At 35.0% G+C, this 62665-nt stretch overlaps 2 protein-coding genes across 2 annotated transcripts in view; one reads left to right on the plus strand and one right to left on the minus strand.

The window, feature by feature from the left end:
• Positions 1-7044: 7044 nt before the first annotated feature.
• LOC124360936 lies at positions 7045-46922 on the minus strand. Its single transcript, XM_046814953.1, has 3 exons — positions 46770-46922; positions 29454-29629; positions 7045-7192 (listed from the first exon to the last, which is right to left on the minus strand). The coding sequence occupies exons 1-3, from the start codon at positions 46804-46806 to the stop codon at positions 7130-7132; spliced, it is 276 nt and encodes a 91-aa protein (XP_046670909.1). The 5' UTR covers positions 46807-46922; the 3' UTR covers positions 7045-7129.
• Positions 46923-58330: 11408 nt separating this feature from the next.
• The window catches only part of LOC124360937, a 61698-nt gene continuing 57363 nt past the window's right edge, over positions 58331-62665 (plus strand). Inside the window, exon 1 of the mRNA XM_046814954.1 lies at positions 58331-58609. Coding sequence (XP_046670910.1) covers positions 58450-58609 — 160 coding nt within the window. The 5' untranslated portion in view covers positions 58331-58449. The remainder of the gene's footprint in view (positions 58610-62665) is intronic.

Genomic DNA, 62665 nt, shown 5'->3' on the forward strand with positions numbered 1-62665 from the left:
TTTTTGGTGGACAGCAGAGATTGCAGAGCTACGAAACACATGCCTGAGGGCAAGACGAGTCGCCACTAGAGCGAGAATACCCGCATACAGAGTTAGTAAGACGGAGGCTTACAAGGCCGCTAAGAAAACTTCGCTGGGGCATCAACCGGAGCAAAGCTGAGAGCTGGAGGAGACTGAGAGATGATGTCGACTCCGATCCTTGGGGTCTGGGTTACAAGATTGTAACTAAGAGACTCTGCGCCCGCACTCCACCTTCCGTTATGGAGGGCGCCACCATGGAAAGGATCGTCACATCTCCGTTTCCGAACCACCAGCTACACTCACAAGTTGCTTTTGGACGAGTAGAGGACTTTCCTCTTTTCAGCAACGAGGAGTTGGAAATGGCCGTTCGCTCCCTGAAGAGCAACAAAGCTCTCGGCCCCGATGGAATTCCTAGTGAGGCCCTCAAAAAAGTATTCCACATCAATCCCCAGCTCCTGCAGAATATGTATAACGCATGTCTGACCAATGGGATTTTTCCTTCTCCTTGGAAAATTGCCAGGCTAGCTAGTACTGATTAGCAAGGGGAAAGGTGATCCCGATATGCCGTCGTCCTACAGGCCTCTTTGTAAGTTGGACACAGCAGGTAAACTTTTCGAGAAGTTGATTCAAGCCCGACTTAGTCCCGCCGTGGTAGCTGCCGGTGACTTGTCCTCGCGTCAGTACGGCTTCAGGAAGGGACGATCAACAATCGACGCAATCGGAGTGGTGCAGCAAGCGGTAAACAGAGCCGAGAGCTATAACCGTTTCTCTCGCAGAGTAGTGCTTCTTGTTACGCTTGATGTCAAGAACGCCTTTAACTCGGCGAGATGGGTTGATATGCTGGACGCGTTGCATAACACCTTTCGTATCCCGGCATATCTGTGGAGGCTGATAGAAGACTACCTCCTATGCAGAACTCTCATTTACGAGACGAAAGACGGACCGCGCACGGTGGATGTCACTTCCGGTGCCTCACAAGGTTCCATCTTAGGCCTTGATCTCTGGAACGTCGCTTACGACAGCCCCCTTAGGTTCGAGATGCCGGAGGAAAACGGTTTTAGTTGGGTACGCCGATGACGTCGCAGCCCTAATTGCTGCACGCAACGTGGAGATGACCCAGCTTAAACTGAACCAGGTCATGCAAGTCGTTAACAGATGGATGGAAAATCACGACCTGTCGCTCGCTTTGAGCAGAACAGACATCGCGATTTTGACTAAGAAACGAATCGACACCGTCGTCCCATTAAGAGTGGGAGATTTAATGGTCCAGACCACGCGAGCCGCAAAATACCGTGGCATCTTGGTGGACAATAAGCTGACTTGGAGGGACCAGATTTTCCGTACAGCGGACAAGGCCTCTAAGATGGTAACTCATCTTAGCAGGCTAATGGCCAACGTCGGCGGTCCCAAGTCCAGCAGGAGAAGACAATGTCTACAGTCCAGTTCGTGCTCCTTTACGGGGCTGAGGTGTGGGCAGACGCACTAAATATTGAATTTTATCGGATACGAATCGCCCGGGTACAGCGTCAAGCGGTGCTCCGGGTGTGTTCCGCCTACCGTACAGTGTCTGAGACTGCCGTCCTGGTTATTGCTGGAGTCATCCCAGTCAAGCTTTTGGCAGGGGAGAGGAAGGCAATTTATCAGCGACAAGGCGATATCGGCAAGGACTGAGGAGCGCTCTCGTACGTACCAGCAATGGCAAAACAGCTGGCAACAAAACACCCGTGGACGTTGGACTACCAGACTTATCAAACAAATCCAACCGTGGGTAGAACGGCGGCATGGCGAGGTGGATTACTACCTCACAATGTTTTTTAGTGGTCACGGCTAATTCCGGTCGTACCTACACCGAATGGGCTAGGCCGTTTCGCCGGATTGCATTTATTGCTCAGGCGTTCCCGACGACGCAGAACACACTTTCTTCCGCTGCCCGCGTTGGAAAAGGCCCCACCTTGAAGTGACTCAAACTTTCGGCGGATACGGTCTGTGACCGGATGTTGGAGGGCGAGGAGTAGTGGTGCTGCTGGTCCAGCTTTGCACAGGGTATACTCCGCGCCAAAGAGAGTGATCTGGACCGGAACGCAGGACAGATCCAAGATCCGAACGGCTAGATAGGTGCGAGCCCTCTGGGCGTAAGCCAAAATTAGGCCTAGCCCGAAGTTTAAAGCGATAAGCGGTTTCCAGGCTAAAATCCTAAGAGTAGAGGAGGTTTTTAGTGGGTATTCTACGTAAGTAGGAGTCCCACACTACAAGCTGGCCACCTGTGTGCGCAAAAGCATTTTACTGCCTCTCCCTCAAAAGAAAAAAGTCAGTCATATTAGGTTAAGCAATACAGGTGGAGAAGATATGATTTAATTTAACATATGAATTGTAGTCCAGGTCTGTCACCAGTAAGTCTGGAAACTCTCCACACGTAGAGCAGCTGCACAGTAAACAAGCTGGAATGTGCTGATGTAGCATCTGGGACGTGTCAATATTGCTCATATTGCTCTCTCTCTTTAAAAAAATAATACACACATTCTTGTAAAACGTGATTGAAATGAGTTATAGAAGCAAGCCTGGTAGCATTTGAAACTACCATTCCTCCTCTACACTCATATGCAGTTTGGAAACCTTGTGTCAATCCATTATATTGTTAGCAGCATAACCATGCAGATGGATTAAAAAGCTACGTGAATTAGATGTGAACAATTCAAATCAAATCAAATCAAAATCAATTTTATTTCAAAATTTGCAAACAAGCACAGTACACATAATATAAATGAAATTAGTCCCACATGGGCCATAGAGGCTTGTGCGTGGTGACGAGTCAGTTTCTAGTTACTGTGCACAGCGGTATCATAATAGTTATCCTTAATAACAATAAATTATTTTACATATATTTTCAAAACAATTATTAAGTATGAAATCTAAAATAATCTGTGTAATTTGTAGGCCACAGACAACATTAATTATGCCACAATACCCAATAGTCTAATTATTTGATATAAAAGATCATATAAAAATAAGGTATGTTATTTGCTATAGTGAAAATAATTAAAATGGAACAAAATTAATTACTAACGATACTTAGGTTAAATTTGGTTTATTAGAGGTGTTCAAATCCATCGGAGAGGCGAAACGGCGCAAGACGGCCATCGCAACAATAGTGAAAAACAGTTTGTTGCGTGTAGTAAAGTAAGTTAGTCCAGTAAATAAACGTGATCATATATTTTAGTCTAGTATATAGATGAGAGCAGCGACTCAGCGTGTTCAGCGCCGACCTCCAACAGCCAGTAAGAGACAAGATTTCTGTATGCGGACAGCGGGACCTGCAGGTCTCTTATGTGTTGCGGAATATTTCTGAGTAGGAAATTTGCAATGTAATAAGGATTGGTGTAATTATACGATTTTACTACTCGGGGAACCTGCAAGCCCACGCTAACAGCATTCCTTGTAAAATATCTATGTGTGACAGGGGTGACGATCTCCTGCCTGTGGCTCCTCGCGAAGACCAGTAAGCTTTTAATATATAGCTGCCGAATTGATTACAACTGTGTCTCTGTATAAAGCAAGATAGTCTGGTATCTGTTGTGTTTTTTGAACGCTGCCTTAATAACTAAATTTTGAACAGTCATTAACGGATATAAAATAGACCTGTAAGCCCCTCCCCATACTATAATACCATATTGTAAAATTGATTGTGCATAGGCGTAATAAATAGTTTTAATTTCATTGGGATTTAATATTTCAGTTAATTGATGGAAAACGTAAATCATTTTCCTTAGTTTAGATTTTAACATGTGGATGTGTGGTTCCCATTTTAATTTTGAATCCATGATGACTCCCAGGTACTTGTACTGGTTCACCCTCTGTAACACCCGACAATCACAGGAGCCACTGTTCGTGTCACAGCAAGAGTGGAGTACCAATCCCATGTCCACAGGCGGCTCGCCCGCGCTGCGCAATGAGATCGGCATACATTTAGTTTTTGAAACATTCATGGTTAGAATATTTTCATCAAACCACCGTTTTACTAACGCCAATTCTCCCGCAGCAACACGGTAGACCTCCTCCCACGATCTCCGCTCAAACAATATTGCAGTATCATCTGCAAACAGAAATATCCTACCAGTAATCTCGAGTTTAACAATATTATTTATGTAAATTAAGAATAGAAGTGGACCAAGAGTGCTACCTTGGACCACACCGTAATCAACACTCATTGTGTCACTTAAATGATTGTTTATAGAGACTGTTTGCGTACGTCCGCTCAAATAGCTTCTGAACCAGTTCAGCTCTAATCCGCAAACTCCAACACATTCTAATTTGCGAAAAAGCAGGTTTCTGTTTATACTATCAAAAGCTTTTGCCAGATCAATGTAAAGAAGTAACACTTTATTATTGTTATTTTAAGCATCTGTTATACATTTATTAATTGCGAATAGGGAGTCTGAAGTATTTTTGTTTTTGCGAAAGCCGTATTGGGACTCTGACAGAATATTATTATCTTCGAGGTATTTCTGTAATTGAGATTTTACACACTTCTCTAGTACTTTACTTAGCACACTTAGCAATGATATTGGCCTATAATTGTGCCTATAATTACTGCTGTCATTGAATTTTTAACTGCTAAAAAAGTGAATCCTACTGAAACCATCGTCATTTAAAGAGTGTTTACAGCGACGATGGTGTTAATAGATCAATTATCAATCGATGGGTGATACAATTTCGTGGTTGTGAGCCTGGTACAACAAAAACCATAAAGCCTCTGTTGATGGAACACGCAGTGGACGTCCGATCACTGCCACAGACGACAAGCATCACAAACTCGATGATTTGATTCAAAGTAGTGGGCGAATCACTCAACAGTGTATCGCAAGCCATGTTGGAATATCTAAGGACCGTGATGGGTTCATTATTCAACAATTAGTAATGACGACTTGTTGCGAGTACCGTGTGTTAGGAGTATAAGTTCTCAACGCTAAAAGAGTATGAAAATTAATGTATAAGTAAGTAAGAATGGTTTTGATTAACAAATTTCTTATAGTTATTAGCTCTTCCTCGAAGAAAATTAATTCTAAAGAATATGTTGTAGGCCTACTCTTAAAAAACATTATTTTTAGTATGGTTTTTTGTTCAAAAATTAATGGCTCAAGAATAGTTTTGAAAGCAGCACCATGGACTGTAATACCAAATAAAGAGTTAGGATTGAACGAAAGCAAAATAGACCACTTTAATTTCCTTATCTGTGAGTACTTCTCGTAATTGTCTGAAGGCAAAAATGTACTTGCGGATTTTATTTGAAAAAAAAATTAATGTGTTTTGACACATTCACATTATGATGTGATTTTTTTGTAATATACTTGCAGGTATTGAATCGTGCCCAAGAGCGAAATTTCCACTCAATCTGGATACGTAACGTATAACCTCTTGTAACAGTGCGCAAGTTAAAGGTCAAATGAAGCCTATAAGATCTGTCTTCGAAAAAAATTATTATATTTGAGCCATTAGAGTTCACCAAGTTCTGACCCACATTAGTTAAGAATTTATTAAATTCGTTAGCTACTTCAAGCTTAATTTTGTCATTGAATAATTTGGTATTTGGCAAATATTTATTTAGGTAAGAAACTTTGTTAACCCGTCTACCACTCAATTTAATTAAAACCCCCTAAAACATATTTAAATCCCCATTAGCTTGGTCGAATTTATCACAAAAATAATATTTTTTAGTTGCTTTAAATTTCTGCATAAAATGTTCCTGCAATTGACATAGCAGGTTTTAAGCTCCACATTAAATGGTTGCTTTTTCACTAATTTACGTAATTTATCTTTGTCTTATAGCATGGACTAAATCTGAAGTAATCCATGGTTTTAGCTTTTTTTGATCTCGTTATAAATTTATTCGATTGTCTATTGAAATTGTAATAATATTCTGAAGTTGTAATGTAAAAACATTAACATTAGTGCTGTTAAAAATTGATTGCCAATTAGCATTTAAAAGGTTATCATGTGGTAACACATGGTCGATATAGGTGCGATGTGCAGGGTCGATCTGAGAGGAGGCGTTCTGTGTAGTAGTGTGCGTAATATTATTTTAATGGCTCAGCCTGGGTATTATGAAAAGTGGTGGTAACTTAATCAATTAAACGTTTAAAATGTGTTGTTATTTATAAAAATAAATTATTTTCAAATAATGCAATGTGTCTGTTTGATGTTTAGTAATTTATTGAAACATTTGTAGTGAAATAATCTTATGATAAATCAAAGGCATATTAATCAACCAAGTCCATTGTTCTTAAATTTTAACGTTTAAAATATTTAGTAATGCATATAGTAACATACAGTTAATTTTTGTTAATCATTTCTATTAATAATATATATTTACATTTACTAGATTCCTGAAACAATACATTTATTGTTATATATCTATCCATTCACTGTAAAATATATTGTTTCTTCCTCTATCCGAACACATTTTTTTTGCAAGCAGGTCCTTTCGTTCACTTGGTCATTACATCCAGTCGTTCATTCTTTCATTTTGTTCAGTCAACACGATGACCTGTAAAACACGCTCTAGCGGGAAGGCTTAGTAACTCTGTACTGACCGGTTCAACTGAACGGGTCGCAGCAGTGAACGATACCGACTGAGCCGGATTAGTCAGCTGATTTTATTAGATTGAAATAGAGTGAGCGCCGAGCAGTGGTGGGGATGCTTGGAGGGGCGGCGGAGGGATTTTTACCCCACCCTGCGTGAACTCAAATCAACCAAGGTTTTTTTGTTAGCGGTTTACCTATAGTTCCACTGTCAGTGTTTCACTAATAAAAAATAAGGTGGACACCATTATTATCCACAAACACAAAGTACGTTTGTTTATCTTATTCTGTATGTGTGTGTGTGTGTGTGTGTATATATCCAGAGGCTACAAAATATAATACCGAGATGGGACCTTATGACAGTAAAAATTATGGTATTTATAAAGCAGCTAATATTTAACAATTAAATAAAATATATAATGAGGAGTAGACAAGATAAACTATATGTAACTTTAATTTAATTTATTTTATTTAGAAATTAAAACATAACGGATGTAATTTTTAATAGGTACTAAATGTGATAACTAATTCCTCAGTCCTTTACGGGGAATGGTGGAGGGTTCCAGTTGAAGTAGAACAAGCCGGACGCCTTTGCCTGAAACACAGACCACAGTGTTTAATATGTACTAAATGTCATAATCTATTTCTCAGTCCTTGATGGGAAATGGTGGAGGGGTCCAGTTGTAGAACAAGCTGGACACCTTTGCCTGAAACACACACAGACCACAGTGTTTAATAGGTACTAAATGTCATAATTAATCCCTCAGTCCATAGTGGTGGAGGATGGCCAGACTCCTTGGCCTGAAACACACACATAATACAGTGTTTAATAGGTACTAAATGTCATAATTAATCCCTCAGTCCATAGTGGTGGAGGATGGCCAGACTCTTTGGCCTGAAACACACACAGAATACAGTGTTTAATAGGTACTAAATGTCATAATTAATCCCTCAGTCCATAGTGGTGGAGGATGGCCTGAAACACACACAGAATACAGTGTTTAATAGGTACTAAATGTCATAATTAATCCCTCAGTCCATAGTGGTGAAGGATGGCCAGACTCCTTGGCCTGAAACACACACAGAATACAGCGTTTAACATGCTGAGAGGCATATCGCGCTGATTGGTACGACAGCCAGGCGGTGCGCCTGAATTAGCACCCCCTGGACATAGCATCCCCTCGCTACTGACGTCACGAAAGGGGGTGCTAAATCAGCACAGTGGCCGTGTCCATGCCCTGAATAAGCACCCCCTTCCAATACAGGGGTCCTAATTCAGCGCCCTGACCGCGTTCATGTGCTGATTTAGCACCCCCTTGTATCTGGGGGCTGCTAAATCAGCGCCTATACATTATTGATTCGATGAATAATTACCCCAACGGAATAGAATAATAAAAGTTTAACCATATTGCCATTTATTTTTCAATCAAATAAAATAATATATATATATATATATATATATATATATATATATATATATACAATAATTTAAATATATTGCAATGAGTATATTTACTGCATTGCTGTGGTTTACTTAATATTTAAAAAACAAACAGTTCTTTCCCAATTGTAAAAATACTATGCATCAAATATACTTAAGTAAAAAAACTAGGTTCTAGGCATTCAGATACAGCTTTATTTTAAAGTAAAATTAATTTGAAACCATAGTACGAACAACGCAGAGGAATTGATATTGCTTAAATCCAGCATGTGTAATAAATATACATGGTCAGAGATTATAACAACCTATTAACCACTTTAAAAACAATTATTTATTTATTTTAATTTTTCGAATACCAATAAAAAGCGGGAAAATTTAGAACCATGAAATTGTAATTTTGCAACGGCTAAGGGCCAATTATTTTTAAGGATGCATCATAAACTGAATTATACTATTTAAACTGAATAGTATAATTCAAACACAACTGACAAACAATTTAAATATTATTTTATATCTGCAAGAATCAATATCATTCAGTTATACCCATATCAGTTAGTTCAACTATGATTAAAAAAAAACGCTGAAAATATTTTTAAAACACGTAGCAATAAATATACTACCATATTTTCAAAAGCGTTATTGCTTAGGTCAAAACACACATTTACATACTGAGTATTATGGATCTACATTGCTTAATTTCCCCTATGTCGGTTAGTGTGCGTTTTTTGTTGTTGTTAAAAATGGAATATCTTAAAACCTAATACATTTAATCCTACCAAGTCTTGGTCAAAATTTTATGTTGGCTAAAAAGATTTTATGATGTTATGTTTAATACTTTCAAAATAGTGGCTATTAATAATATTATATTTTACCTTTTAACTTCTTGATGTGTCTGCTAGGTGTTGATGTTCACTACATATATGTGTTATCTGATAATTAATTATTTTGAATTTTAGTGCACTGTGAGTACTGAAAACTTTTAAACTTTCTTTCAAATAATAAAAATTATTCAAAATAATAGTAGACTTAACATATTTGAAGTTTTAACAAGTAAAATCTTTGATTGAAACATTTGGACTGGCTTTTTAACCTAAAAGTCTGCAGTTAATTTATTATACATTTTGGAGTTTGGAGAGAAGTGGCAGTGATTTTAATTAAGATTTTCTATATTAAATTGTATATAACTAATAAACTTTCAATATTTTTTCAAGCAATTATAAAATCTAAATAATATAAATATACAACAGAATCGTCTTGCTCAAACTTGCTACTTCATGCAGTAGTGGGACAGATTAGTGATATCGTCTGCTAGAGGCATCAGCATATTGTAGCTCAGTGGTAGAGGTTCAGACAGTTGTGTCAAAGGTTCATGGTTCAAATCTAACTCCAGCATAGTTATATTTTTGCTTCCTTCAGAGGTGATTTTATTATTTATAGTATTTTTATAAAACATTTTATTGTGTTCTAGTTACAAAAATAATATATATTTATTGGTACATTGAGTTCAAAAAATCAATTTATTTTTCTTTTGTGTACAAATAAATAATGCCTAGAAAGGATGGAAAGGAAAATAAACCTGAGCATCCCTGTGGTGAATGCCAAAAAAATGTTGGCAATAATTGTAGAGCTGTGTTATGTAGGAATGAGTGTCTACAATGGTATCATATGAAATGTACTTCACTTACTATAAGAGAACTCAAACAAATAGACAAGTCTAACATCAAGTGGTCTTGTGACAAATGTATGAATAAACGATCAGAGAATGATGATCACTGTGAATCCTCTGAGGAAAGCAAAACTGACCTAAATGAGAGTGATCCATTCATAAACATGGAGACTAGGCATACTAATGATATTACAATGGAAGTAAACAAAGAACTTGAACAACAATTAGAAAATTTACACTTTGTTGTGAATACATTAAATGAGGATCTGCAAAAAGCTAAACAAGAAATTGAAGATCTTAGGAATCAAAATGTCTGTCTCGAAACTATGGTGTTGCAAAAAGAGGAGAAAATTATTTTGCTTCAAGCTGAAATTAAAGAATTAAAGAATAACTTAGTGACATCTGAAGAGTCTTTTACTGTTGTCTCAAAAAAGAAACATGATAGTAAACGAAATAGTTTACCAGCAGTTTTAACATCCTTTTCTCAAAATAGCAAACTTAACCGTACTATTAATCACCGTTCCTACTCATCTGTGGTTAACAAAGAGCAGAATAAAGTTAATTTTCTTAAAAGGCAGTCTTTTACAAAAAGTAAGAATGTTGGGCCTAGTTATTTTTCTGAAAATCGCTACAATATTTTAACACCACCCGATGATAGTGCAGTGGAGGACACAAGTGTCTTGCATGAGGTTGAGGACAGAATTCCTGAGAAGAAAATGTTGATCTGTGCGGATAGTCATGGGAAGGACTTGTCGTGGCATATTAACACCCAAATAAATAATGATCAGCATAACAAGTCTCTCAAGTCTGTGGGTTTTGTCACTCCTGGAGGCCGTGCATCGCAAATTCTTAGTAGGAAAAATATTGATGAAGAGCTAAAAAATGAAGAAGACATGTTAGTTATTATGTGTGGGACTAATGATGTGGCTAGGAATGAGGGAGAAGAAGCATTAAAAAGAATTAAAAAAACTCTTGACGAATGTAAGGATAAAAAAATTATACTAGTGGACCTTCCGAATAGATACGACTTGGTTGATTGGTCATGTGTCAACCAAGAGACCAGGAAGACTAACTTGGAACTCAAAAGACTCGGTGAGTGCTATACGAATGTGACTGTGGTGGAGGCTAGCAAAGCGGAGAGGCAGATGCACACATCAAACGGTATGCATCTCAATAGAACTGGTAAGAGATGGTTGGCGGAGAGAATATGTGAGGCAGCGGGGATAAGCAGCTGTCAACCCGAGCACACGTCAGGGACCAGACCGACACCGGCGGGAAACGACCAACCACCTACAGGGGACCTTCAGCCTTCGACACCACAACCAACACTGACAAACTCCTGAGTTTATTCCATCTAAATATACAGTCCATTAGAAATAAGTTGTTTTCTTTAGAATTAGCATTAGATAAATTGAATTGTAACATAATAACTATCAATGAGCACTGGTTGAATCAAGATGAAAGTTCACTGTATATTCCATCAGGGTATGTTTTAGCAGATATTTACTGTAGAAAACCTCCTCTTACTAGGGGTGGGTGTTGCATATTTGTCAAAGTGGGTATAAATTACAACGTAATTAATGTAAGTAGTTTCTGTCTTGAAGGAGTATTTGAGGTATCAGCAATTATTTTGAATGACATAAATAGCATTGTTATTACCATTTACCGTACACCTACTTCAGATGTATGTATGTTTATTTATTTATTAGAACTATTGATTAAGTTTGTAATTAAGAAGTACAATGGAGCATTGATTATAATATCAGGTGATTTTAATATTGACATAAAAAAGAACACACTTAAAACTGTATCCTTCCTAAACATGCTTAGATCTTACAACTTATATTGCTTAAATACTGAGAGTACAAGAAACAATGCATGCCTGGACAATGTCATAACTAATGACTTGAAAGAAAAAACTAACTGTAAAGTGTTTAGATAGGCATAATGCGATAATGTGTTATGGAATCTGTAAAAAATGGTGGCATATTGCTTGTGCAAGTATTTCAAAGCCTCAATACGACCATTTTAAAACATTTCAAGTATGCCAGGAATAAAATGGTACTGTGTGTTTCTTGCCTTCCAAATGCTGTTATCAAACAAAGTACCGAGTCTGCGTCGGGAACTGATCTGCATCCGTCGAACGAATCTGACTGCTCCGCGATTCTTAACGTTGTAGTGACAGAATTGGAAGAAATAACCAAAAATAACCTAAGTTTGTCTAAAAGGTTAAGTGAACTTGAAAATGAAAATAATGTGTTTAGGACACAGCTAAATGAAATTATGCGACATTTCCATGCCAACTCAAAAAATTGAAACATCCACAAACGAATCCAAAGAAACCGAATCGTTTCTGAGAACGGTTCAGGGAAAGAGAGTTGTTCCAATACATCGAACAGCGTAATAAATCCAGAAATAGGAATGGAACCTAATCTTAGTGAATATGTAAATGAAATTACCGATGACAAAATTAAAACCCCATCTTATGTAGATATTGTTAAAACCCGAACTTCTAAAACGGCTTACAAATAGAATATGCCAAGATGTAAATAACAAAAATGTTGAAGTAAGTCTAGGCTCAAATAGTGACTCGGACACTACTCGGACTGAAACCTCTTTGGTTGCAAGTGACGATGTTTCTCCTTCTAAGACAGAAAATATGTTAAATAAAGATTGGCAAGCTGTTGGGCCTAGAAGGAAAAATGTGAGAAATAAAATAGGAAAGCTGGACAGTGAGGTTAGGAATGGACTTGGCAAGGCTAATCTAGGCCTAAGCAAAAATAGGGTAAGCCCATACCCAGAGGTCATCCAAATACAAAAAGAAACACTCTATTATAATCGGTTACAGGTGATAGTGTCTCATCAAGCCTTCTCGGTGCTAAGAAGGCTTGGTTTCATTTGGGAAAAGTCGCTATGGGAACGAGTGAAGAGGATGTTCAATGTTTTGTAAGTAAAGCCTTTCCTAATATTAGTTTTAAGTGTTGAAAAACTTGAAAACAAGGGAGTAAACAAGAGCTTCAAGCTAGGAGTAGATTTTTTACATAAAGATAAGGTTATGGATTGTACCCGCTGGCCCAGAAATGTAACACTGAAGCGTTTTTTTTTATTCAGAAACACACAAACTCTCAGTGTAACTTAGTTTCTCATTTGTCTAACATTCAGTCTAGTGATATTATTCTTCCTAGCTTAAACTCCCAAACAACTAGACATAGGCCTAAGTTAAAAAAAGCCTATGAAAAATTATAGCTCAGACAAGGTAATAGCCTCAATAAATGTTCAATGTTTAAAGGACAAAAATGGAGGTTCTATCTTTCTTTATATTGGAAACTAGACCAAATATACTGTGCATTTCAGAGCATTGGCTAGTTAAAGATGAAATTGATGTGTACAACCCAAATTGAAGATTTAATTTTGGCGGATGCCTATTGTAGACAGGAACATATAAAAATGGAGGCACAGCAGTTTATGTTAAAAATAATCTTAGATATAAAAAACTTAACCTTGAACAATTTTGTAAAGAACTAACTTTAGAAATTGCCGCTACTGAGCTCTTGGACTCTTTAATGATCATCATGTCGATTTACCGCTCTCCTGATAGTGATTTTGATGAGTTTATTCAACTTCTGGACAAATGTTTTACTTTTCTTTCTCGAAATAAGAAAAAACTTGTGGTCTGTGGTGACTTTAATGTACACCTGGAAGAAAAATCACGGGAAGAGAACATTTTTTACAAACATGCTCATTAGTCATGGCCTATACATTTCAAACAGACTACCCACAAGAGGCACAGCGTGCCTAGATTCCATGGCTACAAATTTTGATTCTTGGGATTATAAGGTGGAAGTCATTGAACCTATGATTGCGGACCATAGTGCAGTTATTATGACAATAAAGTTCAAGTTTGGGAAATGGTAAACACAAAGAAAGTTTCATGGCATGATAAGTATAGTTTTACAAAGCGCGTCATCAAGGATGAGCAGCTGCCTGTTACTAAGGAGGGCTCTAAAAAACGTAAACTGGCCAATTGAATTGGGTGATCACTATTTATCTGAGCACTCCTTTGATAGATTTCTTCAAACCTTTAATTACAATTTTGATATATTTTTTCCATTAAAACCTTTTAAAAAAAATCCAGAAAACGGAACTAAATGTCATTTTAAAGATAAATCTTGGTATACAGCAGACTTGCGCAGACTTAAAAACTTAGTAGTTCTTCTAAATGATCATTATAAATCAGCAGTCTCACCAAAAGACCGTGATGAGTACTATGCATTATATTGTAAAACAAATAAACAATACAGACTGGAAGTAACAGAAGCTAAGAAGGCCTTCAACGTCCACACCATCAGGTCATCCTCCAACATGTGTAAGAGCGGCCTGGGATATTATAAAACTCACACAGACCTAAGAAGCCATATGCTTCCTGCCTCAGAAAGTCCTGACAACATAAACAATTTCTTCATAGAGGCTGTTGAAGAGATAGTGACAAACCTTCCGGAGATGGACTTTAACCCCTCTGTATATTGCAAATAGGCCTAAGCCTATATTAGACCATTGGTTAGAGGTGCGACCACTAGATATTATAAAAATAGTAAATAGGCTAAAGAACTCTAGAAGCCCGGATATCTATGGTGTTTCCTTGCTTTGTTTTTGAAAGCGGTGATCCATGAAGTAGCAAACCCTCTATCAGTAGTAATAAACAAGTGTCTTAGTCGAGGTATCTTTCCAGATGCTTTGAAGATTGCACGCACAGTCCCCATCTACAAGAAAGGAAATCCTGAGGAACTGGCGAATTACAGGCCAGTTTCAGTTCTGCCAGTGGTGTCTAAGGTCATGGAGTCAATAATGAAAAAACAGTTGGTTGATTTTTTTGAGTCCAACAATCTGCTCAGCAACACCCAACATGGCTTCAGAAGTGGACGTTCTACAACCACTGCCTTATTATCCATAGCATCAAAGATAATGGAAGCTTTCGAGGCTGGCGAATCAATGGCTCTTGCGCTCTGTGATCTGAGCCGAGCATTCGATTGTGTGCCGCATAAGATACTACTTAGCAAGCTAAATTCCTATGGGATCGAAGGAACAGTTCACAAAACTATTTCCAGCTTATCTCGAAAATAGACAACAGAGGGTATCGCTTGGTGGGGCTACTTCAGGAAGTAGAGAAGTCATGCATGGAGTGCCACAAGGTTCCATCCTGGGACCTTTGCTCTTCTTAATTCTTGTGAATGATTTAAGACTGGGAGGCAGGGCAGTGCTGTTTGCAGATGACACTACGCTCCTGTCCAGAGGAAAGCTGATACACTCCGTGCTTCAGGAAGCCGAGGACTTGTTAGCAGATGCCAAGAGGTGGTTCACCACAAACAAACTAAAATTAAACGAAGAGAAAAAACACAACTGATATTCTGTACTCTAAAAAATGGAGATGTCATAGAGGACTGTGATGAGGTCCGTTTAAATTACTCGGTTTCTGGCTGGACCCGAAGTTAAATTGGAATTGCCACATAGACAAAGTCTGCACAAAACTCTCCAGGGTTATCTTCTTGCTGAGAAAACTGAGAAACGTGTACCAGAGCGGTGCCTGGTAACGGTGTACCACGCACTTTTTCACTGCCACCTAGCCTATGGTATTCTGCTCTGGGGCCATGCATCAGCATGCAGCAGAATACTTGTTCTCCAAAAGAAGGCGCTACGCATCATTACATCTTCAGACCATCTGGAGCATTGTAGGCCTATTTTTCAAACGCCTCAGGGTATTAACGGTTCAAGGCCAATATGTAATGAACTCGCTTATATACGTAAAGGAGAATGAATCTCTGTTTGGGAGAAGACAAGATGTCCATGGCTACAACACCGCCATGCAAAAGACCTAAACACCCTAAAATGTAGACTTTCAAAATCGTTGAACAGTTTTCCAATAGCAGCGGTCAAACTATACAACAGCCTACCGGAAAGCATCAGAAATATGAAACACTATTAAGTTCAAGGAAGCCATATGGTCCGGACTTACAAGTAGGCCTATCTATGCACTCAAGGAACTTGAAGATGACCCACTGTTCTAGTCCTGCCACCATAAACCTTTGTAAATAGTGTATATAGTTTTAAATACTTGACAAAATTGTTCTGAACAAATTGCAAACAGTTTTTAAAACAAATTGACACAGTCTATCTGGTTTTATCAGTCAAAGACGAAGACATCAAGTATCAAGTAAGTAAGTAAGTATTTCAACCTTGTTTGTCTGACCATGCAGGACTTTTTGTAACATTTAACCCTAGAACTGTTAATCGACATAATTATGTCGGTTAATGCCGCTTTTGTGGTGTTAACCGTCAAAATTTTGTCGATCAAACATTCCCTCGTATAATTACTTTTTATAATATACTCCGGTAACGTATCGATATAATTCATGCACCATTGGATTCGGGAAGAAAAATGCTAAGGAACAGATGAGTTTTATTCCTCTTTGTATTATGGTTATGACGTAGCAAGCTTGTTATTTTGAACGTAAAAGAAAACGCGACGCCGTTTGTTGTGACCGCCATATTGCCGCTGCCGTTCTGTATCACTTTCGTGCCGAGCTGTGGATATTTGTAAGTTTTAATAGTTTTACGCGTGTTTTAGTGTCGTATTTAATGTGTAGTGTGTTGTTTGATGTCGTAGTAGTGTAAACATATATATTTTAGAATAAATCAATTTCTATTTACTGAAATATGTTTGAGAAATTACCGGCTTTGTGTAGGCTATGGCAAAATGACTTGGCTAAAATTCATTTGACATAGTTTGTTATTGTTTTCACTTACTAAACGTTATTTATAGCACTCTTTTAGCTCTGAAGTAACTATTTATTTTTGGTAAATAGATAGTTTTCACAATAAAATATATATTTCCTGTAATTTCTTTGGTTATTTAAAATAACTGTTTGGGTTATTCTATATTTTTTCAATATCTTTAGTTATATTTATAGTTTTTCTAACTACATAATATTTTCTATTACTTATAAACCATAAATTTATAAATTTTGATATAGTACAAGCTTTAGAAACTATTTTATATTTTGCTGAATGAAAAATTTTCGCAAAGTTTTTGAATAATGGCAAAATTTAACTTTTACTTTTCAAAAAATAATTTATGGTAATTATTTCATTACTACTGTAGATTCTATTTTATTCTAAGTAATAAAATATGCAAAATAACATGTATTCATAGATAAATGTATTAGCAAAACTTGTTTTACCAAAGTCTTACGTGTACACCCGATTTTCAGAATTTATACGCATCGCTGCTTTTTGTTCTATAGCTTTATGATGCTTTCATAAATGTGTATAATGTTTATGTTTTTCTGAAACTAGATAAAATTTGACACAGAATGGCTATCTCACTTATAAATATTTCTCACTATAACTTCATTTGCTAGGTATGGTCCCCCCCAAATTTAAGAAATATTTTTCGTAAATTTTATATTTGATTAAAAAAAGTGTTTATTAGAAAATTGTTGATGGTTTAATTTTACAATATAGTGCACTTCTACGTTTAATTCTGAACACAAAAATATATACTCTTATTTATATTGCTTTTTACTTTATATTTTTAATAATTTTTTTTAAAAAAAACCTTGCGCGAAGCTCCAAAACAGCCCGACACTACAGGATGAAATGACCGCCAGTTCTAGGGTTAACAATACAAATTTAACGAGGGATAAAGAGAATAAATATTGTAGTGTAAGAAATCTGAAACCAGGAGCAATTTCTAACTTGAAAGCTCAACTAATACACGTAGATTGGTTGCCATTAAGAATGTATAGTGATGTAGATGAGGCTTTCAGTTCATTTATTGGTGTATTGTCAGGTATCTATAATAACTGCTGTAAGGTTAAGAAAACTAAAGTTAACTCTTTAAGAAACAAACCGAAAGTTAATTGGTTTACACCTGAACTGAAGAAAATGAGAGAATTTTTGCTAGTTTTGTACGATAGGTTAAAACATGGTGTAAATAATGAGGATAAAATTCAGCTTAAGAATAACTATGCTTTGGCAAAAAAAAGATACAAGTGTAAAATTACTCAGGCAAAGATAGCTGCAAATAGTCATTACATTCAAAATGCAAATAACAAGTGTAAAGCTGCATGGAATGTAATAAAAGCAGAAAGTCAAAGTATAAAATTAAGTAAAGAACCAGAAGTGGATTCCAAACAATTGAATGAATATTTTGTTAATGCTGCTTCCCAGCTAAATCAAAGTAATGCCATCAGTCAAAACAATAATAGTAGCAAAGCTTTAGAATTTTTAAACCAATACCTGTCTAGTCATTCTAATTTAGATTTAAAGTTTAAGTGACATCACATTACAGAATTTGATATTTTGAAATGTGTATCACAGTTAAGTTCATCTCAAAGTGAGGACATATATGGTTTTTCAAACAAGGTTGTAAAAGAAATTATTTATGTTATATTGGAGCCACTATTATATCTGTACAACATGATGCTTCAGCAAAACGTATTTCCAAATGTTATGAAAGTAATTAAAGTGATACCTATTTATAAGAAAGGAGATAAACTGAATCCAGCCAATTATCGCCCAATATCTTTGGTACCTATTTTTAGTAAGATTTTTGAACATTGTATAAAAGAGCAGCTGTATGGATATATATCACAGAATGGTCTTATCTGTGATGAGCAGTTTGGGTTTATACATGGCCGTAATACTATCAAGGCTGTAGAATCAGTAGTCAGTAAAGTCTTAAATAGTTTTGAATGTAAAACCATATGTTCTGCTACACTAATAGATCTATCAAAAGCATTTGACTGCATTCCACATGACTTGCTGTTGAAAAAACTAAATCAATATGGTGTTAAGGATGGGGAATTGAGACTTTTTTCATCATACCTCACTGGTAGAAGGCAGACGGTGGTACAGGCTAATGACCAATCTGATTTCTGTAATGTAAAAATTGGTGTACCACAAGGATCAGTATTGGGACCTTTCTTGTTCATTATAGCGGTGAATGACTTTGCAAATAGCATGCCTTGCAATTCAGTTCTATATGCAGATGATGCAACACTACTGAGCAGGAACAAACAGCTAGACCTTCTTATGTTGGATCAGAGCAGAGCATTAGAAAGAGCAAAAGAATGGTTCAAAGTCAACTCTCTTGTAGTAAATAATGACAAAACTGAACACATATGTTTCTCCTTAGATTTTAATGTAAGCAATAATTTTAAACCTGTTAAGCAGTTAGGTATATATTTAGATAGTAGGCTAAGCTGGGACTTTCATATTCAAACTATTTGTAAAAAATTAGCTAGAGTAATTTATTTATTACGTAAATTAAAAAGCTGTGTAAGTTCAGAGATGCTGTTGACAGCTTACTATGCATTCTTTCATCCTCATCTACTGTATGGAGTGGTGTTATGGGGTAATAGTAGTGCAGCCAAGCAAGTGTTTTTATGGCAAAAAAAGGCACTAAGAGTAGTTAAGGGTATACCAGAAAGAGAGTCTTGCTACCCAGTTTTTAAAGAATTACATATAATGACTCTGCCTTGTCTATTTATTTATGATTGTTTGTTAAGAGTTAAGGCAAACCTAAGTAAATATCAGCTAAGACAGGATGTACATAGTTACCCAACTCGATATAATGGAAAGTTAGATGTTTTAAGTGTTAGATTAGAGAAAACAAAGAAAAGTCATATATTTATTGAAATAGAATTGTTTAATAAACTACCAAGAATAGCTTGGTCAGTCAGCATGGTGAAATTTAAAAATGTACTGAGGACCTGGTTTAAAGAGAAAGCTTTTTATTCTATAGAACAATATTTGGCAAGTGATACTAGTGATATGAGATTTTAAATTAGGATAATACATTCATTACTGTTGATTTGTTGTAGTTTATTTTAAATTGTTGACTAATTTTACCAATTTTATCTCGATTATTTTAATTCACTAGTTATAGGCTTTTTGTTATTGTTTTGTTATTCACTGTTAATCTTGTTAATATTTTCTGTTAATTCTTGTTGTTAGTTTCTTGTTACTCTATTTAAATTTGTTAATTAATTATTAAAAATTAGGAAATTGAAAGAAGCTTAAGGAAACTGAAATAAGAAGTTCTTAGTTTAAATATTTTTTAAGCCATTCATATTACTGACGATGTTTATTGCATGTAAATCATGTTTAACAACAAATAAAGATCTTGAATCTTGAATCTTGAATCTTAAAATCTGCAATTTTTCTAAAATATTGCAAGAAAATGAATTTGAGAGGGTTTTATCACAAATCTAATGACCAAATATATAAAATATCATATGCATAGATTTACTGTAACAAAACACTGTTGGCATTGAGGTTCTCAGCGAGTAGGTCAAATTACAAAAATCGAGTGAACGGCAGCTCCAGAATATCTTATGCCAATTGTGCTCACATCTTAGTCCCTTCATTTAAAGTACAGAAAATACATTAATATCTGTTGCCAAGCAACTTTTTTTGTCTAATAAATTAAAAACTACTAGAGATATTGCAAATGTATCAACAATGAACGCCTTTATGAACAATGAAGGACAAATACAAACGTCTTAATTAACAATTATAAACTGTTTTATTTATCATAAAGCTTAAATCTATTCACAATGTATGTTAAAAAAACTAAATAAAGTGACTAGGTTATGTGTTGTATATTAATAATAATAAACAACAAGAAAAGTCGTACAGTAATATTCAGACAATAATGCTTTTATAGATGACAAAATCAAAGATAAGCGGTTTTATTGGAAATACATCTGATTGTCGCTTTACTAAATTTTCGTAAATAAATATGTCCTAAAACAACAGATATTGAAATAAATTCATTAAACATCAAATGCATGATTCTATTCTACCCTTAGATAGGCCTGAAACATGTATTTCAAATATTTTGCATAATAAATGACAAAAATTAAAAAATATGGATAAAATATTCTAAAGCTGCTGTTAATTTATTTTCACTAACGTGTTTTTTCACAGTAAAGATGCTCTTAATGAGTTATTTATTATTTATTAGTTTGAAATAGTATTTGAGTAATTTGATTTGTGATACAATCGACGATCTGATTTATTCTTGTATACCTGCTGGATTTTGAGACATTCAAAGTTATGAATCAGATTTAATGGCCGCCATTTCAAAAGTATTAATGAATATTTTTTATAACTGGCCTTGATACTATAAATATTTTATCCAAATTAGGTAGGATTTGTTTATTTAAGATATTAAACCGAATTTTTCTATAAAAACACATACAGACTGACGGATAGGAAACTAAGCATCGACGATCTATTTCCATATTCTGAAATGCGTTTGCCATGACCTGAGTAGTTGCGGTATATAGACTTGTCTTAAGAATTACAAACAATTTCTACAGAGTGTTCCACAACCTACCAATATTTTCATACATTATTCACGGACCAAAGGCAAAAACAATCATATTCACCTTTCTAAAACCCAATAATTACTAAAATAGCCACAATTTTGTTTTGTTTTTGTCTTTTTTTACTTTACTATTTAATGGATTGTTTAGGTTAAAATTTTGTATATACCCTTCTAACCTTAAGGCCTAATTACATCAAAAATTTAAATTTCTTACAAGCTTTATTTTCAAAATTGTGATTTCTAAAAAATCTTTAAGCGTAAATATCTTAAAATCGATATATGGTAAAAAAGGTCTCAATTATTACACAATTTAATTAAAAATCCAACGATACCAAGTTTTAAAAACTAGTTGTGAAATAAGGGAGATAGTTTGTTTTTTCAAACCAATTACCAAACAATATCCGCCTTTATTATATGACAGCACTGAATGTGGGCTGCAACAATCAGCTGTTTTGATTTTAGCTGCTCTAATCAGGTGATTTTAACATTACATTGCTGAACCGTGGTCATAATATCCTTAAGTATTTCTTGATACGTTGATTAATTAGACCAAAAATTTAAACAGTAGTTATTGTAGCTCTTTACTGTTGATCGCTTAATATTTCTATTTAATATTTTATTTTTTAAATTGAAGACCTCAGACTTACTTCTGACCCTTAGCTTGTAAATTTATACGGAGTTTGTAGATATGCTATTGATTACGGTGGTAAACGTAGATGCTTAAATGTACCAGTAAAGATTGCTATTTGTTGCAGTTGTTAAGTTCAACCGAGGTTTGAAGATTTTGTTATACCCGGAAAATAAAACATTCATTATACTTTCCGATATAAATAGCCTTAAAATAAAAGAACAGCTAAGCTGAAGTGTAATTTTAAATTTTACCTTATATTTAGACGCTTCACTGAGATTTCACTCTTCTTTCTACAATATTGTAAGAATGTTCATCCTTAAGTTTGACACTTCCAGATACATGGGGTTAGAAGTGCACGTGTGACTAATGTAACACACAATAGTGATTCTTTAACTGCATAAAAAAGGCGATGATTTTCAGTTTTTGTCCATACATCATTACCGTGTTCTAGTTTATCTTTCTCTTTACTAGTGTAAAAGTATCCGTTACCTAGAAAGTATAATATGCCACACCTTGGGTCTGTACACTCAAACATTGTTTGATTTCTTCTTATATTTTTTATGAAACTTCATCAAACAAATTCACTATACATAATAAGTTCTGTATTAATATAGGAATAACAACTGAGAATAACATCGATATTATTACTCGACCACTCGATGCGGTCAGATCAGTTTTGGACAGTAGGGTCGGTAGTGCACGGACGGGTTTCGTCAGCTTCGTCAAAATTATGTTTGAACCTACAGTCCTACAATCGATATTTGCAGGTTGATTTTACTCAGTATATGTCATATTTGGTAGACGGCCGATATAACGAGCAACGATGTTAAGGCAAAAATAAGGAGTTTCAAGTTTTTATATGTTTACTAGATGATACCCGCTCCTTCGTACAGAATTTTTGTAGAATAACTGGTACGTCATAGACATCTCCTTCATGTCTTTAAAAAAAATGGCTATCTACTGATTAAATAAATTATGGTCATTGGAAGATATTCTATTTTTAATTTCAATGCAACATTCCATGATTTTTTGAACTGATGTTCTAAAGTAATTACAAATCACGATCCCTCTTTTCCTATAGTACTGGTAATAAAAGACTTATGGTCCACATTTGAAAATAGGGTTACTCATAAAAGGAGCAACAAAACATATACTGGTATGTGGGAATATTTTACATGTTATAGTTGATAACACTTAATATGAAAGTCCCAATATGAATTATATTATTCATTCTAGTAATAGGGCACTAATTATCATCGATACCGTTAGAAAAAGTAATATAATCGAGGGTATAATCCTTTACCAGAGGGATATATCTGCTAGAGGTAAGATGCACAGAAGTCGACCAAACATTTTTTTTATATTAACTAGTTAGGAAGAAACCTTTGGGGATTAATATACTTCATCCTTAGCTACCAATGCCTCATCCATAAGTTTTTTATCACAGTGTTAAGTTCATAAACTAATAATGCATCTTCAAGTTGTAGCCTCATGTGAAATATACCTTCCTTCCGACTCAGCCGGAAGGGATATTGTGTATTTGATGTTTCTATATATTACTTTAATTATGAAAAATAGTTAGGCATGATTCTATAGAGGATATTTTACACGTAAGCAATAGTAATACTTATGGGCGTAACCTAGAGATATTTTTGTGAGTACCATTCTACGGATTTTTGTGTAGTGTTAAGTCTATGGAACTGTTCCATTGTGCAAATGATTCACGGTACGCCTAATAGTGCATAAGATAAAAAAATTATAATCTAGTTTCTTACTGCAGATGGTTACGAATAATTATTTAAGGGCAGGTATTGAAAAATTATTTCTGTAATAAATAACAAGTCAAAAACTGTAATTTTCATGCTTCATCTGTTTAATTCCATAAAAACTAGTTTTGACATGTAATTAAAATTAAATATGAAACAAAAATGCCGCAAAGAAAAATTCTATACTGTGACAGTGAACTATTTTGCCTAAAATACGAGCCTAAATTGTTTACAAAATTATATTAGTTTTTTAAATTTGAGTTAATTAAACTAAAAAAAGAACACTCCATATCCGTGAAGCTATTAAATGAATAAATAGTTTAATTATGGATTCATATACAAATAACATAGTTTTAATTATATCTAGAAACATGTTTCATTGAGTTTTCACGATTGGATTAAGCTTGAAATGTTAATGCTCAGTGAATACCTTTAACTATACTATGAGTAGATTTTCCATTGGTATGGACGCCCAGTACGCAATGCCTGTACAATAAAAATGACACAGCATAGATACTAGACTAATAAATTGTGTATGAAAACCATAATTACATTTTACCTTCCGTAATATTCCAAAAATAGCTTTTTACTTTCACAAAAATGTACAACTGTAGATACAGCAGTAAATATCTTATATTCAAGAGGAAAACAAATGATAGTATTTTTATAGTATTCTTATAGTTGATATGAAAGTAATTAATATAAAAATCTTATATCTCAAAAGAATGAATCCATACATCTAAATTAAGACAGCTAATTAAAATTAAAACAAAAGCAGCATTTATCATTAGTTTTAATTTGTCTCTAATTACTGTATACTCATAGTTAAAGGGAAAAGAGCCTACATGGGCCTTAATGATCTGTGCATAGAGAATTTTATGTTTTTTTTAATATACATTTAGCAGTGTGTTAATTAATTTACAAACATATTAACTAAAAAAATCAACTGAAATAGAATAAATGAAGGATATGATTTAATTATTTATTTTAATAGGTGATATTTAGAAAAAATTAAGAAAGCAGTCATGAGTGAAAATTGTTAGAAAAATATGAAAATGTGTGTGAGAGGAAGGAGTGCTAAGGTCTATTAGCCTTGTTAGTCGGAGAATTATTATGTAATATTAAGTCTATGGTAATTTTGAAGAGAAAGTAGGCATATTTGATTATTACATTATTTAATTGTTTATCGGAAATTGCAAAACAATCGTAGATAGTAGCTTATAAGTGGTAACGTCACAAAAATCCAGATAACAAATGTATTTATGATTAGATTGAATATGTAAAAGATAAATAAATATCCTTTTTGCTGGTTGAGTGCTAGGGGGTGCTAATTCAGTGACTGAGCCATGTCCATGCGCTGAATAAACACCCCCTTGGAACAGGGGGGTGTTAATTCAGGGCTTCGACCATGTCCATGCGCTGAATAAACACCCCCTGGTAGTCGGGGGGTGCTAATTCAGTGTCTGGTCCGTGTCCGTGCGCTGAATTAGCACCCCCCTGCCGTGATGTCAGAGCCCGAGGGGGTGCTTATTCCAGGGGGTGCTAAAGCAGCATCCCCAGCCAGGCTATAATCAAAGTCTTCTTAGTTTATAACTCGCACAACATGAGATAAATAACAAGATTTCTTGTACGACTAAAATGTTAGACTAAGAACAAGATATCTTGTACGACTAAAATCATAGACTTCCGGCTCATGACACTGACCATGTTAGACTAAGAACAAGATTTCTTGTACGACTAAAATCATAGACTTCTGGTTTATGACACTGACCATGTTAGACTAAGAACAAGATATCTTGTATGACTAAAATCATAGACTTCTGGTTTATGACACTGACCATGTTAGACTAAGAACAAGATTTCTTGTACAACTAAAATCATAGACTTCCGGCTCATGACACTGACCATGTTAGACTAAGAACAAGATATCTTGTATGACTAAAATCATAGACTTCCGGCTCATGACACTGACCATGTTAGACTAAGAACAAGATTTCTTGTACGACTAAAATCATAGACTTCTGGTTTATGACACTGACCATGTTAGACTAAGAACAAGATTTCTTGTACGACTATAATCATAGACTTCTGGTTTATGACACTGACCATGTTAGACTAAGAACAAGATTTCTTGTACGACTAAAATCATAGACTTCCGGCTCATGACACTGACCATGTTAGACTAAGAACAAGATTTCTTGTACGACTATAATCATAGACTTCTGGTTTATGACACTGACCATGTTAGACTAAGAACAAGATTTCTTGTACGACTAAAATCATAGACTTCTGGTTTATGACACTGACCATGTTAGACTAAGAACAAGATTTCTTGTACGACTAAAATCATAGACTTCTGGTTTATGACACTGACCATGTTAGACTAAGAACAAGATATCTTGTATAACTAAAATCATAGACTTCCGGTTCATGACACTGACCATGTTAGACTAAGAACAAGATATCTTGTATGACTAAACAATGGCAAATGTTAGGAACAATTTTGTTTCCTTTACAATCCTTCCATAGATAAAAGCTAACTTTTAACCCTTTGAGTGGTCCAGTATCATTAATATTGAACAGAAGTACATAAATTGCAAGCATCTTCAATTTCGATTTCGATAATATTTTATATAGTAGTAGTTTTATCATAGTTTTACTTGAGGCATATAACCAAGTAACAGTATTCGACTAGTTTCAAAGTATCAATAAATGGGGTTTGCATAATTTGCTTCTTTCTCTTTTAGTCTGTAAAAAGCTTTATAATTATGACGATTTTGTTCTCCGACAGATGAATAGTGGTTGAACCAAGTGTATTCTGTGTCATGTCTTTTTGTTTCTTTACATGTTGTGTCGCTAATTGTATTTCTGTAAAATAATACAAATATTAATCATTTGTTCTTATAAGTATTATTCTATTTGTTTCGTTATAATACTGTCACTGACTTTAGTGTTGGTTATTACTCTGTAAGGATAAACAAGTTTGTTGGTACATTATTTATAGCAATGTGTTTCGTTATAATACTGTCACTGACTTTAGTGTTGGTTATTACCCTGTAAGGATAAACAAGTTTGTTGGTACATTATTTATAGCAATGTGTTTCGTTATAATACTGTCACTGACTTTAGTGTTGGTTATTACCCTGTAAGGATAAACAAGTTTGTTGTTACATTATTTATAGCAATGTGTTTCGTTATAATACTGTCACTGACTTTAGTGTTGGTTATTACTCTGTAAGGATAAACAAGTTTGTTGGTACATTATTTATAGCAATGTGTTTCGTTATAATACTGTCACTGACTTTAGTGTTGGTTATTACTCTGTAAGGATAAACAAGTTTGTTGGTACATTATTTATAGCAATGTGTTTCGTTATAATACTGTCACTGACTTTAGTGTTGGTTATTACCCTGTAAGGATAAACAAGTTTGTTGGTACATTATTTATAGCAATGTGTTTCGTTATAATACTGTCACTGACTTTAGTGTTGGTTATTACCCTGTAAGGATAAACAAGTTTGTTGTTACATTATTTATAGCAATGTGTTTCGTTATAATACTGTCACTGACTTTAGTGTTGGTTATTACTCTGTAAGGATAAACAAGTTTGTTGGTACATTATTTATAGCAATGTGTTTCGTTATAATACTGTCACTGACTTTAGTGTTGGTTATTACCCTGTAAGGATAAACAAGTTTGTTGGTACATTATTTATAGCAATGTGTTTCGTTATAATACTGTCACTGACTTTAGTGTTGGTTATTACCCTGTAAGGATAAACAAGTTTGTTGGTACATTATTTATAGCAATGTGTTTCGTTATAATACTGTCACTGACTTTAGTGTTGGTTATTACCCTGTAAGGATAAACAAGTTTGTTGGTACATTATTTATAGCAATGTGTTTCGTTATAATACTGTCACTGACTTTAGTGTTGGTTATTACTCTGTAAGGATAAACAAGTTTGTTGGTACATTATTTATAGCAATGTGTTTCGTTATAATACTGTCACTGACTTTAGTGTTGGTTATTACTCTGTAAGGATAAACAAGTTTGTTGGTACATTATTTATAGCAATGTGTTTCCTGTTTTAGTGAACTGTTTCTTCAAAATAGTTGTTTCTGTAAAAGAAAAATTTATGAACTAAACAATACCCACTGTGATTATATGACCCAGCTGTTTTAATTTGAGCTCTTCTAATCAGCTGATTTTAACACTACATTGATTAACTGTGATCATAATATCCTTACCAATTGCAGGATTTAGGTTTCTTTTTATTAAAACACAATAAAATAACAGTGTAATTAACTTATTTATATAGGACTTCTAATGAATTTACAAAAAGATTTATATTATAACTAAATAAAAACTTATTTTGAATGAAAAGACCTGCTGGTTGAACAGTTTCAGTCAAATAATTAACAATCAGTGTTAAATATTCCTACAGCATATCTTGAACAGTGTCAGTAGAGTTTGCCCGGAATTTCCAAACTGGATTTTGAACTTTTCTTTATAAAAAACTTAAGGATTTATTTAGAAGCCTCATTTAACCCTTTGAGTGCCAAGTATTTATTGAGTGGGTATACTGAAAAGTGCCAGATATTTTTCTAGTGGGTGTACCTAAAAGTGCCAGCCCTTTTGCGGGCATTTTGCAAGGTTTTAGTAAATAATTCACAGTTCGATTATTTAATAAGCTATCAACATGATTCTTTTTTTATTTTTCTCGGAAAACTCTGTTTAATTAACATAAAATAACAAAGTTACCATAACACTAAATGTAGGAATACCAAAAATGGACTTACCTAAAAAAAATTCAACATTTTTTTAAATTTCATTTTTCAACCAAATTATTATGACCAAAAAAATTCATATCCTTTTCTTAGTCCATATCACTGGAAAGTGTATACAATTGTCTGTAAATCTTGACAAATTTATATTATTATCTTCAATAATGAGTAAGTTATACAACTTTTATGAAACTATTGTCACATTGTTTCTGGTAGCTATGGCAACCAAAAAATGACCAAAAAATGTTTATATGTGAGTTTCATAATTGAAAGTTTGATCGGAAGTGTACTATAACAATTTATTTTGAAAAGAACGATTCTTCAAAAACATTTCAATATGATATTGTTTAAAAATATTAAGTTTAAGTTACAATTTTTAGTGACTTTTCCCCGAACGTCCGGTAAAATCGGACGTCTGCACTTTTCGGCCAACTTTTGTCGTCCGATAAAATTGGACGTTGGCATTTTTCAGACACCTTTTGTCGTCCGGTAAAATCGGACGTTGGCACTCAAAGGGTTAAATAAAGTTATTGTGTAAATTATAATTTTTGTATTTTTTAACGATTTTAATCAAAATAAACCTAATCCTGCAATAAGTAAGAATATTATGATCACAGTTCAACAATGTAGTGTTATTATTGAATTAAATTTTTTCTGTAATTAGGCCTTTAGGTTATAAAGTTATATGCCAAATGCCAGCTCATTACAACAAGCTGTTCTCAAATTATAATGGTTAAGTGAAAAAATGGTGGCTATTTGTATAATTATTCAGTTTTTTTAATGTAATCAGAAATGATGGTTTGGCTTTGGTCCAGGAATAATACCTGAACATATCAGTAGTGAGTTTTAGGACACTCTGTATATATAAACTCTTAGGAACTTAGAAAGTACTTTAGGGTACTGGGGCATATGTTCAGTGAGATGATATAGATTTTTTTCAATAAGTTCAGAGCAAATTGCAATAGGGTATCCTAATAATGTATAATATAGGATCATTATTACTCTGTCTCTACTCATAGTCAACGCTTTGTGTAAAATGATAAAAACTTATTTACTCATTCTGCCTCTATATGCTCATCTGACCAGTAATAAATGTAAAGCAAAATTTTAAGTATTAACAAGTGTACACCAAAGTTCAATGATTACTACTTGCTAATAAAGTATATAATACTGACCACAATTAGCGTGACCACAAAAAATCCAGTGCCAAGAATTAAATGCTTGTTGTACTTGGCCTGCATGGCGTTGTGATGGTCCTGCCAGGAGCCACTGGGCACAGGGAGATCATCCATAGTCGGTTTCTTGAAGTTGGCAGGGGCATAGTCATGTCCCCTTCTCGCGTTCCTCACCACTGTAACAGAGAACAGAGCATGCAATAATATCTGTACCGTTAGTTCAGTAGTTCAGCAATGGGAGACCATTTACGGGCAGTTTCTTGAAGTTGGCAGGGGTATAGAGTCATAAGCACTCCTTGTGTTTCCCACCAGTGTAACAGAGAACAGAGCATGAAATAATATCTGTACCGATAGTTCAGTAGTTCAGCAATGGGAGACCATTTACGGACAGTTACTTGAAGTTGGCAGGGGTATAGAGTCATAAGCACTCCTTGTGTTTCCCACCAGTGTAACAGAGAACAGAGCATGAAATAATATCTGTACCGATAGTTCAGTAGATCAGCAATGGGAGACAATTTACGGGCATTTTTTTGAAGTTGGCAGGGGTACAGAGTCATAAGCACTCCTTGTGTTTCCCACCAGTGTTACAACAGAGAACAGAGCATGAAATAATATCTGTACCGTTAGTTCAGTAGTTCAGCAATGGGAGACCATTTACAGGCAGTTTCTTGAAGTTGGCAGGGGGTTATAGAGTCATAAGCACTCCTCGTGTTTCCCACCAGTGTAACAGAGAACAGATCATGAAATAATATATGTCCCGATAGTTCAGTAATGGGAGACCATTTACGGACAGTTTCTTGAAGTTAGCAGGGGTATAGAGTCATAAGCACTCCTTGTGTTTCCCACCAGTGTAACAGAGAACAGAGCATGAAATAATATCTGTACCGTTAGTTCAGTAGTTCAGCAATGGGAGACCTTTACGGGCAGTTTCTTGAAGTTGGCAGGGGTATAGAGTCATAAGCACTCCTTGTGTTTCCCACCAGTGTAACAGAGAACAGAGCATGAAATAATATCTGTCCCAGTAGTTCAGTAGTTCAGCAATGGGAGACAATTTACGGGCAGTTTCTTGAAGTTGGCCGGGGTACAGAGTCATAAGCACTCCTTGTGTTTCCCACCGTGTAACAGAGAACAGAGCATGAAATAATATATGTCCCGATAGTTCAGATGTTCAGCAATGGGAGACCATTTACGGACAGTTTCTTGAAGTTGGCAGGGGTATAGAGTCATAAGCACTCCTTGTGTTTCCCACCAGTGTAACAGAGAACAGAGCATGAAATAATATCTGTACCAATAGTTCAGTAGTTCAGCAATAGAAGTCCATTTACGGACAGTTTCTTGAAGTTGGCAGGGGTACAGAGTCATAAGCACTCCTTGTTTTCCCACCAGTGTAACAGAGAGCAGAGCATGAAATAATATCTGTACCGATAGTTCAGTAGTTCAGCAATGGGAGACCATTTACGAACAGTTTCTTGAAGTTGGCAGGGGTATAGAGTCATAAGCACTCCTTGTGTTTCCCACCAGTGTAACAGAGAACAGAGCATGAAATAATATCTATACCAATAGTTCAGTAGTTCAGCAATGGGAGACCATTTACGGACAGTTTCTTGAAGTTGGCAGGGGTATAGAGTCATAAGCACTCCTTGTGTTTTCCACCAGTGTAACAGAGAACAGAGCATGAAATAATATCTGTCCCGGTAGTTCAGTAGTTCAGCAATGGGAGACCATTTACGGGCAGTTTTTTGAAATTGGCAGGGGTTATATAGAGTCATAAGCACTCCTTGTGTTTCCCACCAGTGTAACAGAGAACAGAGCATGAAATAATATCTGTACCGATAGTTCAGTAGTTCAGCAATGGGAGACCATTTACGGACAGTTTCTTGAAGTTGGCAGGGGTACAGAGTCATAAGCACTCCTCGTGTTTCCCACCAGTGTAACAGAGAACAGTGCATGAGATAATATATGTCCCGATAGTTCAGTAGTTCAGCAATGGGAGACCATTTACGGACAGTTTCTTGAAGTTAGCAGGGGTATAGAGTCATAAGCACTCCTTGTGTTTCCCACCAGTGTAACAGAGAACAGAGCATGAAATAATATCTGTACCGTTAGTTCAGTAGTTCAGCAATGGGAGACCATTTACGGGCAGTTTCTTGAAGTTGGCAGGGGTATAGAGTCATAAGCACTCCTTGTGTTTCCCACCAGTGTAACAGAGAACAGAGCATGAAATAATATCTGTACCGTTAGTTCAGTAGTTCAGCAATGGGAGACCATTTACGGACAGTTTCTTGAAGTTGGCAGGGGTACAGAGTCATAAGCACTCCTCGTGTTTCCCACCAGTGTAACAGAGAACAGTGCATGAAATAATATATGTCCCGATAGTTCAGTAGTTCAGCAATGGGAGACCATTTACGGACAGTTTCTTGAAGTTAGCAGGGGTTATAGAGTCATAAGCACTCCTTGTGTTTCCCACCAGTGTAACAGAGAACAGAGCATGAAATAATATCTGTACCGTTAGTTCAGTAGTTCAGCAATGGGAGACCATTTACGGACAGTTTCTTGAAGTTAGCAGGGGTATAGAGTCATAAGCACTCCTTGTGTTTCCCACCAGTGTAACAGAGAACAGAGCATGAAATAATATCTGTACCGTTAGTTCAGTAGTTCAGCAATGGGAGACCATTTACGGACAGTTTCTTGAAGTTGGCAGGGGTACAGAGTCATAAGCACTCCTTGTGTTTCCCACCAGTGTAACAGAGAACAGAGCATGAAATAATATCTGTACCGTTAGTTCAGTAGTTCAGCAATGGGAGACCATTTACGGGCAGTTTCTTGAAGTTGGCAGGGGTATAGAGTCATAAGCACTCCTTGTGTTTCCCACCAGTGTAACAGAGAACAGAGCATGAAATAATATCTGTACCGTTAGTTCAGTAGTTCAGCAATGGGAGACCATTTACGGACAGTTTCTTGAAGTTGGCAGGGGTACAGAGTCATAAGCACTCCTCGTGTTTCCCACCAGTGTAACAGAGAACAGTGCATGAAATAATATATGTCCCGATAGTTCAGTAGTTCAGCAATGGGAGACCATTTACGGACAGTTTCTTGAAGTTAGCAGGGGTATAGAGTCATAAGCACTCCTTGTGTTTCCCACCAGTGTAACAGAGAACAGAGCATGAAATAATATCTGTACCGATAGTTCAGTAGTTCAGCAATGGGAGACAATTTACGGGCAGTTTCTTGAAGTTGGCAGGGGTACAGAGTCATAAGCACTCCTTGTTTTCCCACCAGTGTAACAGAGAACAGAGCATGAAATAATATCTGTACCGTTAGTTCAGTAGTTCAGCAATGGGAGACCATTTACGGACAGTTTCTTGAAGTTGGCAGGGGTATAGAGTCATAAGCACTCCTTGTGTTTCCCACCAGTGTAACAGAGAGCAGAGCATGAAATAATATCTGTACCAATAGTTCAGTAGTTCAGCAATGGGAGACCATTTACGGACAGTTTCTTGAAGTTGGCAGGGGTATAGAGTCATAAGCACTCCTTGTGTTTCCCACCAGTGTAACAGAGAACAGAGCATGAAATAATATCTGTACCGATAGTTTAGTAGTTCAGTAGTTAGTAATTTCGTAGTTAGTAGCTCAGCCAAAGGTGGGGGGGTGTTACAGCAAAATTATACCAAATTTCCATAATAATTTTAAGTATGGCACATCATGGAGTCAATATGTACACAATTTCTAAGTTTCTGGTAAATATGTTTTAAAATCATCAAATGTATATATGTCATTTTCTAGAAAAACTTCTTTAATTAGTCTTTTGAGGGAATTTAATGTTGGAATCTGCCTCCACGCTCTTGGTAATTTATTGAAAAAATACAAGAAAATGCTTTTTTTTAAGTGGGTAGTTTTATGTATTGGACAGAAATAGCATTAATGTTCTATGTAAAATAATTATGTTGGGAAATGAGAGGTTTGATTTGCACACTTTTGTAAGTTTGAATCAGAATTTCCATTATCAGATATTATTATTATTAGGTATTGATACACCTCTGACTGTCAAAATTTGAAGATTTTTTAAAATGGTTCCTGGATGATCGAAAGTGCTTATTCTAATTGCTTTTCTGTTTAGCTTTGATAAGATTTTCTATAAACAGTGACATGCCCCAGCAAACAGTACCATACCTTACTAAAAAAAAAAAAACCCCCAGCAGGGATCACTTCTGGCTGGTTTATACATTCCAGTTGAATCCACCACTGGGCACAGCAAAAACCGATGTGTCACTTCAATCTGGGCAACCTTATGGATGTCCAGGAGCGGCACATCACTAACCGCATATGTCGAGATTCTGGGGTTCATGGGCAATTCGATAAGTCTAGTCTACTGTGGGAGATGGGAGTTGGTGGGGTTTATTCCTTAACCTCAGAGGTTCTTGCTAACCTCACCAAGGGTATGCCACCCCCTGCCTATTTTGACTGGAGAGGATGGTTCAGAGCTGGCCTCCCCTTCTTCCAGGGAGACATGACTTTGAGATGTAGTGCCCTAATTCTTCTTCATGGATCTCGATAGGAGACGGCCCCTACTCCCTAACCTTACCCATCCTGAATATCCTGTCACTCAGGAAGCAGCACAAAGGTTCTTACAGGACTAAGTGCAATTTACAAGCTTCTTGTCCTAAGAGAGAAAAAAAGACTCAAAATAAACAATTTTTTGCTTTCTTAGATTAGTTAGATCTCTGATTTTTCTAAACGCATCTCAAATATTGTCATCTAAAATATCACCAAGAAATTTGCAATTTATAGAGAAAGAGGATTTATTTTCAAAGAGTGAATTATATTTGTTTAAAAGTATTTTGATAAAAGTGAAAATTAAGTATTAATGTTTTTGAAATATTTAACGAAAGTTTGTTGTACTTATGCCAGTTAAATATTAAGCTCAAACTGTCTGGAAATTCTTGAGATAGGTGAAATCTGCTCTGTGACTTAATTAGACTTTGTAGTGTCATCTACAAAAAGAATTAATTTGTCAAGATAGTTAAGCTGCTGGGGCAAGTCATTAATAAAAATCAAAAACAATATTGGTCCCAAAACAGACCATAGAGACACCTGCATGGAGGAGATCGACACTTCTAGATAGAGCCAGCACTGCTATGACTAATCTAGGGTAAAAAATAGTATTTTCACGGTTGATAGTTTTTATAATCATTTTAGAAAACGGTGTTTTTCACACGGAGGTCGATTTCATTATCTAGCGCCAAAACGTGCCACAAGCGCATGAAGTGCCCTAGGACAGCACTGGTGTCTGTTGCCAGTTCTCCCGTCTTATCTCAGCTTCAATACAGGTGTGATTCGTTTCACAGATGTGGTGAAATGGTGAATCTATTTACAACTTGTCCTTATTTCACTAACAATGTCGATGATTTGTGCAGGAATGGACAGATGCATCTAAAAAATATGAATTGATTTTTGGTCTTGGCTACGACACAAGCATCAAGAGGCAGTAGGTAGCATCCAACAGTGTAGTTTGTTAAATAATGAGCATACATTTTAATCGCAAACAACTGCCCACCACTATAGGATCGCAGCCGACTTCAACGTGCAGGCGTGACGATCGCAAACAACAGCCCACCACTACAGGGTCGCAGCCGACTTCAACGTGCAGGCGTGACGATCGCAAACAACAGCCCACCACTACAGGGTCGCAGCCGACTTCAACATGCAGGCGTGACGATCGCAAACAACTGCCCACCACTACAGGATCGCAGCCGACTTCAACGTGCAGGCGTGACGATCGAAAACCATAGCCCACCACTACAGGATCGCAGCCAACTTCAACGTGCAGGCGCGACGATCGCAAACAACAGCCCACCACTACAGGATCGCAGCCAACTTCAACGTGCAGGCGCGACGATCGCAAACAACAGCCCACCACTACAGGATTGCAGCCAACTTCAACGTGCAGGCGTGACGATCGCAAACAACAGCCCACCACTACAGGATTGCAGCCAACTTCAACGTGCAGGCGTGACGATCGCAAACAACAGCCCACCACTACAGGATTGCAGCCAACTTCAACGTGCAGGCGTGACGATCGCAAACAATAGCCCACTACTACAGAGTCGCAGCCGACTTCAACATGCAGGCGTGACGATCGCAAACAACTGCCCACCACTACAGGATTGCAGCCAACTTCAACGTGCAGGCGCGACGAATGGACCGATTTGTATTGTTTGATTTGTCAACAAACAGTTGCGGTAGTTAAAAACTCGTATATAAAATGACATTGTGAGACCAAACACAAATCATTTTCCGACAATCTTCTATTTAGCAGTAACCTGTGTGAATCTATTAATTGCATGTTTATTGTTAAACTACGTTTCTTGGACTCAAGTTATGAGCCGTTTAATCACTGAACAGGAGCAATATGGTGAGATATTTTCATATATTTCTTGGATTCTTGCTAAGCATATGAAACCATTCTCTGATACTGTACTCCGATTGCAACTACATTTTATACTGTGAACACAGTTTTTGGAATCCTGTGAGCCATTTTTTGGTTTTGTTTTTATGAGAGTTTGTCTAATAGTATTGTGTTTTAAACGTGGTTCTAATGTTTTACTTTCTACCTACTCTTCTAATTTTCTCTGATAATCCCGGCACATAAGAGATTGACATAAATGCAACTTTATCACTATTTTGTTTTTCTGACTAAGGAATGATTCTTCTGGTTCCTTTGCAATTATTTATTACTAATAATTGAGGGTATCGATTGCGTCTAAGATCCGACTACTTTCTTAAATTCCTCTTTTAATTGACCTTTATCCGAGCATAATCTCTTTGTTCTATCAAATATCATGTAGGTCACTCCTTCTTTAACAGATTTTTGATGGCTCGATTGATAATTTAATTTATTTTCCTGTGTGTGTGCGTGTTTTCTTTCGAAAAACAATTGTCTTTTAAGGACATCTCTACCTCTTAATACACACACATCCAAAAAAGGAAGCTTGTTTTGGACTTCAACTTCCTTTGTGAGCCTGATGTAAGGAGAAATACTATTAATGTGATTCAAGAACTCATTCAATTCAGTGTTTCCATGAGGAAAAATAACAAGGGTATGATCCACATACCTTCACCAAATCTTCGGTTTGAACTGAGCTGAAGTCAAAGCTTTTTGCTCAAATTCCTGCATAAAGATATTGGCGAAAATAGGAAACAGTGGAGAACCCATTGCCATCCCCTTATCTTGACGGTAAATTTGACCCTCTCTCTACCAAAAAACCATAACAATCATATTTTGAAATCACCATAGCTTTTCTCCTAGTTGAGCTAGAGAGATGAGAGTAGTGTCGTTGTACTCAGTTGTAAATGGTCTTTTTTTATGTACACAACAGACATTGTCATAAACGATTTTTTAAAATTAAAATTCAAAACTTTGATTTTCTAAAAAATGTATTTTTGAACATTTCAAACACATTTCTATAAATTGGTTATAAAGTTACAAAAAAAATTCACAGTTGGGGACAAATGGGTTCATAATTAAATAATTTTAAAAAGGGTGTTTACAAGATTTTGTTAAAATGTCATAATATGTATCCTTACATTACTTATGTATCATCATTATAATTTGAGTAATTAAAAGAGGGTTGCCCCTAAGACAGCAATTTAGTTATTTACAAAATAATTGTAAACGGTTTATTTTTAATTTTATAATGCACTTTATGTAAAAATGTTAAGGAGACACTAATAAATAATAATCAGGAGACTGAACTAGATGATTCTTCAGGTTTGTGAACAAATATTTGTTATTACTCAGATCGAAGTGCTGCACAATGTAAAAATATGGCATTTTTCTGTTACTGCCCATGGACACAGACCAATTTGATGGAGTAGGGGGTTCAATGAAGAGACTTTATGAAAGAACAAGCCTTCAATATTCAAATAAAGACCAAATTTTAACTCCATTCCCACTACGAATAGGTAGTTGAAAATTTATCTGAAATTAATTTTACCTTCTCCACTCAAGATATGTTGAGGCTGAGAAGTTCGTGAATAACGTTTCAGCCAATCAGTAACTATTAAGGGAGCACAGGAGTATCATACTTTTATCCCTGTATATGACCAAAAATGGTGGCTAACATATGTGTTGGAAAAGAATAAAGGAAGTAGATGAAGTAAAAGTGACATTTCTGCATTCTGCTGGTCGTTCATTTAGACATATTGCGGCCATTGACAGACGTACTTCGTAAAGTTGATCCCACCACGCCTACAGGAAGGAACATGCCATAAAACTTTACAAATCTTCAACTCTGAATGACCTTTGCCTAAGATGTAAGTGTTAAAAATGTATTTTTAAGTTCTCAATTAATGTAATACAGTTAAAACACTCTGTAGCAGGTAAGCTCATAACAAGCTGACTCACAACACATTCATAAAATATCACTCTTAATTATTTAACTATGAACCCATTAGACACCCACTTGCAAATTTAGAGAATCACTTACCAAAACCAAACTATGTATAGGATTTTTTTAAATTTAAAAAAAGGCATTTTTGAGAGTCAAAATCAAAATTGCTTTGAAATTATGACAAAGTATATTGTGTTCTACATCAAAAGAAAGAGCATTTAAAACGGAATAAAATGACATTTATAACCATCTATCTCTTTAGCTACATTAGGAGTAAAGCTATGGTGATTTCAAAATATGTTGGGTTTGAAATATTTGAGGGGTGAGGGGAATTGACAATTTTCCTATTCTATATGAGGACTACCTTCATACCAAATTTGTAACACCTTCAATTCTTTGTCCCCCTTCAAATAACCTGCTTTCATCTCCAATTTCTTCTACCTTCGAGACACTGACTGTACCTGGATTAGACAGTCAAACCTCATCAAAGAAACTGACCCAAGCTGAAACAGGAGGAGACAGACAAACCTCACCTAAAAAACTGATTCAATCCATAACAGGAGGAGATAGACAAACCTCACCGAAAAAACTGATTCAATCAGGCAAGATATTCCACGATCTGAAGAAACTTTCACCCAAACCCTAGTCACATCACCCCTTACAAAACCAATCGAGTCCCACAACATTCAGCATTTTTTAGACCACATTCAGAGAAAAAAAACTCGAGACAAAACGTTTGTAAACTCAACTTGGGCCACAACGGTCTTTCATCACGGCAGAATACAGTAGTATTTCATCAAAATGTTGACAGACTTGGTAATAAAATTGACAGATTGAACCATCTCTTAGACTTGGATAAACCTGACTTTGTTGTACTCACAGAACATGGACTGAATCTGACTACTCTGGAAAACGTGTGCCTGCTAAATTACATATTGGTTGCTGCATACTGCAGAGAAAATCACCTGAAAGGGGGTGTGGCCATATACAAAAGCAAAAATATGGCTAATGAGGCAGAATGTTCGACTTAAGCAGCCATTGTGAAGAGCTCCGTTGCGAAATGTGTGCAGTAAAGGTAACTTTGGATAGGAGAAGACATCTTTACATACTTGGAATTTACCGTCCCCCGAATGCTTCTCTTGACATCTCATTGTTGCACTTAGCTGATGCACTAGAGAAAATACCCACAAACAACAGTAGGATCTGCATTTTTGGAGACTTCAACATCAACAACTTAACAACTTCAAGAGAGAATACGGCTCTATGTGAAATGCTTGCTTCTCTGAATATCTCAAGATTACCACTACCCCCTACCAGAATAACTAGTACCTCTGCCACCTCCATCGATCTTGTATGCACCAACCTAAAGCCTCATGAAGTAAGAGTTCAAGTAACAAATACAGGCATTTCTGATCATACTGGACAGCTGTGTTTCTTGGAAGTTGCATCTCGCCTTAAAAAGTCTTCAACCTCAATTAGAAGGCACTTAAATGAAGACAATCTTTCACATCTGAAAAGCCTGCTTGCACTGCAATCATGGGAAAGAGTCTACCGAGAAAACAGTGCAGAACGTGCCTACTCTAACTTTATAGCCACATTTTCAGCTGCTCTGGACATTGCCTGTCCTCTTAAGACGTCTCGAAGAAAACCAACCGGAACCAAGCCTCAAGTAACCTACCATCCAGATGCTATAGAGCTCAGGAAAAGCTTCATTGAGGCTCAAGAAAGCTTTATGTCAAGCGGAAGAGAAGAGGATAAAGTAATTGAGGCTCAAGAAAGCTTTATGTCAAGCGGAAGAGAAGAGGATAAAGTAATTGCCTTTCAAAGGAAGAAGGATTACGACCTGAAACTGAGGACTTTAAGACAAGAGGCAAATGAGACATTCATCACTAGATCCGACAACAAATCAAAAGCCATCTGGAGCATCATCAACCACGAGAGATCATCCTCTACCCCAGTGACCACTTGGCGGCTGGAAATTTCAGGAGAGGTGGACAGTGATCTTGACAAAGTAACTGAACACTTCAATACATTTTTTACCACAGCAGCTGAGAATTTGTTACACAATACTAACACTCGAAGATCACATGTTGCTCAGTTGAATAACTCTTTTCAAGGAGAAACACTTGCCAACTGGCCGCTTGCGTCACATGAGGAGGTCTTAAATATTGTTTCTTCGCTGAAATCAACATCGTCTGCTGGGGTTGATGGTATTAACTCTAAGATGATAAAGTTTTGTATTAATGAGATTAGCAAGCCTCTAACCAACATCATTAATAAGTCTCTTTCTCAGGGTGAATTTCCTACAAAATTAAAAACATCTAAAGTGTATCCTCTCCACAAAAATGGAAGTAAACAGGAGGTTCAAAATTACAGACCCATATCTCTTGTTCCAACTATTTCTAAAATTATTGAAAAAAATAGTATTGGTAAGGCTCTTGGATCACTTAAATATCAACTACCTTCTACCTGAAAGACAACACGGTTTCATATCCGGAAAATCAACCACAAGTGCACTAATTGACCTAGTAGAACAAATTATAGACAACCTTGAGAAAGGAATCACTGTTACAAGTGTTTTTCTTGACCTCAGCAAAGCGTTTGACTCCCTACACCACAGATTAATAATTCAAAAAATCGAATCTCTGGGCTTTGAGGGAAGCACACTGAGGTGGTTTCAAAGTTATCTCAGCGAGAGATGCCAGATAGTCGAGATAAAACAAGTGCAGTGTGGATTTGAGATAACTGTAAGGTCCAAACCACAAATGGTCAAACGAGGTGTCCCTCAAGGTTCGGTTTTGGGCCCGGTCTTGTTTGTACTTTTCACTTCAGATTTGCCCAAATACCTCGAAAATCAATGTTATCCAATCATGTTTGCTGACGACACTGTCCTGTTGACTGGCAGTAACTCTTCTGAGCTCTTAGATATTAACACCTATATTTCAGTGAGCATGGCACAACAGTATTGTGATAGCAATGATCTTGTTTTTAACTCCTCTAAGACAAAACTCCTAGCACTGGGAAGGCTGAAAGATGACTTGACTGAGCCTCCAGACTTACAAAGGGTTGGGACAACCAAACATTTGGGTGTTATACTGGACGAATGTCTTTCCTGGAAAGATCATGTAGATCAGTTATGCTCTAGACTCAATTCTGCAGTTTTTGCATTGAAGAGAATCAAGGCAGTAGCCACATCAACTGCAACAAAAACTGCATATCATGCCATCTTTGAATCCTACCTTCGTTATGGGATAATCCTCTGGGGAGGCTCTACAATGGACAACCTTGAACGAGTCCTTATTGCACAGAAGCGTGCTGTTCGGGTCATGGCTGGTCTTCAACCTCGGGATAGCTGTAGAGAAGCCTTCAAGTCTCTTGGAATTCTCACAGTGGTGTCCATCTACATCATCGAGGTCATCAATCACGCAGCCTCACGTGGGAACTTGCCCAGAATGAGTGCTGTCCATGATCATCACACGCGACATGGTAATGGCTTCTCCCTACCGATACACAGGACAGCACTTTTCTCCAAGAAACCTTGCTACACTGGGGCAAAGCTGTTCAACTTATTTCCTCAAGACTTCAAAAATTGTGACTCCAAAACCTTAAAAAGAAGACTGCTAAATTGGCTCAAAGACAGATCCATCTACACCCTTGACGAGTTCAAGACTTCATTAAACAATTTTCATTAAAACATGACATGTAATGTAAATTATTTCATATTGTAATACTTTGACACCTATTCTTTTCTTGATGAAATTGAATAAAGTTTTCTGATTTCATCAAAATCTGAGGTGGTCAAGTAATTGTTTTTGTGGGTCGATTTCATAAGGTATGACCCCATGATAAAAAATGTAAAGCAGTGTGAAACTGCCCATAGATTTCATCCATAGAAAGAACTAATCATCTAACACGAATCCTAACCTGGTTTCGTGAACTGCTCTTAACCTAGTTTCTGAACTACTTCTAAATAACTTATTCCCTGAACCTGTCCTTTAAACAAAACTAAATTAATGTTATTATTAAAACACAAATAAAACAAAACAAAACAATTTTATTATTAGAAGACAAATAAATAAAACAAACACAAATGGATATGCCTCAAAAACGAACAAGCCGATTTTGATAAAACTCTCTATACACATTTGAGACAGTCTACTATACTACAATACAACCCTAATTCTTAGGCCACATCTTTTTTAAAATATATTGATTTTACAGGTCAAATATAGGTCTGACCTAAGAATGAGGGTAGTAATATAATGTAGTAGACTCTGTATTAAATGAATAAACACAGTTTTATACAGTTATATCAAAATTGGCTCGTACATTTTTGAGGGATGGCGATTCATAGATTTTGTAGTATTTAACATGTAAAATCCGTGTAGTTGCGAAAATATGTCTGGTGTAAGAATGAGGGTACTAATATAATACAGTAGACTATGTATTGAATGTGTATAGAAAGTATTATCAAAATCGGGTCATAAATTTTTGAGGGATGGCGATTCATAGATTTTGTAGTATTTAACATGTAAAATCCGTGTAATTGCGAAAATATGTCTGGTGTAAGAATGAGGGTAGTAATATAATACAGTATACTATGTATTTTATGTGTATAGAAAGTATTATCAAAATCGGTGTTATACATTTTTGAGAGATGGCCATTCATAGATTTTGTAGTATTTAACATGTAAAATCTATGTAGCTGCAAAAATAGGTCTGGCCTACAAATGCAGGTACTAATAAAATATAGTAGACTCTGTATTAAATGTATAAATACAGTTTTATCAAAATTGGCTTGTACATTTTTGAGATACGGAACCATCTATATGGTTTCTCAGAACTTGCTTGTAAGATCAGCATAGTCCTGCAAACGATGATTATTATAATAAAAGTAGACTTTGATCATTTAAAAACTGTATTCTTAATATTTATTATGACATTATTAAATTAAAATATATTTTGTATGGGTTAAGTTGATGAACTAGGTTCGGATTCAGTTAGGAACTAGGTCTAGCTACTCGTTCTTTATATGGATGGAATCTATGGCTAGTTTTACGTCCCTGTATGTAAATTCCATCTTTTCAACATCGATCTTAAAAATTAACACCTGTACTTCCCTAATTAAAAAAAAAAATCACCAGTGACAACAAGCTCAATGTCGGTCAATACAACACGTTCATTAAGGATCTTAAATCAGAATTTGAAAAAAAATTCACAGATAAAAAAAAAATTGAGAATGTCGTTGATATCCTCAGTAACATTTACTCTCCTGGATCCTGCTGATGAATGCAGCCATGAAGCCGTTTTCAGGAAGTTGCTCTCCAGTACAAATCCACAGTAGTGCTGTCTAAGTACTACAACATAATGGTCGATTATGGGCTAGGTAATAAGCACAAGGTTATTTTATGTATTTTAAATTTTAAATTTAATTTTATTTATTTAAATTTAAATTATTTTCAAATTTCTTTTTTCCCACACCGATAATGAGATTCACATTATTAACCTATTGCAATCGTTCTCCTGAACAAAACATTATAAGGGGATTAAAATGCCAAATAATGAATTTATACAATATGAAAAGTGGAACTACTTTTGGGCAGAATACAATAAGCGGACCCGGTTTTTATATTGCTTATTACAATCCTCGATACTTTATATATTGAATAACAGAATTTCTATTAATCGTTATCAACGATCTAAAATACTAAATTAAAGTCACACGTTTCAAATTAATAGAAATAGTTCAACTGCGTAATGACATAAATAATAGTGAAAATGTAACAACAAAAGTAATATCTAGAAAGTGAGAAAAACACAGTAAATCATCTTTTCATGTTATTTTGTTTAGTTTTCTAAAGTTCTAAAAAACATATCTTATCTTTATTATTAAAATGAAGTTACTTATAGAACAAACTTTGTTTAGAATATGAAAATGCGTATTCAGTTGGTACAGATAGTTTAGTCATTGTTCAAATTAATTCTGATTGGAAATTATAAGATTAAAGACCGAGGTGGCAAATCACGAATTTGACGTTATCAACGTATTCTGCTCATCCTCCTGAACAAAAAATATATATGGTTTTAGGGGGTGCAAATGACAAATAACATGATTTTAGAGGGTATATACATAAATAGTTGTTCTTAACCCTTTGAACCCCAGACCAAAATATTGATGGTGGAAAAAACGTACCAAAATCATTTGACCTAAGAACTACCGAGAATCCCCGGAGCAGAAACAGCTGTTTTGCATACTGTTTGTAAAAAATTAATACTTTTGCTATTTTTTATGCTATTGTCTTGTATTACACACCAAAATGTCCAGAATGAAATTGTATACACAGAAAAAGATTAGTCTGAAGTATAAAAAAATGTTTAACAGCATTAAAATAATTTTAAAATATATGTATATAAATTTTTAGGCAAAAAAATTGATTTTAAGATTTTTTAATTAAAAAATAAGAAATATTTTTATCATGGGCACCCACATTTTATTTTTCTAAATTTAGTTTTGTGTATGTACAAAAAAAATTATATTGATATCTCTAAAAATAAACTTTTTTTGAATTTTTTAATAAAAGTATGTGACTTGTAAAAACCTCTAAGCGTACAACACAAAAATCACTGATATTACCTAAAAAAATAAATTAGTAAAAAAATAAATAAAAAAATTAGTATTTTAATAAAATACATATAAATATGTATTAATACTCATAAAATAAGTATTTTACGACTTCAAATAAATATGTATTAAACGCATATACCATGGCGACGATATTACGTCGCCCGGGGATTCTCGCAACTTCATTGGCGACGATACATCGTCGCCGCGGGGATCTTCGCATATCTTCTCGGCGACGATATTTCGTCGCCTGGGGTTCAAAGGGTTAATGTTTTAATGTTCTGTTTGTGTGCTGTGTCTGGATATCTGTAAATATTATCTGCGGGTGGGACTGATAGCGTATCTGTTATCTGCGCGCTCTGGGGCAGAAGTCAGAGATAACGTGTACTGTAGGTTGGATCGAGTGAGTGCGTGACAATCATGGATCAACCATCCACTAGTTCGACCAATCGTAGTGAACTGGTGTGTCGTACATATTATCTGCGGCTGGGACTGATAGCATATCTGTTATCTGAACGCTCCGGGGCAGAAGTCAGTGCTTCACTAGATATCGTGTAATGTAGTTTGGATTGAGTGAGTGCGTGACGATCATGGATCAACCATCCACTAGTTAGACCAATCGTAGTGAATTGGTGTGTCAGAGTGTTTTGTCGGGCATGTTAAGAGTTTACGTTTTGACAGAAACAAGATTATTTAGTTTCTGTACATTCTGTGGAACACACTAATGGTAAGTGTTCTCTATTAATGTCCATTTATATACGTATTCATATTAGGGGTATTCATGATTTATTAATTTTTTTACACGGTACATAATTGCCTTTCCATTACAATTCAATTTATATTTCTGATCAGCCCCTCTAGAATTTGATATTTTACTGATAGGTACTATCTCGAGGGATGTTTTTCTTTCGTTGACATCAGCGCGGGGCAGCATCAAAGGTGCTGCCGAAGCCCGCGCTGATGGCCGGAGGCACTCATTTCAACTAATTAATTTGTAGCTCGAAATTTAAGAAAAACATTGTTCATTTGGATCAAAATTCTGCTCATTTCAGTATTATTTTTCATTTATGTTTGCAAAGATGGCGCCACATCCAATGACGTCTTCACGAGGTTGAATCATGGTCACAAAAGGTCATGTGATGCCCGATGTGGATGTAGAACATGGAAATATTGCTCCGTGCTTGAACAGTTGTTCCATTTTTGATGTTCTAGAACTTCGTTATTTCTCATTTCCACCCTGTCAAACCTTATATTGTTTTCTTCTGTAGGACGATTCCAATAAGTTAATAACGTGAAACTCGTATTTTGCCGCTCCGGCCGTCAATGTGACAATTAGGCTACCTTATTATTGATTGATTATCAGTGTCTAAAATAATTAAATATCGTTTGATAATTTCAATATAAAAACAGGGTCCACGTATTGTACTATATCCCTAATTTTATCCAAGATAAAAAGAATTTATGTTTAGGCAAATTTAAAATATTTGCAGGCAAAATACGTTTCCTAGCTCGCAATAATGGCCGGAAGCATTTGTAATTAGACCCTCTAAGTTTAATTTTTTTTTTTTTTTTTTTGCTGAGGGTACAAATCTGTGGTTGCCTGGAGGCATTTGGCAGCTGATATTAAGTAGCATATTGTTATCAAAAGGTATAAATTAAAAAAGACACAATTTAACTAGGGAAAAATCCCCCAATTTCAATATTATTGTTATTTTATATATCCAAAGATGGCGAAATGGCTGACATGAACCAACACAGTTGAGTCAATCACAAGATTACGTGACACCCTGTGCAGATGCACAAGGAAGTATTATTCCCCATGCCAAAATTAGTTTCCCTTTTAATGTTCTACAATTTCATTTGTCATTTCTAATCCATTATACCCTAAATCATTTGTTCAGGGGGAAGATCTTGCAATAGGTTAATACCAATGCAAAAACTCATATTATATGACTCCGCTGTTAATTTCACATGTTCGGACTTTGTTAAGGTTGGTTTTAGGTACATAGCATAAAGATTAGGCCTATTTTAAGTTTGACTACCTACATTATAAGCCATCATTTGGAATGAATCCAGGCCATTGCTATATAGAACTGAACATATTTATTATGCGTATATTTTAAATAACATATTTTGCAAATGGGAAATAACCAAATTTCTGTAATTTTACGAAACTAAATAATATCCAATTAAGCAAGAAAAGTGTTAATTGCAAGGAACGTCACCCCCAGCCGAAAATCATTTGTAAATAACAAATTTAATAATTGTTTAGAACTTGAATAACTGCAAGCAAAGGAAACTTACCACTCTGTGTCACCAACCTTCGAAGAGTATTACTCATTTTCTACAATTAATTAATTTTTAATCAAACTTTCACAGAAGGAACAACCCAGTTCGACCTTTCCTCAGATGCAAGAAGAAGAACAAAACGAAAGAAGAGACAGCTGAAGCTCAGAAGCAGATCAATAAAATGTTTTTCATGTTTGCTTTACGCAAGCTTTACTTTTTATCCATGAAACTTAAAAATATATCTGGTGTGTTTAATATTATTCTTATTCTTTGTGGTCACATGTTTGATTTTTAACGATAAAGCCACCAGACGGAGTGTTCTGTTGGATGAAAGCATAAAGACGACGTTTTAACGTGGAAATACGTGTAACAACGTTACAAAATTTGAAATGTATGACGGAGATAGTAAATAAATTACTAATTACATGTCATTAAGCATTGGGCTAAAAGAATGTTTAATATAATAAATAACATTGCAGTGTTAATGAAATTCAACATTTGACTTTAAGCCTAAATCAAGGTATTGAACAATGTAAATTAAATTATTAGCAATTCAGATTTATTCTAAATGAAATTGGAAAAAACTCATTAATAACGAATGTAAAATTTATCTAGACTTACTTTTTTTACTTTGGACTTTGAAATCATTTATACATGAAGATTGATTAAGAGTGGTATATTTTGAGCTTCTCCAGTTTTATCTCATATGCATTAATTTTATGCGGCTGTTCACTCCGTGTACATGATATTATTTAGTTACAAGGAAAGATTGTTAAGATCATCTCACATAGTACAAGATATACGTATATACACAACATCCATCACATATCTAATCCACTAATGTATATAGACTGAATGTACAGTATATATCCATCAATGGATATATATATATATATATATATATATATATATATATATATATATATGTATATATATATATATCCATGCAATGGAGCATAACAAAAAATTCGATGAATGCTTTTCTCTAAAAAGTATTAACAAAATTCAGAACCCCCATAAACTTAAAATAAATTATTTAGAAATAGCTCATCAGAGGGTGCTACAAACTAAACATCCGGATGGTCTAAATTTAAGATACGGATAGCAGTATGTATAAATTACACGTTACAATTTTAATCTATAACATTACACATTTAACTACAATTTTAATTTATAACTTTATATTCCTTGTAATAAGCAAAATTATTTACTCTTTGTACGTAATTCAAAATTAGTTTTATTAACATATGATGTTTCTTTTGTTTATTATTTTTTGTTGATATATTTGCTTATTTACCTACTGTATATCTCTTGAAAATGTCTTAAGACGAAATATAGAGAATTTTTATTTTCTTTTCTTCTATTCTTTTCTATTCTTATTGAAGATATATATATATATATATATATATATATATATATATATATATATATATATATATATATATATATATATATATATATATATATATATATAAGTAGATAAGAATATGGGGTTCCTAGACCACTTTTGGAGCCAACAGAAATTCTATGTAAATTCGTGTTCAATGTACCATAAATGAATCTGTAAAATCAAACACTAAATCTAGAATGAAAATAAACGTATCTATAACTGTTTTACTGTTTTTTGCTTTCAATACTACAAGCTGTTTTATGAAAATGTTTAATCTACAATATTAACGATATTAAATTCTTTTTCTTTAATTTTCTTCGTTCCAACAAATATTAAATGTAAGTTGTCGTTTTTGTTGATTTCTTTGATCATCCAATATATTCAAAAACATATTTGGCAAATATACTTTGAAATCTTCCAGTTCAGCAATGTTAATCCAAATTTATCTTTAATTCTTTCCAAATTAAAAATTTTATATTTCTCATTTATCTTTAATTCATTTATCTTCTTGGATTCTTTAAACTTGAATTCACCAACCTCATTTAACTCTTTCAAGAACTCCATTTACATCGAAAAAATTCATATATGGAAATAATGAAATTTGCTAACTTTCGCTAAGTATAGAAGGATAGAAAAATGCTTTGAGTTTCATTTTAGTACTTATTGTTATACATTATTTTGCATTGTTTTAAATGGATTTTAAAATTAAAGTATTACAGTTTAGAAAATAATTAAATAAAGCTTTTTATGTTGAAAAATAAACTTTAACTGAATATTTTCCAAAAACCCTGTGCTTTATAGCAAAACAAACTTCTAGCGCTTAAATAACATTAATAGTGTTTATTGTACAATATTAGGTTATTACACATAATTTTAGGGTATTTTAAATGCTCTTTATCATAAAAGTATTAAAATTTAAAAATGCATTTTTCTTATAATTATTAGTTATTTTACCTTAAACTGGATTTTTATTTTGTTTCCGTAGAAAATTCTCTGTCTAAAGTGATTTTTATTTTTTTTAATTATATAAACATCTTATTGTTATATATTTTCTGATGAACAATTAATTTACCTTTAAAACGAATTGAAAAAAGCTTTTAATGATCAAAAATAAATTTTAAGTGGATTTTTTTCTGAAACCTTGCGTATTAATAAAAATAATCTCTAGGAAATACCTATTTATAAATATTTTATTTATGGCACAATACTAGGATTTATTACACATGATTTTGGATTGTTTTTAAATTATCCTTATCATGAAAGTATTGAAATATCAAAATAAATTTTGTTTATAATAGTTATTGCACCTCAAACTTGATTTTTATTTTGTTTTCGTGGAAATGTTGCTGTTTATAGTGATGTTTTTAATTTAAAATATGAAATAAAAATTTAAATGTTAAATACTTTTGATACTTAATTAATTTACATTTACAAAAAAGAAAAAAGAGCTTTTAAAAAAAATCAATTTTATACACATTTTTTTTTTAATCTTGCGTTTTCGTTCAAAACCCTCTGGCACTTTTCGCATAGTCACACAAAAAATAACTCGGCACTTTTTAACAAGGATTTGATTTTATCTCTGGCACTAAAACGGCTAAATAAAAAGATATTTTACTAAATAGTGAAACTCCATACATAGAAATGTTTCCTTAATAAATGGAGCGAAAAAATATCAATATCATGTCCGTTCTGCAATAAAGTCCAGGAAAAATCTAGGAAATTACTCTGATTTGTATAATATCCAAGATGTTCTATTGCTTGCCGATATATTTTAGAATTTCAGAAACATTTGCTTAAATTGTTACAAACTTGATCCAGCACATTATGTGAATGCTCCCAAGTCTCGCATGGGATGCAATGTTAAAAGTAACGAAAACCGAGCTTCAGCTGATACGTGACTATGACATGTATTTAATGACTAAAAATGTCATTCGTGGAGCATTTCTAAATGTGTTAAACGATATTTGAAAGCAAATAACAAATATTTAAAGGAGTTTGATGCAACAAAACCAGAGAACTATCTGTTGTACGTCGATGCCAATAATCCTTATGGTTGGGCATTATTACAAAATTTACCATATTGATGATATTAAGTGGATGGATCCGAAAACATATATAAAATAAGAATGACAAGAAACAATTTTAGAACTCACTGGCGATGAAGATTATGGCTATATTCTTGAGGTTGATCTAGGATATCCAACGAATTTACATGAAACTCACAAAGATTTGCCACTTGCTGCTGAATATTATAAAAACAAGTTGCGCACAACTGTATTAGCTAAAACTGAATATGTTGTTCATTCTAGAAATTTGAAGTTCTATCTAGAACAGGGAATGGTGTTAAACATATGAATAGAGTTATTGCATTTGATCAGAAACCTTTTATGAAAGAATACATTAATTTTAACACAGATATAAGAACCAAAGCTACAAGTGACTTTGAGAAAGATTTTTATAAGTTAATGAACAACTCAGTTTTTGGAAAAGTTATGGAAAATGTGCGAAATAGGTGTGATATCAAAGTAAGAAATGAAGAATTTTCAATGAAACAGGCCAAGAAAACGAACTTTAAATGTTTTAATATTTTTGCAGAAAATTGTATTGCGAGTCATATGTACAAGCAAAAAAATTATGGTTGCCTGTAAAGTCGGTTTTACGGGCGAAGATTTTACGTGACAACGTCTTTTTCTCGGTAGAATATTTATTGATATGAATATTATTAAATTGCACAATAGGAACAAGGAATTGAATGAAAATAAGAATTGCACAAATTTTAACTATAGAAATATATTTTGTTTACTAAAACATTGTACATAATTTGAAATTAATTAAAATTTGTTATTGTAAATGGTAAAGTTGAATAAAACATTTACTAAAATTGGAATTTGAAATTCTTGCTAAACACAGTTAAATTCTAACTCCGCGCGTGGTGATTGGTCGGTTTAGTTCGTTTGTTTGGTCGCACTGTTATGACAGGTTAGAGGTTATAATTTGTTATTTTAAATGTTTGACTAGCAATACGCGCTGTTTCTTCTCAATCGACTGAATTACGATTGATTGCAGAGTGATTTAAACTAATAATTTACTTAACACTATCAACATTTGTCAATAGTATGACATAACCTATAAACTCAGTTTCTCAACTTTTGTGTCAATCTAACAATTAATTAATCAATCATAGTTTACGATAATGAAATATCAGTGTACAATTATTTACCTTTATTGTTGTAGTTGTTGTAAATGACGAATCTAAGCACTCCACATTTTCACGAATAAACATAGTTATCTGCTTTATCCCGTGCGGCGGACCCACTGGACGGGCATCGTAACGTTACCGGGCGTTACACTTTTTCATGAGTGACTCCGAGCCGCAACCTAATTTAAGACGTTGTCACGTCAAAAGTTAAATTTAACAAACCAATCTACGTAGGTTTTTCAGTTCTCGACCTTTCCAAATTGTTGATGTACGAGTTTTATTACGATAAATTAAAGAAATATGATCCAGATTTAAATCTATGTTACATGGATACAGATAGTTATTTCGTTGAAATGACGAAAGAACCTTATAAAAATATTAAAGATTATGACTGTTTCACTAATAATAATAGGAAGGTAATAAGAAATTTCAAGGATGAATTGAATAGTGAAGTTTTAAAAGATTTTTGTGGATTAAGATCGAAAATGTACTTGTACAAATATCTAGATAAAAATCCAGTTAGATGTAAAACAATTAAGAGAAGCGTTGTAAATAAAACAATAACAATTGAAAATATGAAGAGATGTTTGTTCGAAAATAAGGAAGAATTTCGTGAGATGAATGTTTTAAAAAGCTATAAACATGAATTGTATACAATCACAATAAACAAGTTAGCACCGAGTTCCAAAGATGATAAAAGAATTGTTCTAGTAAACAAGATCGATACAGTACCGTATGGTTTTATATATGAAGCAAAATCTGATATATTAGATGAATTAAACAAAATTGAAAGCTTTGAAAATTGAGTAAAGTCAATGGAAGATGATTTAATTCGCTTTCACAAATGTAATAAAAAAACTAAAAATATAGATTCTAATATTTTTCAAACTCAAAATGGATTGTTTAGAATTGCTGCAAAGTGTTCTAAATGTAAGACAAATAAGAGTAAATTTATAAAGAATCCAAAACAAGTAATTGTTAGGAAAGAATTGAAGAATAAAGAAGAAATAGAAATTAAAGCTAGAGAAATTAAAGAAACCAGTACGAAAAAATTTTAAAAAGAGAAAAATAATAACTCTAGGAATTGATGATTTATGGGCCGCAGATTTAGTTATAATGTCTAATTATTCGGATCAAAATGATGGATTTAAGTATATGTTAAATGTTATAGATACTTTCTCAAAATATTCTTGGTCAAGATCAATATTGAAAGGAAAGACGGAAAACACGTTTCAAAGGCTTTCGAAGATATAGTAAAAGATGCGATAAAGACCAGTCATAAACCTCCAAATTTACTTCATACAGATAAAGATATAGAGTTCAAAAACAAAGAATTTAATGATGTTTTGAGAAAATACAACATTAAGCATCATACTGAAAGAGAAATCAAGTATTGTTGAAAGACACAACGGAACTCAAAATGAGAGAATGAAAGTTCTTTTTGAGATTGATTGGTCGGTTTAGTTCGTTTGTTTGGTCGCACTGTTATGACAGGTTAGAGGTTATAATTTGTTATTTTAAATGTTTGACTAGCAATACGCGCTGTTTCTTCTCAATCGACTGAATTACGATTGATTGCAGAGTGATTTAAACTAATAATTTACTTAACACTATCAACATTTGTCAATAGTATGACATAACCTATAAACACTATTGTGCAGTTGAGTTTCTCAACTTTTGTGTCAATCTAACAATTAATCAATCAATCATAGTTTACGATAATGAAATATCAGTGTACAATTATTTACCTTTATTATTGTAGTTGTTGTAAATGACGAATCTAAGCACTCCACATTTTCACGAATAAACATAGTTATCTACTTTATCCCGTGCGGCGGACCCACAGTTATCTGCTTTATCCCGTGCGGATCCCGTGCGGCGGACCCACTGGACGGGCATCGAAACGTTACCGGGCGTTACACTTTTTCATGAGTGACTCCGAGCCGCAACCTAATTTAAGACGTTGTCACGTCAAAAATATTTTGGTTCAAATAACGATATAATTATCAATATGGATTTTCAAAATGCTGTTACAACTGTGATTTGTTATGTTGTTGTTTCTGAAAAATCTTTATCATACGATGTAATTAAGAATAATATTAGTAAAATTTATTAAATTGTTTGATAAAAATTGTATTAATTTCACAAGTAACTGGAGATACTTCAACGGTATTAATCAAAATTGCAAAAGCGCCATGGTATGTATCCAAGAAAATGTTACATCAAGATTTGAACATCCCAACAGTCAAAGAAGAAATTTTAATTGTTAATGTTGTTTCTGTATATTATATTTACTTATTGTTCTTTTCAAATTGAACAGATTGTAAATACATAAAAGTTTGCAAAAAAAGTCTTCACGTTAAATTACTTATATAATATATTGTTCCAGGAGCAGCAACACATACATGTTAATTTTTCTTTGGAAAAATCATTTAATTACTTGTTTGATTTAACTTATTTTGTATATATTTTTTGTAAAGTCAGTGCGTTGGTTTAGTTTCAATTGTGAACATTCCTTGGTTTGATATATTCCGTTTATTTTGTATGTTAAGGCCTTGTTTGTTTATCTTTCTTCCATTATGGAACAGAACGCTCTTGAACATGATCATAATTTATTACATTTCCTCATTTAGGAAGAACTCTAACGTATTGGAAATAGATCAGTACAAATAATCGGATGGTTATATGTCTGATAACGACTTAGATAATTGGCAAACAGTTAAGTCGAGAAACACTAAAATACATATTACTTGTTTGCCAGACCATGCAGTCAAGCGCCATTCTTTAAGTACCGTAAAGTTACTGGATAAAGAATTAATGACACTATTCGCCCAAGTACTAGATTTGAATTACTATCCTCTAACAAAGAAAATTCGATGAATTTCCCCATTTCTTCAATAACTGCCTAAAATAAAAGATTCAAAGTCACCCCTATATTTTTGCCAGGAGTTAAAAATGTTTCACCGATGATCAAAGCCCTTTGAGTCAATGGCAAGTAAAACTGAATACTCGTACAAGTGTCACAATCAAGAGAGAGTTACTTTTTTCCATCTTCTTCTGACACTTACCGGAGAATAGTCAAAGGAAATAGTCAATACATGAACTAGTTAGTGGTTTTAATTTTTGTCGTATTATTGTCAACAGAAAAAGCAACAGCTTTTTAATCTCTTTCAAGCCTCAGCTCTTACTTACTTACCTGATACTTGGCAGCTCCGTCGATGACCGGTAAAACCGGATTGACTGCATCATTTTACAAAAACTATATACAAAAATAAAATTCACAAAACTATATACAAATCACAAATCACAATGGCGGTGGATGCAGAAAAAATTGGCTATGCTGGTTTGTTTAAATCTGTGTTGCTATTATTTTTTTGTCAATAAGTTACCAGATTCAATTAAAAACACTCCAACGCTCAAAGTGTTAAAAACTCGTTTGAAACGCTTTTTAGTGTCACAAACATTTTATAATGTTGACGAGTTTTTTTGCTTATGATTGGGAGACCACTAATTAAAAAGACTGACAAAATTCGTCGCTGGAAGTGGGAATAATTGGTGAATGAATGGATGTAGGTACGTTTGCAAAATTGTATGTTTGAATGAGATTTCTTGTGGTGTGTTTGACAAAAATTTTAACAAGTAAAAAGTAAAACTCTGACGTTTCCCATGCGTTGTATAGCCTAATGTTCCGGCAATAAAAATCTGATTTGATTAGATTATTCCTATCATGATTGGACCTCCCTAGTCTCCAGGACTTGAACTCATGATCTCTCAAGCTAAAGAATAAATGCAGAGAAGTCGGTTACACGTACGCCTGGTGTCGGGACGGAAAGATCTTCGCAAGAGATAAGCCGGGAGACAGGTATCTCAAGATTAATACTTTGGAAGACATTGAAAAGATCAAAATATCAGTGAGTTACAAACAACATATATTATTTTGATGGTGCTGTATTATGATTTTGGTTGTTATATATGTTTGTATATAAGCTATTTATTTGTCATTGTAGCTAAGATGTCCTGAATGTTTTATGGATTAACTGTAATTTAGGTTTTATAGCTAACTATATTGGTATATCAGATAACTTTAATGGATTTTACTCTTAGTATTGTCATTGACACATTTTTTAGTTCTCCAAGAAACCCTAAATGTTTTAACTATGTTTTTGCTGATATTAATGAAAGTATATGATACGTTCAGTTTATTGTATTGATTGAAATTTGGATTGGTAGCGATAAGCTGAGTTTGTATAATACTCCAGGATATTAGCAGGTTGCACGCTATAAGGATAATTACATGTCTGGGGATATTGTTTTCTTATATAGATCATGATGGTGGTGGACAGTGAGGACGATTGTGATGAGGTCCTTGACACCTTCAAATTCTATTTCAGTGGAAGGCAACAGGTTCTATTCGTCCATGGTACTACATGTAAACCCTGCAATGTTCGGCATGGAGTTCCACACGGCTCTGTGCTTGGACTAGTCTTGTTCCTTGTTAATATCAACGATCTCAGTTTGGATGGGAAAGCACTCCTCTTCGCTGACGACACTACCATCTGTACCACAGGGACGCCGCTAGTTATGAGGGAGACGGACAGCCTACTCAGCAGAGCTAAGCTGTGGTTTACAAGCTTAAACTTAATGAGGAGAAACCCCAGCACGATCTGCTCATTGGGTCCATAAGTGGAAGAGAACAGCCAAAGTGTCAAGCTGTTAGGGTTTGTCCTCGACCCGCGACTTTCGTGGAAAAAGCATGCTGAGTTCATCTGCACTAAGTTAACACGTGTGATTTACCTGCTGCGCAGATTGGTAAATCTAGTGGCTGAAAAATACCTGTTGGTGGCCTACTATTCTTTATTTCACAGCCGTCTGATCTACGGCTTGTTACTATGGGACCATTCATCTGGGTGCTCTGAGGTCTTCAAGCTCCAGAATAGTGGGGTCCGTGCTATCGCGAGAAGCGGAAGATTGGACCACTGCTAGCCCTTGTTTCAGCGCCTTGGAATTTTGACACTTTGTAGCCAATACTTCCTAAACAGTGACCAATATGTGAAATTTAACCTATCGCGTTTTGAACCTAGGGGACAAAATCACGTCGACAGGACCAGGTAACGTGAAGAAATCAACATTCCCTTCACTCGACTGAATCTGGTAAGGGACAGTTTCCCCAACCTGGCCATCGAACGTTTTAACAGGCTACCGGCCAATGTCAAAGTCCTGGATGCGTCAAAATTCGGGTATGGGTGATGAAAGACTGGTTAAAGGCGCGACCCTTGTACTCTATCAATAAGTTCTTCGAGGAAGATTTAACAACCTTGACCGTGTCCACCGCCATTTAGTATTTTGTAAATAAATTTTATATGAAACTTCATTTATACCTAGACAACAAGGAGCTCCATTTGACGCATGTCTACTCATGCTTTTCGGCTGAGCGTCATTGTATCCTGTCATTCATTAGACTGGCACAGTGACTTCTGCATGTCAGGGAGATGTAAACATTTCTCTCTGTATGATTATCTGGCTGTCTGTCCGCAGGATATCTAAAAAATGAAATGAGGTATAGATTTGAAATGTATCATGCAACTTCAGCAAAGCCTGATACGTGACAAGTGGTGCGCGTACTCCTGCCTTGAATAATAATAATAATAAGTTGTTCGTTACAATTACTGAAATTATATCTAATCAGGGTACATATAAATTAGGCTATTTTAATCCAAACTTGCATACTAAACACGTAGCATAATAATGCTCAAGGATTTTCAATTTATACAGTACCGGTATGTATGTACCTACAGATCACATATTAATTATTAATTAACTTCATGCTTGGCATTATTATGAACATTGCTGGTTAGAATATACAAACATATTAAAATATATTATTAATTTCAATAACATTGAACCACAAAAAGTACTTGCTCCACCGGGACTCGAACCCGGATCTCTCACTTGCCGGGTGAATACGTTACCATTACACCACAGAGCCCTCACCTTTGCCGATTCAACTATATTGTATTTGGCCGTATCTGTCACATACATATGCGTTTAAATAACTCCAGATTTCAGAAGTCAATTCTGCAACAGCAGATGATTTCAGATGCTGCACTTAAGAAGAAGGTGAAATGAAGCTAAAGTCAATATTCGCATCGAATCCGCCATTCACATCGAGTGTGTATAACAAGTTTCAATATTGTTTCCAACCGGTACGCCACCACATTCCTACGGCCAACGGAGAAATAAAAGTTGTTAAATATGTTTGCCTCAGGAAACAGCATCACTGACCGGGGCACCACTTCAATTACAGTTGTATTCTCACCTTCTCGTTCTTGGAAGAAATATTGGAATTTATTACTCTTCCTATTGTTTTAGAAATTGTGTTCAGTTCAATGTTTCAAATCTCAATTTGGCTTGTATTCTGAATTGTTTGTTTATTCTATGAACGTTCTGTACAGAGTAATAGCCTAGCCTACGTTTGATTTAGTTTGTGAAGATTGTTAGATGATTTGGTATAAATATTGTGGAAAGCCTAACCACTGCGCTGTTTTGTATTTTGTTTGTTACAAAAACTCTTTCAACAAGGTCATAATTAAATAAATAGTTACATTAATCTATGACGATGGACCACATAGACGCCTCAGAATCGGATACGGCAAAGCTAAGTACTTCTAAGCCAAAATTTAATTCTACACGCTAATTTTTAAATATTGGCGGTCTTTACAACACACAGCGTACTCGAACACATAACCTGTGATATAGTTCAAGCGAAAAAGTAGAAATAGATGACGTTATAACAGAATACTAATTTAATTAATTGACGGCTAATAATTATTTTTACCAAACATTGTCTAGGATCAAAATACTGCATTAATTACTGGAGTAAGAAAACATAAAAAGCAAAATTCATGACGACACGATGGACAGAGCGCGCTGGTGTCGTGTTGACACGGCGGTCGGCGAGACGTGTCTGCGCATGCGCGTGGTGTTGTATTGATTGCTGGCGACAACAGCAATGTGACTGCTCGTCGGTCGTCGTTCTACTGTCTACTACAGCCGGGCGCGCGGGAATCTGCCTCCAGACCGCGGCACATAATGATATACGTGGACAGATGACTATGAGCATCGACCAGAAGTTGATGTACGCCTTCAGAGGGTGGATAGCTTTTGTGGCCTTCATGGACCTCGGCGTCGCCTTCCGCTCCTTCATCGAGAAACGCTGCTTCCTCGGCGAGTACGCAGATGACAAGTCCGACCAACTGATAGAGCAGAGTAAGTTTATCGTTATCATTACAGTACCGACTATATTCCGTTATATATTTATATTATAACTAATAACACTAATCAAGATTTATAGAACAGTATTCATCAGTGTGCATCTATTCATGTTTCTGAAGATATTTGAAGAGCGAGATTCAAATTTTAATCGATTGACTGAAGTTATGGGAATACTTTTATTCGGCAAGAAGTGGAGTTCTCATAGCGATATTTTGGTTTTGGTTCTTCCCAATTAACCAACTCGTATGTACCTTTTACATTCAGTAATTTTTAAAATAAGTTAAGGAAACATATTAATAAAAAAAATTCGCCTGTATTTGTTTGATCATTGGTGTTTTTCACGTTTTCAGCACTCTAAATTTGAAAATCTACTGTATTTGTTAGTGTTAGTTCAAAACCAAGTGCAAAGCAATAGATGTGCATGATTTTATATACCAACTAGCTGTTTCCCGCGGCTTCGCACGCTTTACCTAAACTTTGCCCGTGTATTTGCACTTCTGGTTTATGCACGTACATGTATTTTATTATAAAGCGGTCTAACAGTCAAGCTTTAAGTTCAACCATATATTTATCATAAAGACAAACATATATCCTAACTTAGTGCCTTCAAATAGTCTTTGGCAAATTAATACACGTAACTGTTTCGTAATTGCAGTTTATAATGTGCTGGCGCTTTGAAAACTTTTATATTTTGTAGTGCTACCTCGTGGTGAGTTTTATAAATGAGTATAGCATATAAACCTTCGCCGTCGAAAAGTACACATAGGCTAAATTCAAATTTTCATAATGATCGGTCAAATAGTGTACGATTCCATAAAGGACAAACACAAACATACATTTATATATATATATATATATATATATATATATATATATATATATATATATATATATATATATATATATATATATATAGATGTACAATGGACATAATATGTCAGTAATTAAGTTACATTCTACCAATATTGCATTTATAATTAAGTTACATTATACCAATATTGCATTTATAATTAAGTTACATTATACCAATATTGCATTTATAATTAAGTTACATTATACCAATATTGCATGTATAATTAAGTTACATTATACCAATATTGCATTTATAATTAAGTTACATTATACCAATATTGCATTTATAATTAATTTACATTATACCAATATTGCATTTATAATTAAAGAAATACGCGTATAACCAATACATACAGTACAGAATAATTTGTTTAGTTTTCCATAATATATTTTAATATTTTAAATTTCAATAATTTAATTGAAAAATTAAAGCTCTTTCGTAACTATTATTCTGATTAAGTGTAATTTATTGCCTTCAGTACACAGAGTTCGGTATAGTTTAGACAACGTTGCACATTGTGTACACAGCGTTGGGTATAGTTTAGACAACGTTGTACATTGTGTACACAGCGTTGGGTATAGTTTAGACAACGTTGCACATTGTGTACACAGCGTTGGGTATAGTTTAGACAACGTTGCACATTGTGTACACAGCGTTGGGTATAGTTTAGACAACGTTGCACATTGTGTACACAGCGTTGAGTATAGTTTAGACAACGTTGCACATTGTGTACACAGCGTTGGGTATAGTTTAGACAACGTTGCATATTGTGTACACACAAATGTGACGTGGCTCAACTTATGACACTCGGTTTCCTTCGTGCAGACAAAAACACTTGTGTTATGCACATTGTACGATAATTACTTTTTTAAGATATTGACAGCAAATTGCAATCATCAATAATTTAATTATCGTCTGATCAGCAATTTAATCTGGTATTAATCACGTATTACTTGATCGGTCGATAAAACTTACTTGTGTTCACTTTGGAATTTTCATTTGAGCTAGAACCTATTCTCGGAGCTGACTGATACCGCTTCGCGCAGGGGGCTGGACATGTCTGTCTGTCTGACAAGTGTTATTATAGCTGCAATAGCTCGTCGTGATGTCCACAACGGTAAAGCCAAAATTGGTTTCAGTAATAGCCTGTCATCGAAACTACTCAAACCAGACCATTTACGGAGTGTTGGTTAAACCCATCTGTTATCGCTTGTGCTCGCATTCGATGCTATAAACCGGCATCTGTATTCTATGCGGCATCTATCAATATTTCCTCATACAGCCAACCCCATCTGTTATCGCTTGTGCTCTAATTCGATGCTGTAAACCGTCATCTGTATTCTCCGCGTCATCTATCAATATTTCCTCATACAGCCAACCCCATCTGTTATCGCTTGTGCTCTAATTCGATGCTGTAAACCGTCATCTGTATTCTCCGCGTCATCTATCAATATTTCCTCATTCAGCCAACCCCATCTGTTATCGCTTGTGCTCGCATTCGATGCTATAAACCGTCATCTGTATTCTCCGCGTTATCTATCAATATTTCCTCATACAGCCAACCCCATCTGTTATCGCTTGTGCTCGCATTCGATGCTATAAACCGTCATCTGTATTCTCCGCGTCATCTATCAATATTTCCTCATACAGCTAAACCCATCTGTTATCGCTTGTGCTCGCATTCGATGCTATAAACCGGCATCTGTATTCTATGCGGCATCTATCAATATTTCCTCATACAGCCAACCCCATCTGTTATCGCTTGTGCTCTAATTCGATGCTGTAAACCGTCATCTGTATTCTCCGCGTCATCTATCAATATTTCCTCATACAGCCAACCCCATCTGTTATCGCTTGTGCTCTAATTCGATGCTGTAAACCGTCATCTGTATTCTCCGCGTCATCTATCAATATTTCCTCATACAGCCAAAGCCATCTGTTATCGCTTGTGCTCGCATTCGATGCTATAAACCGTCATCTGTATTCTCCGCGTCATCTATCAATATTTCCTCATACAGCCAAAGCCATCTGTTATCGCTTGTGCTCGCATTCGATGCTATAAACCGTCATCTGTATTCTCCGCGTCATCTATCAATATTTCCTCATACAGCTAAACCCATCTGTTATCGCTTGTGCTCGCATTCGATGCTATAAACCGGCATCTGTATTCTATGCGGCATCTATCAATATTTCTTCATACAGCCAACCCCATCTGTTATCGCTTGTGCTCTAATTCGATGCTGTAAACCGTCATCTGTATTCTCCGCGTCATCTATCAATATTTCCTCATACAGCCAACCCCATCTGTTATCGCTTGTGCTCTAATTCGATGCTGTAAACCGTCATCTGTATTCTCCGCGTCATCTATCAATATTTCCTCATACAGCCAACCCCATCTGTTATCGCTTGTGCTCGCATTCGATGCTATAAACCGTCATCTGTATTCTCCGCGTTATCTATCAATATTTCCTCATACAGCCAACCCCATCTGTTATCGCTTGTGCTCGCATTCGATGCTATAAACCGTCATCTGTATTCTCCGCGTCATCTATCAATACTTCCTCATACAGCCAAAGCCATCTGTTATCGCTTGTGCTCGCGTTCGATGCTATAAACCGTCATCTGTATTCTCCGCGTCATCTATCAATATTTCCTCATACAGCCAAACCCATCTGTTATCGTTTGTGCTCGCATTCGATGCTATAAACCGTCATCTGTATTCTCCGCGTCATCTATCAATACTTCCTCATACAGCCAAAGCCATCTGTTATCGCTTGTGCTCGCGTTCGATGCTATAAACCGTCATCTGTATTCTCCGCGTCATCTATCAATATTTCCTCATACAGCCAAACCCATCTGTTATCGCTTGTACTCGAATTCGATGCTGTAAACCGTGATCGACATTTCTTCATACAGCCAAACCCATCTGTTATCGCTTGTACTCGAATTCGATGCTGTAAACCGTGATCGACATTTCTTCATACAGCCACACTGAAAACTGTTCTCAGGAATGGTACCACAGTCATGTACTTAAAGTAAACTTTGCAAATGCGTACCTTGGGCATCATTAATGAATCCTTGGCTATAGAAATAGTTGCACGGAGATATTTCCAATGATGCAAGATTGTACGTCGAGGTTGTTTTACAATTAAATATATGATAAAAAATATTCCAGACTTTGAATTTATATATACATA

Source organism: Homalodisca vitripennis, chromosome 4 (genome assembly GCF_021130785.1).
Source record: "Homalodisca vitripennis isolate AUS2020 chromosome 4, UT_GWSS_2.1, whole genome shotgun sequence".
NCBI lineage: Eukaryota > Metazoa > Arthropoda > Insecta > Hemiptera > Cicadellidae > Homalodisca > Homalodisca vitripennis.

Excerpts from the sequence above, each read along its gene's own strand:
- LOC124360936 (XM_046814953.1), bottom strand. The coding sequence starts at position 46,806 with ATGAGTAATACTCTTCGAAGGTTGGTGACACAGAGTG. Across the intron at positions 29,630-46,769 it reads AAGGTTGGTGACACAGAGTG|TGGTGAGGAACGCGAGAAGG; the intron begins GTAAGTTTCCTT and ends TCTCTGTTACAG. Across the intron at positions 7,193-29,453 it reads TTGTGGTCACGCTAATTGTG|GCAAAGGCGTCCGGCTTGTT; the intron begins GTCAGTATTATA and ends TCTGTGTTTCAG.